Source organism: Mytilus galloprovincialis, chromosome 11 (genome assembly GCF_965363235.1).
Source record: "Mytilus galloprovincialis chromosome 11, xbMytGall1.hap1.1, whole genome shotgun sequence".
In the NCBI taxonomy this organism is placed as follows: Eukaryota; Metazoa; Mollusca; class Bivalvia; order Mytilida; family Mytilidae; genus Mytilus; species Mytilus galloprovincialis.
The window spans coordinates 52759292-52831380 of record NC_134848.1 but is presented as its reverse complement, the minus strand read 5'-3'; the positions used below and the strand labels follow the sequence as shown (position 1 = coordinate 52831380).

At 31.2% G+C, this 72089-nt stretch overlaps 1 protein-coding gene and 1 long non-coding RNA gene across 2 annotated transcripts; one reads left to right on the top strand and one right to left on the bottom strand.

Annotated features, from left to right (window-relative positions):
* Positions 1 to 18651: 18651 nt before the first annotated feature.
* LOC143050810 (cysteinyl leukotriene receptor 2-like) lies at positions 18652 to 19794 on the bottom strand. The gene has a single exon (XM_076223923.1). The coding sequence runs from the start codon at positions 19792 to 19794 to the stop codon at positions 18652 to 18654; it is 1143 nt and encodes a 380-aa protein (XP_076080038.1).
* A 28277-nt stretch (positions 19795 to 48071) lies between these two features.
* On the top strand, positions 48072 to 50465 carry LOC143051227 (uncharacterized). Its single transcript, XR_012970658.1, has 3 exons — positions 48072 to 48202; positions 49716 to 49778; positions 50343 to 50465. It is a non-coding gene; the product is annotated as an uncharacterized LOC143051227 (long non-coding RNA).
* The last annotated feature ends 21624 nt before the right edge of the window (positions 50466 to 72089 follow it).

Here is a 72089-nt window from a genome sequence, read left to right as displayed (position 1 = left end):
ATGATTGATCAACATATATGGCAAACTTGCTACAGTAAGAGACTGTTGCATTTATGCTTATTAATTTGAATGAACAGGGGTTAAAGTCATAAAACTTTGCTCAGTGCTCGGAGCACAAAAATCATGCTCGAAACATGAAATCCAGCATTTTGATTGGTTGATTCAGAGGCGGATGGCCCCCCTTTTTGGGAAAAAATTTGGTTGCTTAGATAGGGAATCATTGAAGCGTGACTGGAGCGGGCCCCCTCTTAGGTCAGTCAATGGGCCCCCACTTTGAAAATTTCTGGATCCGCCACTGTGATTCTTGAGTCTGAGTACAAAAATCGTGCTCGAAAGTTTTATGACCGCTATGCCTGAGCGATTCTTTCTATAAACTCCATCTCATAAATATCAAAGTATTTAGAAAACTTGTTAAGGAAAGTCATGGCTTTGTTTGTAATCAATTGCCCTTTGTAATAGTATTACATTTGTAATACACATGACACATGTACATTGTACATGATAAACATGATAAAGCCCAAGTTAATTGGGTTAAGCTATTGCATAGTTGATAAATTTTTATATCCCTTTTGATTGATTGATTTTTTCCAACCCAAACCATACCTTCTTGTGCATGTTGTAATATGAATACATTGTACATGGGTGAATAACTTCAAGAACTAATCCATTTAATCCAAATCATATGATTCATGAGAAAGTATACTGTCACATTGCTTAATTATGCCAGTAGCAAGTAACCCCTTATTATACACTAACTTGTACTACTTAAATGACTATATTCTTTTATTTTGCCAACACAAACCTGTCAATTACCCTGTATGGAATCTAGTTTTCTTGAAAGTTCCCATTTCTTGGTCTCCTAATGACAAACTTTTGTATTGTTATATTTAAAGACAAGAAGTTAATTAATTTTCTGTGATTAGGTTTTTAACATACAAATTCAATTACAAACAATGAATATCACTTGTATTTATTTGTGACTGGCACAGAGACTGATGCATACAAAGCAATTCATGTTCAGTTTTCATAGATTTTTATACCAGCAGCTATTTCAGAAGCACCAGTAAATGTAAATTTTGTATATAATTTCTGTGCCATTTGGCCTCTTGTGTATTGTCTTATTGACACCCATTCCACTACTTCCCTACTCGAGCTATAATAAGATTACAGTTGATAATTAAAGTAAGATATTGTACTTGATTTTTAAATCCTTATCAAGTTTCAAAAGAGTAAATAAACAGCCATATGATTTTTACTTCTAAATTTGTATGAATAAAGGAGATGTGGGATATACATATATTGGACAGCAACCAAACAAAAATAACAAGGACACTTTGTAAAATTTCATTTTTAAAATATGTTCTCACATGTCTCACTAAATAGTTTTTTGTTTTCAGAAATAGCAGATATTTGTCTCAAAGAAGATTTACCATGTACCATGATGTACTAGGATAAACATACGAGTTGTATTACAATCAGGTGTTGTTTGCAAAATAAGGGAACAGTTCCAAGCTGAACAATTAACAAACTTTAAATAGCCCTAATGACCACACAAAAAGTCAAATTATATTAACTATATTGATAATAAAATTTTATCACATTTATTCATTGTTTAATTTATTTATAAGTGGTCTCCTTTTCTTGTCTGTTTGCCTGATCTGCTAGTAGAGGAGGCTCAGCCAGTATTTTATCAACTGCTGCTACAAATGTATATCTAAGCCACTTTTGTATGAAGGATACTTCCATAAGTTTATGCACATTACCTTAAAAAATAAATAAGAAGAGAATTAGTCTTGTTCAATTGAAAAAACAATTTGATTTGCATAGGAACAACATAGCTTGAATCTTTCAGCATGGTAAATAATTATGGACAACTTTCATGGGATGCCAGACTCCTAATGGATATTTTTAAATGATAACACCATAATATGTACTTTCTGCATCATTAAGTCTCTGGTGGAGAGATGTCTCATTGGAAATCATATCTCATCTTCTTATTTCTATATGTGTTAATTAATCAGTTTCAAATTAATGTGACTGACTAGAAAACATAATGCCCATCTACTACTGTCATAGACATGTGAACAAAACAAGAGAAGCTATAAATAAAGCAGGAATGAATATAAAAATAGAAGATCTGGTATGATTTCCAATAAGACAACTCTCCAGAAAAGACAAAATATCATAGAAATTAACAACTATAGGTCATCGTACAGCCTTCAACAATGAGCAAAGCCCATACCACATAGTAAGCTATAGAAGGTCCTATTGACAAATGTAAAACAATTCAAAAAAGAAAACTGATGGCTAATTTATGTACAAAACATGAACGAAAAACAAATATATGTAGCAAATTAACAAACAACATCCACTGAATTTCAGGCTCCTGACACACAGAGGACGTAGCCGGGTACTTGTACATGTATATCTCAACCACAAAAAGACTAACTACTGATCTAAATGTACTGGCAGTTACTGACAACTAATAAAAAAAGTCTTACATATCTCTGAATCCAATTATCTTTTCTTTTTCTTTCTTAATTCTTTTTACTCTTTTTTATGAAAAAAAGGGGGGGGGCATTGTTTAATGATTGCCATACAGAGTTGGATTAGGCTGATTGTTAAAATCTGTAAATTGACTTGATAGTTGTATACAATATAAAAAAGAAGATGTGATGACATAAACAAACGACAATCACCGAATTGCAGACTCCTGACTTGAGACAGGTACATACATAAATAATGTGGCTGATTTAAACATGTAAGCGAGACCCCAACCCTCCCTAACCTGGGACAGTGGTATAACAGTATAACATAAGAGCGAACTATAAAAAATCAGTTGAAAAAGGCTTAACCCATCAGATGGACCAAAATACAAGTGGACGTGGCCGGGTACTTATACATCCCGACACAAAAAGACACAATGAACAGATCTGAGAGTACTCACAGTTATCTGACAGCTAGTTCAAAGCCACTTGCAACTAATAAAATCCAGATGCTCCGCAGGGCGCAGCTTTATACGACCACAGATGTTGAACCCTGAACGGTTGGGGCAAGTATGGACACAACATTCAAGCTGGATTCAGCTCTAAATTTGGATTGTGATTAAAAAGTTGACACAGCATAGGTTTCTGACACAGAATGAATGTGGTCTAATGATCTTAAAATATTTGTTTTTGCCTTTGAGCAATTCACTATGCTGTTGAATATTTATCCTCTCAAAAAATGTTTGAAAAAATTCTTTTTCTTTATGAAATCTGAAATGAGAAAAATTTAACCCTCCCTACCCATTTTTTTACATCCCCCTTTCCCTTTTTCCAAAACTGATCTCAATTCAAATTTCTAATGGAGTTTGCAACAATAACTACTCATTTAAATACATCATAAAATGTTAAAATGTAAAATAAAGTGCTTGTTATCACTGAATGGTAAAGATTGTTTTAATTTATCAGTTGGTAGTAAAAGTGAATATACATTGTATATTGTATAAAACAATGATTTAAGTTGATTCAACTACTATTCTGGACAAAGAAAGATAACTCCAATTGAAAATTTCTTGCTATTGCACAATATTGTGCAAGTAGATATTTCTTTCTATTGCGCAATACTGTGCAATTGAAAATAATTGCTATTGCACAATACTGTGCAATTGAAGATTTCTTGCTATTGCTGAATACTGTGCAATTGAAAATTTCTTGCTATTATACAATACTTAATATAATAATTTTGGATCCTGATTTGAACCAATTGAAAACTGGGACCATAATCAAAAATCTAAGTACATTTTTAGATTCAGCATACCAATTTGAAAACAGGACCAAAAATTAAGAATCTACATACACATTTAGATTTGGCATATCAAAGAACCCCAATTATTCAATTTTTGATGAAATCATACAAAGTTTAATTTTGGACCCCGATTTGGACCAACTTGAATACTGGGCCAATAATCAAAAATTTAAGTACATTTTTAGATTCAGCATATCAAAGAACCCCAAGAATTCATTTTTTGTTAAAATCAAACAAAGTTTAATTTTGGACCCTTTGGGCCCCTTATTCCTACACTGTTGGGACCAAAACTCCCAAAATCATACCCAACCTTCCTTTTATGGTCATAAACCTGTGTTTCAATTTCATAGATTTCTATTTACTTATACTAAAGTTATGGTGTGAAAACCAAGAATAATGCTTATTTGGGCCCCTTTTTGGCCCCTAATTCCTAAAATGTTGGGACCTCAACTCCCAAAATCAATCCCAACCTTTCTTTTGTGGTCATAAATCTTGTGTTTAAATTTCATTGATTTCTATTTACTTATACTAAAGTTATTGTGCGAAAACCAAGAATAATGCTTATTTGGGACCTTTTTTGGCCCCTAATTCCTAAAATGTTGGGACCAAAACTCCCAAAATCAATCCCAACCTTTCTTTTGTGGTCATAAACCTTGTGTTAAAACTTCATAGATTTCTATTCACTTTTACTAAAGTAAGAGTGCGAAAACAAAAAGTATTCGGACGACGACGACGACGACGACGCCAACGTGATACCAATATACGACCAAAATTTTAATTTTTGCGGTCGTATAAAAATCATGCATCTAAGACTAAACTATCAGCCTTTTTGTTTTGTTTCTGTTAAGGTTTATCTCATTGAACGTTTTATACTGACATGTACATGTACACTGTAGGTGAAGTACATTTTTATAAATATCATTTTTATCAAGCCTTCTACTTTTGTTGAAAAATTGAGACATAGCGATCCTACACTCGGTCGGCGGCATCGTCGTCGTCCACAAATATTCTGTGGTTAAAGTTTTTAAAACATGTAAAATATCAATAACTTTCTTAAATTGGCCTGGATTTCTGCCAAACTTGGACAGACGCATCAAGATACAGCAGCTCATGATCATAAGAGAATACATAGAATATATAAGTAAATTTTGTTTAAAAATAATCCATTTTTCCCGTCGATGATTTTACTTATAAAATTGACTAAGTGTTTTTGCCAGTTTACATACATACATTCTGCAGTTCAAGTTTTTAAATATTTATTAGATTCATTAACTGTCCTTGGTTTTTACCAAACTTGGACAGAAGCTGCTCACAATATAAAGATAGAATCAAGTGGATTTTTTAATTATTTTTTCCCCCTCAATTTTGTTGAGCCTGCAATTAACAGCAAAAGTAGGCGAAACACTGTGTTCCGCCGAACCCTTACATATTTTATACAATACTATATATATCCATAAATGAGACAGCAACCTATAAACAAATAATTTTTTTAATACTATATATACATAAATCAGACAGCAACCTATCATCAAATTATTTTTTGAAGATTTTATGTTTTCCTGGTATATATAAGCTCCCCGCCCCCTTTTATAGAAAAAGATCAGTGATTGACTTTCAAACCTACCTATTTAGATCGAGCTTAAATAAAAATAATCCTAACCAAATTATAAACACAAATTAATGATGCCTACCCTGCCTTAATTTAAGAACCAAATATGCCTTACGAATAATGAAATATATGACTTTGTAATATAGATTGGCTCCCTACAGCCGTACAGGAAAGGCAGAAGTCTGTTCCTGCCGTCTTTTCATAATTAAATAAAGTCATAACATTTGCTTTCTTTCAGTCTTATTCTGATTTGGTGTGAATGTCATGAACGAGGCAATCCTTGCATCAATAACAAATTGATCAAAATCAAAGTGTTTGGGGTCATAATCTGGAATGCTCCGTTGAACGAAATTTAATTTTGCTTCTTCACCTTTTGTGTAAAATCTTTCGTCTTTGTTGGTCTTTCGGAAATGTAAACAAACATAATCCCTGACCTGATCCAGTTTTACAGTTGTATGCAACACAAAACACCATAGCCGGTTAACGTTGTTTACAATTTTACGTTCTAACACATGTATTCGATACCAATGTAACAAAGGACTCATATGACGTCACAGCGAGAAGGAAATAAAGGGAGATAAACAAGGTTGGATTTTCCCGTATTTTTCGACACCAATATTTACATGTTATTTTTAGTACCAACGAGGTTTGGAATTATTGTATAAATATAAATTTCAACATTTTAAACATAATTCTTGCGATTTACACCTTTTCCTAAAAAAAAATTTCTACCTTTGCATTTCACCTTTAAACCAAATAGTTATAAAACGTATCAGGATCATAATTTAAAACGCCACACTCGCGTTTCCTCTACAAAAGACTAATCTTTGACATCGTTTAACATCTTAGACTATTTTGTTTTTAAGATACAAGCAATTTGAGGAATATTATTTTTAAAAATTACATTCAAATATAGAACTTTGCACATCAACATGTAATAGCGTACTTTAATCACGATTAAGGTTTTATATTCATGATATCTTAAACAATCCGGCAGTTGAAGCAAATGAAGAAAACATAGATATATTTCAAGACAAAAATATATAGATCCTGAATAACTGTAAATACATTAGAGATTGAAATAAATCCACTTTCTATCAAATTTAAAAATTGCCTTGCATTCAATCGACATGAGTGAAATAAAATGACGTCAAGTGTCGAACAAAGCACACTTTGTATAAATAGACGTCACCATTACATTTATCATTGGAGTAAACAATCAATTAGTCTAAAGTACCAAAAGAAGAAATAGATTAGGACATAATTTTAATGAAGACAACAATTATAGGTATTGCATTCATTCCATTGTAGCTTTTAAATCGATTAACTCTCTGAGATATATAACAGTTGATTCATAGTCTCTACAATAACGGCTAATGCGTCATCTCAAAGAATAATTAGCAGATATAATTGTCGAAATCTAATTTTGTGTATTTTAGCAGTCTAATTGTGTTGTAATATAAAAAAAAAATAGATATCTTTGCCCCTTAAGTTCCCCTAATAGTATGATTATTTGAAATATATCACTTAGGTCTAAATCGCATTTAGTATATCAATGATATATTATAATATTATAATTTGTGGCATTTCAATATATTTTTCTTTTTGAAGATATAAATGCTCTTTTGCACTTGTTAAAAGTGTCGAACAAAGCACACTTTGTATAAAACGCGCGAAGGCGATTCATTCTAAAAAAAGATGTGTACACGACAAATATGTCATGTCATGATATGTGAAACATACATGTAATGTAGATCTATTTGGAATTTCTTTTCTTAAAATTTCAGTTAAAACCAACTAGTTATAAAACGTATCAGGATCATAATTTAAAACGCCACACTCGCGTTTCTTCTACAAAAGACTAATCTTTGACATCGATTAACATCTTAGACTATTTTGTTTTTAAGATACAAGCATTTTGAGGAATATAATTTTTAAAAGTTACATTAAAATCTAGAACTTTGCACATCAACATGTAATAGCGTACTTTAATCACGATTAAGGTTTTATATTCATGATATCTTAAACAATCCGACAGTTGAAGCAGATGAAGAAAACATAGATATATTTCAAGACAAAGATATATAGATCCTGAATAACTGTAAATACATTGGAGATTGAAATAAATCCACTTTCTATCAAATTTTAAAATTGCCTTGCATTCAATTGACATGAGTGAAATAAAATGAGGTCAAATTTAATTAAAATGTGTTTATCTCAGTGAATTCAAACAAATCATTAAGCATGATTAACCTATATTTTGATTTTGAACGGTTTCTGTGACGGTAACCGTCTTAAACATGCAGTGAGGTGAGAGTAGTTTGCTCCGTGTAGAAGACCTCACTTAGACTATGAGATTGAAAACAGCTAAAAATCGCTGTTGTTTTGCTTTTTGAGCAGTGTGTTGTTGTTGTACAGTTTCTGATTTTGTGTTATGAATAGATTCCACATATCCTTCATTTTTCCTATTTTACAACATAAGATAAAAGCGCATGTAGGAAAACCCTTTCGCAGCACCTTTGATCTTCCCCAGTTTTTAGTCTTTAATTTGTTATGCTGTGTTTTGTTAACTCTTTTCGTATTGTAGACTTGGCCTAATCAGTTTATTTTCGACTTTCAAGTTTGAATGTCCTTTAGTATCTTTTGGCTCTCCTTTAGAGAAGGTGGTATTCAAAACCAGACTAAAACATTACGTGAGTAATTATTAGTGTTATAGGCAACTAGCATCTTTATATTAAGTTTGCAATTCATACTGTCATACAAAAACGAATGATTAAGTACCAATGTAGTGATAGAAAAAGACGCAAATCTATAATTCAAAAACATTTTCTAAAAGTGCTAATGCATTAAGAAATTTGCTACTGTATCTGATTTATCAAACTAATTTCTATTTTTAAAACAAAATAAAAGAGATCTTTGTTATATGTAGTTCACATATAATTGTCTCATATCTTCAGAGCTAAAGCCCCTCAGATGTAAGAAGTTTTCATTTAATACCTAAACATATATAGTTATGAATGACAGGTCATTAAAAACGTTACGTGCTTGAAAACGTTATTTCCGATGAATAGAAGCATACTTGATGAGTGTCGTAATTGTGGTTTTACTCCATAAACCCTTGTATTAAAATGATCTCCGTAAATTGAAAATCGACTGTGCGATCTTAATCTTCTCCTTTGATTGATATACGAATATAATATCCGTGCTCTAAGTCTGAAAGTTGTCTTGTTACAACTGCTGCTAATACATTTCCCAGTTCATCCCGAAACAGAGTCATGATTTAAACAAGGTATGAACTAGTGTCATGATAAAGGAAATAAAATTGAATACAGTATTTCCATTATTGAAAAAACAGTACACGAATAAGATGACTTTTCGTTTTCGATTTTTGTAGTTTTATCCAATTATCTGTTAAAGTTGTGTCTAATTGGACATTGATGTTGATGGCATAGTTTTTCAGTTAAGCATTTTCATTCCCAAGTTGTAATGTTTTTAGATTCGAAGACATTAAGACAGTTATACACAGCTGTAGTCAGCATATTGACAATTTATTTTAAAGTTTGTATTATGACCTACAATATAAAGATGTCCTTTTGTCACTTGGTGCAATTACACTTGAAGGTACCTAATATCTCAGTACAAATAAAATTGACAGATCAAAAAGTTTTACAGGGTAATATATATGTAGGACTCGATATATGTAGTGCAATGGTACTCTAAACCGGATGGTCACGCTAAAGTGCGATGGTCTACGCTAAAGTACGATGATGTATCAAGCTGTGTCTGTTAACTAGTGAATATAGCCTAGGTATATATTTTGATCTTCGTATCTAATAATAGTATCTATTGTTGATACGTTTAATAACTAAACATCATTACGAATTCTTTGCGGTATACATATTATTAAATCTGAAAATTTGGCTAGTACGACTATATAATAGATTAATGTGTTGCCTTAAGTGGTGACTATGTCCACAAATATAGGAGAGACAATTGTGTCCTTTCATAACCAAAAGCCTATTTGACAATGCTTACAACATTTGGAAATCTTTTCCGGCATTAATTTTGAATAATTTCGTTTTCCGAGCATTTGTAAAGAACACCATCATGTAAAAGTAAACATAAATCATGTTCTAGGATAAATCTGAATGAAGAAATATTCATAAAACATGTTCTGTTTCTTGAAATAATAAGTACATGTATCATATTTCACTCAATGGGTTTTAAACATCTAACAAATTAGCCTAATATATGTTTATGCAATATGTTTTATAATATCAAAACTCATTTGTACATTTAAATTTTTTGGTTTTGCTATGTTTAAATGTAGTTAATCTAATCACACTAACTTTTATATAAACACGTTCTATGTAACGAATACCCAATACAACACCTACACGTAAAGGTTTACAAACCATTAACATCTTTTTCTTTTTGATATACTTCTGTTGGTGTGTCGTGTTTCAACAATGTTATGACGTTTTGTTGTTTATACGTTCGTTATGTCAATGACATTACACTAAAAGAAATCATAATGTGATGATCTTTTACATATTACAAGCATGATGTCACGTCGCGTTGTTACATGAGGTGAATTTTATACAATTAGTTCGTTTATCTACTAATAAATGAAATGTTAATCTCCATTAATTTTATAAGGCAATCTCTTCTTATTTTGTTCAAACAGTATTCGTTTCTATACCCCCGTCAAAATTATGTTAATTTATATTCATAATTTGGTCTCAAAACATATCGGTATGTACACAGTATATGTATGAATATTAACTTGAATTTCAGGATAACTTTCCTAATTTTAACTCTTTTCCTTGATAATACAGAAAACAACCCTGAATTAATCTAAATCTTTGAGTTATGCATTTGTGAGATACAAGTTAACCTTTTCCATCCGTCTTTCTAATTACAAAAAGAAGTCAAAATGTCACATTAAAATATAACTTGCATATTTAAATCACGATCCAAGCCCTATACGGAAGTAAATCCTAGTGGTGAAGCAACTTAATGGAAATACGATATATGTGTTTACAAATACAAATGGCTTCTGCAAAACTGAAAATAAATTGGAGTTTGAAACAAAATCCTCTTTCTATTTTTGATCATTAAAATGTATTCAATTTATATAGATGATACAATAGGGAGCAATTTAAATTAAAATTAGTTGACTTCCGTCCATTCATACTAATCAGTTAGCAGGGTTAACCACGATACAGATCTTTGAACGTTTTATAAACATAAATGAAAGGGCATGTTGTTTACCAATAGTGGGTAATGATAAGTATCGATGACAACTACTATTAACATATTCAATGAAATATCCCATTGGGAGTTTTACCAAAATGTTGGCTTTCAACGTCTTTATTGCAAACTATTTCCATTTCAAGAGACTTTACAATAACTGAAATATTACTTTTGTCACTTTAGAGCTTTAAATTTCAGTCGCAAAAAAATAAAATCAATGTCAACCAGAGAAACTAAGAAACAAGGTGTGATTTGTCAAATGGACAGAATTCCGGGCTTTTCAATTACTTTAACTATCTAAAAATAAACACGAACGGTGTCATTCTCAATGTGTTGTGCTATTTTCCAAATTCTTGATCAGTGTGCGAAAAATAATTCTCATCACTAGTGAACTATCTGTTCGCATTAAATGATTGGCCGAAATGTTTTTATGACGTCAAATTTGTTTTTGGACTTCTTTTGAATTTCTTAATGTGATGTCATAAAAGGTGATCAAATATCATGCAGTTACATAAAAATAACACACGACTGTCTGCAAATCTTGGAATAGGAAACAGAAAAATCATTAGAGGATAGTAGTCCATCCCTAAAACTCATGAACTACTATATATATCAATTACTTATAGTAAGATTAATTACTTAAAAACCTCGGTTAGCCTCTACTAGTGTAACACTAACACTAGATAATTTGACAAACTTGTATTACATTATTTTACAATGTATGTGAGAGACAATGTGCGTATAGTGGTATCGGAGAAGTCGCTCCTCCTTAGTAAACAACACAGTTTATATATCTAAATACTCGGCTGACATCAGCAACATGTGTTGCGTTCTATTGTTTCTTAACACAATGTATTGGTCATTTGTGAGATCACGAGGTAAGTAGATAAATTATTGTTCCATTGTTTGACTGACATATCTCCGATGTAAGTATAAGTCTATATGAGTAGATATTAATCACTGGACGTATTATAAATTTGCTGACGCATATAATGATGATACAGGTAACTTTGTTACATTCCTCCAATGCTAAGAAAAGAAAGTTTCTAAACATAGAAATTTTCTTTAAAGTTCGATGTAAATAACAGTGTCCTTGTGGGATATATATATATATCTTTATAAAAAGTTTATATGGAAATAAAATGTTTATACGGACTGTTTCCAGGTAAGTCCAACATGACGTTGTCTGGTTCCTTCATATTGAAGTTTATGTTAAATATACTTAAACATATTTATTCCTGATATAAAGTTTCTTCACTTTTCTATTGCTATAGAGTTCCCACAGTAATAATATATAATTATTATCACAACAAAAATCCATGTCATATAATCATGATAATAGTATGTAATTATACAAGTTATTGAGTGAATTTTATTTCTAATTTAATTACAGAAATTATTGCTCAGATTCCACTTCGTGTATCGACTCGGGAATATTTCCAAGGGTTGGCGTTCGGCTTATCCTCAGCTACCGATTTTCCAATGAAAGTTCTTCGGGTTTCCTGGTTTGCTGAGGTGTTCGACTTGACAACGATGTGTATCTTTTACGTTTCGACTTCTGTCTCATGCCCCTCAGAAATGAGAGTTGCTAAGATTGTTCATCTTCATTTGTGGTGACCACGCTCTGAGTTTCATTTGTGACACCCGCCACTTCTTCGTCAGGTTTTGTCAAAGTCTGTCTTGCCCTAATGACAGTTTTGGCTAACCAGCATTTTAAATTTGTCCCAACCCAGTAGGCAATAATTAATATGGCCACAGTAAGGACAATATAGACCCATATTGGAAATGTAGACTCTCTCTTTTGCAAGTCCGGCATTTTATTATCCCCATTAAATTTTTGAACCAAGGAATCCATTGAAAGAGTTTCAATTTCTTTTAACGCTTTTAACAGCGGACGCGATTGATTTTCCGGAATGGTATCGTATGAATGTTTCCACATATTAACATATGTATTATTATAATTTTTCAAAAACTTGGCAAATGATTCATCAATATTTAGTTTAGATTCAAGTTGATAGTAGGGTAGTAAAGTAAGCTAATCGTAATAAGCCGAGCAACCGACTTCGAGAGTTTATAAATCGATAGGCGGTTTCATTATTTTTTCTACGGCCTGAATGTAAGGTCCACAGTTAATTGACATACGCAACGGCTTGTCTGTAACAATTATCCACGTTCCCGAAGATAAGTATTGCATTTGTTTTAATTGTGTTATGATAATTATTTTCAATCAATTTTACATCATTCCCAAAAAGGGCAACTATACAAAATTTACTTAAATTTATTCGACAGACTCGACTTCTTATGTCACAAAAATTTCTTATCGGACATCATTCAGAAGAATATATTCAGTTCTTTTAGCATTTACACATAACGCCTTAGCTTCAAGATTAGAGTACGCGAGCATGGACTTTGTACTGTCCACTTGCGGATTTAAGTTTATCGGAATAGGTAGATTAAATGGTTTAAAAATCTCAAAATTACTGTTATAATCTATCAATGGTACCAACAAAACAACGAAGATACGATTATTATCAAACACGGTGTGACAGCTTAATATTTGATAGTAATCCCATAATTTTGTAATTGGATCACTCGGTAGCCTTATGCCTGGTGGCAATTTTGAATTAATCCTAATTAACAGTTTTCTTAAATTTTTCGGAGAAATCACGTTTGGTGACAAATGACCTAACGACAGCATATTCAGCTGCATTTGTAGGTGAGAAATATAAAATTGAGCCTGCGTTACAAGACGCGATAATCTTTCAGTTATCGAATTTATCATAACATGTCTCTCAATTTGAAAAATTCTTTCTTTCACAGCTCTAGTGAAATTTTTAAAATCAACATACAATGTGTTAAACGCAATAAACAAGTCATTTATTGAATTTCTCTTTTCCGCGATATCCGAACGAGATATATTTAGAATAGTTGAACTTTATTTAAAACATGTACCATCTTTTGTTGGTTCTTAGCCAATATATTCACATTACTGTGTATATAATCCAAATCTTGTTCGGATACGGTTCCGAAGAGAAAACCTAACATTTTTCCTACTACCGGAATGATTGATCGTTTTGATTTTCTCAATAACGATCGGCATTCTTGAAACATGTCGGTAATTGTATTATGCGTTACATTTAACTTAACCAACTCTTGTTTGAGGTTGGTCAATGACTTGACCTAACGTTTAGGTGCATTTACACGTACAATTTGCGCCAGAGTTATTGCCAATTGAATATCACACGAAAGAACCCTTAAAAATGTCTGATATATGTCCAGATCGATAACAAAAGTGACGAGCCATTTTAAACGCGTCGTTGTAATTTCCCCTATTATATCAAATATCACTTTATGTTGACCATAAACAACACTGGTTAAGCACAAAAAGATAAATAGTCGACAATTCATCTTTGTTACGTTTTATATCTACAAAACAAAATATCCTAATATTTATATACAATTTATAATCCCGTGCAATAAATATCAACACATTGTGAAGCCTTACAACATGTTAGAAATTGACGCCAACAATTCGTTTACTCTAACATTTTAGCTTTACATATATTTGACGGCAACGTTCGCCTAACTTTTTTCGTTTTCAGATTTGTCTCGATAATCTCGTTTACAGACATTGATTCCTCTAAATCTTTTCTTTTAAGAGTTTACTTAACTCCGTAAGAGGAATTGATTCTTCATCAGACCTATTTGTTCGTTCTTTTAGATATGTTTTTGCAAGAGTAGCAAGAGGTTTATCAAAATCAGAATCCGAGTCAGCGTCAACCTCCATGTCTGAACTACTTACATCAGGAGATGCAACATACGCAGCTTTTCTTAACTGTTTACCCTTATTTTTGGGAATATCCTATTCATCGATTTTAGCTATTCGCAGATGTTCGGCATGTGCTTTTCGTACCACTCCAGTCAATTGATCCTTGATCATGAATGACACTGGCGATGTTTGATCAACAATACGGAAATACGGTGTCCATCGATTATCTAATTTATTTTTCTTCAAATGATTTTTACAATAAACAGGATACCCTATCTTAAAACCTTCATCTACACAGTTTTTGTTTTTATATTTTAACTGTCGTTTTTGAGCTTGTTTTATGGAGCTGTGTACCAGCACGAATGCTTTATGTTGTTGATTTAGCATTATGTGATGCAAGTTTTCGCCCATATATTTCCTATGAGGTTTCATTATGTTATCAACGGGAAGAATTGCATCTCGAGTGTATAACAAATAGAACGGTGAAAATTTAAAAGACTCACTTATGTTCAACCTTATAGCGGCCAAAGCTTGATTTAAAAACAAATTCCACGTTGATGTGTCGTCTTTCGTTAGTTTAGATACAACATCATGGAGAGTACGATGGAACCTTTCAATTCGTCCGTTTCTTTGCGGATGGTAAAACGCAGTAATAATATGATTTATATTCAGCGTTTCGCATGTTTCCTTCATAATTCTATTTACATTTTCAGATCCGTTATTATCAAAATTTGTAATGGGACTAAATGTCTTGGAATTATTTCCTCGATAAGCAAATGAGCAATTGTTTCGGCTTTTTTTTTTATCTTTTACTGCAAAATCTTCAGGAAATCCCGAATAAAGATCAATGAACCCAATTATGTATTTGGTCCCTGACAATGTTTCTGGATAGGGTCCCGATAAATCTAATGCTATCTTAGCAAACGGATAAGGTGGTATATCTACTTCTTGAACAGGAGGATTTACTTTTCTTAAATTTCTAGTTTGACATGTAACACACATGGTTACATAAGCATATATCTGCTTGTATAACCCTGGCCAATACTACCGTAGCTTTATACTGTCATACGTTTTGTCAATACCTAAATGACCATTATTATCATGATATTGAACGACAATATATTCCCGTAAATGTTCTGGGACGTATAATCGGATTAGAGGATCAATATCAGGCTGTGACAGAAAATAAACAACATCTTCAATAATAATGAATTGACTTTGTGTAGAGCTACTCGCTGTACCTGTTTCGATTTCCTTTTTAACCTTAACTATGTTCAAATCTTTTGCTTGTTCTAATTTCATATCTAAATCTTCATTTTGAAAAGTCTCCTTACTAGGTAAATCCGGTTGTTCTACAGTGCAAGTAGCAAAATTTCTTGTGTTTAATTTATTTGAATTAATTGTATTAATTTCATAGGTGTAATCATTTATATCGGGATCGACAGTTTCATTACTAATTCCCTTATCGTCATCACTTTGCGGAGTTCTTGACAAAATATCTTCACAATAGTTTGTCTCTCCTGCTATGTACTCAATCTTACAATTGTATCTATATATCCCTAAAGACCACATTTGTAGCTTTTTGTTTTTCATCGGGGAATCTAGTAAATATTTCAAAGGTTTATGATCCGTTTTGATGATAAAGTTTGCTCCGTGCAAATAAAAATCTAATTTCTGTAGTGCATAATGAATCGCAAACGCTTCTTTTTCAACAGTTGACCACAGAGTTTGAGTCTCGCTTAATTTATGCGATAGAAATTAATTAGGTTTTTCAACTGCATTTTGTTCTTCAGTTATCTGTGTCCAACATGCACCAACACATGTATCACTTGTATCAGTGTACAAGACGTAAGGCAAATTAGGGTTTGGATATGCCAGTAGAGGTACCACTGTTAAACTATCTTTTAAGTAATTAAATATAAAAAAGAAGATATGGTATGATTGCCAATGAGACAACTATCGACAAAAGACCAAAATGACACAAACACTAACAACTATAGGTCACCGTACGGCCTTCAACAATGAGCAAAGCCCATACCGCATAGTCAGCTATAAAATAAGATAAAAAAAAAAAAAAAAAAAAATGAACGAAAAAAATATGAACGAAAAACAAATATGTAACACATAAACAAACGACAACCACTGAATTACAGGCTCCTGACTTGGGACAGGCACATACATAAATAATGTGGCGGGGTTAAACATGTTAGCGGGATCCCAACCCTCCCCTAACCTGGGACAGTGGTATAACAGTACAAAATAAGAATGAACTATAAAAATCCGTTGAAAAAGGCTTAACTCATCAGATGGACAAAAAAAAACAAGCCTACGTCACAACCCTCTGACCAATGATATTTAGCATATTTTCTCGTTAAATTGACAAGTGGTTCCGCTACTTTCGGAATGAATCTTCTGTAGTAACTACACATACCAATACATCCTCTAACTTCTTTCACTGTTTTGGGTATCGGAATTGTTTGAATAGCTTTTACTTTATCTTGATCTGGTCTAACACCTTTACGCGTTAAAACAAAACCCAAATACTTAGTTTCTTCTTTAATAAAACTACATTTTTTTAATTTTAACTTCAGATTATGTTGTCTCAACCTATCAAACACTATCTGAATGTGACGTAAATGGTCTTCAAATGTTTCAGAAAATATTAAAATATCGTCCCAAGTTGCTTGATCATTCGTGGTTAAGTATCTTTGAATATAATCGCTCACAGCCCCTTTACTGGACTGATACGCAATTAACTTAACGCGATCCTCGTTCCCTATCGCATGCGTAAAGACAGCATACTTTTCAACTGCCTTGATCCATTCTTTAAACTCTTTTTGATTCCCCCAAAAGATGGTTTAGCTTGTGAAACACTTTGCGTGCCCACGGTATTTGATAAATGCTCGACTTGAGCCGAGAGAGCCTGCTGGTTATGACCTTGATTCTCAAAAGAATCCGATAACAGCCCCCAAGGTGTGGGCCAAAGCCTTGAAAATTTCCCCCACTTGCTGGTCAGCCATACTCCCAACAAAACAATTCAAAATATAGACATACCTTCAAAATCTGTGGCAGACGTCGTTGACGATCCTGGTCACGCGGCACCAAAAATTACTAGTTTAACACTAACACTAGATAATTTGACAAACTTTTATTACATTATTTTACAATGTATGTGAGAGACAATGAGCGTATAGTGGTATCGGAGAAGTCGCTCCTCGTTAGTAAACAACACAGTTTACATATCTAAACACTCGGCTGACATCAGTAACATGTGTTGCGTTCTATTGTTTCTTAACACAATGTATTGGTCATTTGTAAGATCACGAGGTAAGTAGATAAATTATTGTTCCATTGTTTGACTGACATATCCTCGATGTAAGTATAAGTCTATATGAATAGATATTAATCACTGGACTTATTATAAATTTGCTGACGCATATAATGATGATACAAGTAACTTTGTTACAGACTTTTATAAAAACACTACCTTCATCCATTCATCAGCAACACCATGTCTGTATTTACATTCTCAAATCATTGCGAAAATTGTCATAAAATTAGAAAAAAAAAGACAAAGAACTACCCTAACTTTTCAAAATATAATAGAAAATAAGTCCTTAAGGGTAAAGTGAAAATGTTGGTATTTAACTTGACATTCTTTTTTTGTCATCAGTTACAGCATATTATTACTCGAAAACTGTTAAAGAAGGATTCATGATTGATTTAAGGGAAAAACAACATGTATTGCCATTTTTCAATATATCAAGATAGCTACATCCCGAACGGTATAATGAGTGAATCCAGTCTATATCGAGCTTGTTCTTCATTTTGGTCATGAAATCACCATCTAAATATTTGAACACAATTGGTTGAACAGTTTATAGGGTATTGCAATGAATCTATTACTACTCAACGTACTTCACACATTTTGAAATTTAAAAAAAAACACAGCAAAGATCAACGTTTCATTTTTTCCTTACTCTATGGAGCAAAGAAGTTCAGATATAACAAATAGAAATTCTTCAGAACAAAAATAGTATTACAGTGGTAAAATTACAAAATTGATATAAAAAAGTGTTTAATAACATACATAAATACAATTATGCTATTTCATAAAAATATATAGTACGAGAACACAATATTTCAATCATTTTGTTCGTCTTTGATGAGTCTCGTATAATTGCTGTTATAACCCCGTGAAAAATACGTATTTTTAAATTGGTATTACCTATATTAGTTTTAGACAAACATATGCAGCGTCATCTTTAACATTGCGATCTATACTTCTTCGTAGAGTTTTGTACGAAAATAACACTCGAACTTCACGTCTGAAATATGCGCCGGTTATCAAGTATAGAAAGAAATTAATACAGTAATTGATGTAGAAAATTGTACGAACAAAATATAAAAGCCCTTGCCAGTAAGATAAATTGACGTCTGATGTGCTGGCGTTTAATGTTGTGACATATTTTGAAGTAAGAAAGTTACGGCACCACAACACGAGATATGGAATATTGAAAATAATAAAACATATAGACAGCGCTAAAAGAATAATTGTAAATTCTAGACGGATTGTACTTTCTTCTGTCATTACTCTCTTACAATTTTTACTACGTTTTTGTCTGAGTAGTTTTTTCATTATTAAAATATTAATAACAATAATGATAACGAAAGGAACGAATGAAATAAGAAGTGCAAATATTGAATCGAAAACAAATGATACGAATCCGTGTTTTGGAGATCCAGTGCAGTATAGATTACCGGCATCACTCTTGTAAATCCCACTTAGTATTGGCTTGTATATTACTATGATAGCAGAAAGTAAAAAGATTGCGGACACAATTTTCCGAGTACTTGTCGTTGTACAAAGGTTTCTTCGAAGTAATGGAAAGCAAATGCCAATATATCGTTCAACTGTAAAAGCCACTAATAGCCAAGACGACATAAATCTCGACACATACGATATATACAATTGAAATTCACACATACCATTCACATCAAGAAATCTCAAGTTAGTTCCAGGGAATAAAAAGGTTAACCCTCTTCTTAGCCATTCAACTGTAACGTAAAATGTAATACTAAAAAGATCGGATACAGAAAGGGCTGCTAAGTACGTACTTGAAGACAACGATCTTAGATTTCGTGAAAGAAATACATTAAGTGATAGTGTATTTCCAAGAATCCCAACAACGATAATGATAGGTGTAAAATAAGCATAGAAATATCTCCCAGCATGATAAACATCTCGATATTCAGTACTGGTACTGTACAATGTTAAACAGCTGGAGGCATTAGTATTGTTAGACAATATATTAAACAGTCTGTTATATAACGAATCGCTTTGACATCGTGGTGAAGACATATTATTCATGTCTATCTGAAATAACAATATTTTTAATTAAACTGTCAATTGTTCTTGAACAATTGAGAGGTCTTTCCTTTTGTAATGTAAAATACATGTTCTAATAGACGTAGAATGTATTGAAAAGCTTTAAAACAAACTGAAAATCCTTTAAATAAGGTTAAAAACACTAAATTCGCTATATGGGACATGACCTTGACCTTTGACCTTTTGACCTTTGTCAAGGTCATTAGTCCCAAATGTCATTGCCGAAGACCCCATGGGTCTAGGACCTTTGGTTATAAAGTAAAAGCTGATTTTGTCTTTCCAGAAACCTAAAACAGGTGTTATGCCCCTTAAAAAAATGTCAAATCTCTTTGGTCAAAATGTAACAAAGTTGCGCCTTTATGACCCAAACATTTTCCACTATTCAAAACTTCTGTAAGTATAATAGTTTCTGAGATTATCCCATAACAAGGTGGTAGGTCAAAGGTCAAGGTCAACATACAAATTTGACCTTGAGGTATTTTTCAAAGATACATGAATTGATGATGAAGGGTGAAGATCCTAGGTGTCTACGACTTACGGTTTCTGAGTTTTGGTGGTCAACCGACACCGGTTTATTTTCATAGGGGCATAACCCTACCAATGAGTCGTTGAATCTTTTCGATCCAAATGTAACGAAGAACCGGGGTCTGGTCCTGAACAAATTTCACCCTTTGTTTTTTTTCTACCTATTACGGTTACGGTGTTGGAACGATAACAAGGTTTTTTTGTTTCGGAGGGATTACTCCGAACCGACAAAATATTTCGACTAACAGGGTGAGTTCCAGATAGGTATTCATGACACCGATACAAAGTGTGAACATGAAAGCGACACGTCTTACGGTTAACGCGGCTAAATTTGTCAAAGTTTGGCGGAAAAAGAATAATAATAATAATAATAAACAGAAGAAATACAGTAAGGTCTTTCCCTTTTGTAAAAGGAAAGACCTTAATTAATGATTCTATTATAAAATATAAATACGCTACACATGGTATAATCAATTTAAATAAACGGATTTTGCAAAATTCTGATGAGTATCTTCCATAGTTATCAAAGGTTCCATAATTTAATACGCCAGAGGCGCCTTTCGTCTACATAAGATGCATTAATGACCTTCAGATCAATGAGTTATAAAGCCTAAGAAGTACAAAGTTGAAGAGCATTGAGGACCCAAAATTCCAAAAAGTTTTGTATGTGTATGCATACTATAACTTATGATCAGTGTTTTGTGGGATTCGTGTTGATTAGTCTTTAGTTTCTATTCTATATATTGTGTACTCTAATTTGTATGACTTTCTTTTTTTAAGTCATGGCGTTGACAATTTATTTTTGATCCATGAGTTTGAATGTACCTCTTGTCTCGTTTCCCAATCTTTAATTTATATATAGTAGTAAATAGTTATCAAAGATACCAGGATTATAACTTAGTACGCCAGAAGCGCCTTTCGTCTACATAAGATGCATTAATTACCTTCAGATCAATGAGTTATAAAGCCAAACAAGTACAAAGTTAAAGAGCATTGAGGACCCAAAATTCCAAAACGTTTTGTATGTGTATGAATACTATAACTAAGGATCCCCAGTTTTTGGTTGGGTTCGTGTTGATTAGTCTTTAGTTTTCTATATCTTGTTTACTATTATTTGTCTGCTTGTCTTTTTTAAGGAAGCTGGCTTGTCATGTTTTGGATTTTAGTCAGATTTTCGGAATCCTTTGGTTTTATCCATTTGAATGCCTTTAAAACATTTGCCCGGTGACCCCCATTTTTTCTTTATGAAAATATTTTATATGTATAATAATAAGTCATCTGTAAAAGTCTTATAAAATTTTAATTACTTTTTAAAAGTTTTGGAAAACTTCAACTTGTCAATGATAAAGCTATGAAAAGTCAAGAGAGATTTTTTTCCCGCCAAAATTTCAATGGCTCTTATCTCGAAAACAAGCGCGGTGACCTACATATTTTGTTTGCTCTTTGCATTCCTTTATTAATTCCCTATCAATATAAACTAGTGTTTTGAAAGGTTAATTACTTTGAAACTGAGAAGCGAACTCCCTTGAATCATGGTGTTGTCAATTTATTTTCGATCTATGAGTTTAAATGTCCCTCTTGTCTCGTTCCTCCATATTCAATTAATATATAGCAGGTGTTATTCAGGTGTTTTGTGTTATCTATACAGTTGCACACTCATGTGTTTTAGAAATGACTGAATGTTTGAGCGAAATGATTTATGACAGTTTTACATGTCTGCCTTTTAAACCGAAATATGGTTATAAGGTTTCTAATTAAAGCAATTATATATTTTAGGGAAAATCGATGATCTAGTCAACAGGTGTGTTGTTTATGTGTTTATTAATGCAAAGCCATACTTTACAAATGCAAGCATCACTTAAAGGAAGTATTGGTGACTTTCAATAGTTCTATTAGTAACATAACTGTCACAATTGACAATGAAGTGTCTGGTAGTCAGTGAGGATTGGCCTTGACCTAAAAACCAAAATTAATTTGAAAACTTAACTTGATAAGAAACTGTTTTTTCAGATAGTTTTCTTGTTGTTTATTTATTTGTTGAGACATAAATTTTGTACTACATCTGATTTTGTTTAATGTTGTTTTGTGCAGATAAAAAAATCCTACTGATTTGAATATTGTGTTCTTATGTTGCACTATAATCCCACTGTCCCAGGTAAGGGGAGGATTTTATTTCACACATATTTAACTCTGACGCATGCTTTGTGTGCATATCTTGACCATTTTCTTGAGTGGTTTTCGTTGGTTTATTTTATTTCTGTTACATTTGTTTTTCGACAGTTTTATAAATTCGGCCTATAGTTTATTGTAATTCAATTGTTTTATATTTTTCTATCGGGACTTCTACAGCCGCCTATGTGGTATGCTTGTCTCATTATGGAAGGGCGAACGGTTGGCTAAAGCAACTAATATCTACTTCACTTGTACTTAAATGGATAATATTCTCTTTTAATAATACCGATAGATAGACTTTTCGAAATTTTTTACCATCAATGCATTTCAACTACGTATTTCATTAAGTTTATGAATGTATAATACTGTTTCTAGCGAATCTTTTGTAGACGAAACATGTATTTAACGTACACAATTACATTAACGGTACCAATTTTCCTGCACCAGATGCGCATTTCGACAATACATGTCTCTTCAGTGATGCTCGTGTCCAAAATATTTGAAATCCAAAGCTTAAGGTGGTACCCAACACTTTCATTAAAATTAATTTGGCTCGTTTAATTTTCATAAAATTTGGACAATGTATTTACTTTGACCCTCTTACGAAAATATAAAAATTTCAAAATTTTTGAACCAACCGTTTTGTAAGAAAAATTACACTGGTTATGTAGCAGTTTGACAAACACCAATTTTGATCATTGAGAAGCTTAAACATTCCCTTTACAACACAACATAATTAAAACGTTTAGCTGACTTTACAGAGTTATCTCCCTGTAGTGTTAGGTACCACCTTAAATAAAAGATGAAGAGCAATAATCCAAAAGGTCCAAAAAGTATAGCCAAATCCGTGAAAGGAGCTTTGCATGAGGGAGATACATTCCTTAATTTATAATAGTTTCTAACATTTTGTAACAGAAAATATTAATAACATAAAAAATCCGTATTTTTATGCCAGTACCGAAGTACTGGCTACTGGGCTGGTGATACCCTCGGGGACTAACAGTCCACCAGCAGAGGCATCGATCCAGAGGTATTAATTACATTAACGGTACCAATAGTCCTGCACCAGATGCGCATTTTGACAATACATGTCACTTCAGCGATGCTCGTGTCCAAAATATTTTAAATCCAAAGCTTAAATAAAAGATGAAGAGCAATAATCCAAAAGGTCCAAAAAGTATAGCCAAATCCGTGAAAGGAATTTTCAATTTTAGCCATGGCGTTGTCAGTTTGTTTTCGATTTATGAGTCTGACTGTCCCTCTGGTATCTTTCGTCCCTCTTTTATCTTCACTGCATTTAACATAACCGTTTGTAATTATTGGTCTTCGATGCTTTTTAACTTTGTACTTTTTTAACTTTCCGGTTTGTGTTTTGCTAACTATTGATGACCGTTTGTTGACTTATACTTCCTAACATCTTTAGTGTGTGGTCTATCAACGGACATCATACAATATTTTTTTATATGTGGAATAGCGATTTGTCTAAAAGTGCTACCTTTACCAAAAAGGATTCTGAACATTCTCCTGAGGATAAACCTTGCTTCCTACGTTATTGATTTTTTTCCTACACAACGATAATTTGTACGCCCAATAACAATTTTGACAATATATGTTGCATATTTGAATAAGAACTGTATGTCTATTTCTTTATTTATATACAATACACATATGACACGTTATTTTCTTCTCATTTTAATTTCTGTTCAATTTCTTCTGGCTTCTAATATTGAATGCAAATATATACTGCATTTTCTGTAATACTCACTTAGATCAAGAACATATCAATACATAGTGTATTTCTATATTCCATGATAAAACTTTTAAAAAATTACATTTTTGTCTTACTATTGGTTAGTTGTTCAACGCGTTTATTTTAAGACTTAAACCTTCTCTGAAAATATTCTTACATTTTAATTTTTGCTATTCGTTCATTAAATCATATAAATATGTTTATGTGGCCTAAATAATGAACAGTGAATTGTTAACGAGGTGGTTGTTTATCTAACGTTACATGCGGTGTCGGTTTTTTCAGAATAGTTAGCGGTCTGTATGTTTTGCTAATATTGGTATTCCCTTTCTTTCTTTCAAATAATATTAAAAACAATTGTCATATTATCTGTTAAATACTGAATATGAATAAATCATTGTGATATCAAAACTTATATACCTACAGCAATTTAAGGAAAATGATCACAAATTATACATTCGTTAGATTCACTCTTACAGAATAAACACTATAAAAGTAATTCTTACCATTTTAAGTTTGTGTATTATTCCTCATTTGCAAATACTAGTAAAGTTCATACAATTAGAAGTAATATCAACATTATCTTTTATATATCCGCTATACTCATGTGAGAAGAATGCGCAGTCTATAAGTATTGACTTTACGTATACCAATATCCTGATTGGTTACTTATCAACTGCTGACAAGAAATGAAATAATTTATAGAATTAGAATTCGAAATCACTACTTTCGATATTTATAGCCACCTCCGTTGACTATCGTAAGACTCTTTTAGCAATCATATGGGATTGCGACGATTCAAAAACATATTGAGTTTTCTATGTATATATGTGATGTTAGAACATTTAAATTGTATCTGATCATTGTTTAAAAGATTCGTTGATAAAAAGAAAAGATATCGGAATTTCGTATAACAAACATAAGTTTTAGATCTATCGTCATATACTGGAATTCTATGATAATAACATGATTTTTTGTGGAAATATAGCAATACTTTAACATATATTGGTTTTAGGCAAGTGCTTTCTTTTTTTGTCAAATTGGAAACTTGATTATCTATTGGAGACATTGCGTACTTTTTCTAATGAGTAATCCTTGTAAATTGTTTAGTTACTTCTCTCAACTATGCTGTTGAGATGGTCTAAAGCCAGTTTCAATATATATGATTATGGTTGGAAGAGAACTAAACCTGTCAGAAAAATGTTCCTTTGCATTTCATCAGGGTTATAATTCAGTATGTGTCGTCATCAAATTTTGAACAGTTACCAAACAAAGAATTGCTTCGATTTTTACTAAATTTTAATGGACGAAATTAATAGAATGAATATTTCAATTTAAACAAGACTTATTACCAATGGTTTTTCAACTGATCGGGCGGAGCTTATGTTATAATTTGCATTATGACAGTCTATTTGAAGATGTGTGTGATAAGGATGATTGCCGTTATAAATATAATTGAATTCTAATCACCTATCAGTGTCCCAAAATGCATATACAAAAGAACTGAGGGTATGATACGGACGAATAACTGGACACTTCGTTGATGAGTTTATCCTAAAACTCCTGTCTTAAGATGGACTGGTCTTAAATAAGCGAACTTCTTAAACCCCGCCCAGTCAAGGGAAATAAATCTATTAATAACTAACAACGTGTTTGGTTTTCACAAAACACAGATAAACTTATTTAAAAGTAGTACTGTACAATTCTATATATAAAATCTGACAACAACCAGTAAAGCTCACTCGCTATATTAGTCTGATATGCATGTCATTCAAAACATGGATTTATTTGAACTCCCACTCAAATTATCAAGTATGAGTTTTCATAACCCTATTTCGCCAAAATTATTTTTTTACGTTTTTCAATGATTCTTTGATCTGGGAATGGGGATTTTTATGTGTTTTGCTCGATGCGATGTTAAAACACGCCTAGTAGTGTATTCTTCGGTACAAACATTCATTTAATTTTAAAACTATGTTGCATAACTATACATGTATTGCTTTCCAATGCAGTTTTCAATTCGTTTGGTCCTCCATCTACCAATGCTCTTATTTAGATTGCCATAGGCGGATCCAGTGGGGCGACTGGGGAGGATTTGGTTGATTATATAGGGAATTACTGAAGTGTGACAGGAGCGCAACCCCCCTCTCCAACTCCCTTAGTTCAGTCAGCCCCACCCTCCCCCTCTTACAAAAAGTTGTGGATCCGCCACTGAATTTGCTTTGTCTTTTGCTTCTATCATTATGTAACGTTCTAGCATTTATGTCGTCTATTAAAATGTACAATAAATTTAAACTGTTATATTCGTTTATAACGATGACCTAAGATGTGATAATTTCGTAATGTCTGGTTGAACTAGAGACATAGCAGTCTGGTAATGTATATTTCTTTATCATAAGATAAAACAAAAACAATGATTGTCACTTGTGGATCAAGAACGATTATTTCCGGGAAAAATGAGACCATCTTGCTCCATCTTGCTGCATCACTTGTTTCTGTTTTAATGTTATTTGCCTGTTATTCCTTCCTTTATTTTCATTTGACAATAGTTTATCAACTTCTTTTAAAAAAATGGTTGTAAAATTAAATTCAATTGAATCCAAAATATACTGCATTATAGACACTGATGTAAGAAATTTATTGATTTTCTATATGTAAAATTGCTTTTCTATATGTAAAAAAACCTAGGTTTCAACAGATACTTATCAATTTAATACATACAAAGTAAATCAACCACAATAAAGTGAAACCTTGGGCATCAAAAGGTTGAGCCTTTCCAATGGTTGTAACACAAAAACATCCAACATTTCATTTTGATTAATCATTTGTGATATTACGACAAAATACATAGAATGCATAGTTAAAGATTAAGCAAATGTTTCACTAATACTTTCGTCTTACGTCTTACAATAAATAAGTAAACATTAATAAGGATTTTTTTTACTCTCTAGTATGACTTACTGTCTTCAAAAATTTCAATACTGCAACTATATGCATTTCAAAAGACGAACCTTCTTTGTCCCTGTATTTCATGCTAGTAGTAAATAGTACGATCAACAGGAATGAAGTTTATTTAGAGTATAAAACAATTTCCTGGTTTATGTGGTATTTGAAAGATAAATCAAGTTAAAACTTAATGCTACTGACATGTGCTATATTATTGTCTCTGTTTTTTATCAATGATTAAGCGTCTACAGTTCAACAAAACTATGAGTTATATTACTGATATTTAGTAACAAACCTTAAAAGATAATATGAGAATACTGATAGCCGAAACAAAAGTTTTAAGATTTTATAAAATTGGATATTTAGTGAGTAAAAATTACCATTTTGTTACATGTTACCGGAACAATTATGCGCGACACTTCTTCACTTTAAACGAACTTTTCTATTGATAATTACATATTTGTTACTAAAGTAAGCCGTGTCTGTCTATATTCCACTATTTTTTAAGCAGTACACATACAGAAGACAAATGGTCGTTTATCCGATAACAGTAGACCGAATTGGGATGTACATAATTTACAAAGGAAACTGTTGTATCATGTTCGACTTTGTTTATTTCAATTAAAATAATGTCGTTTGTAGATACATTGTTTTTTTTTTTTTATTCCTTCTTACTTTTCCATTCAGGAACATGACAAGAACAAAGTGTATGCATTTTCTTGTTCTGTTTTTTTTCTAAGGTGAAGGTTTGATCAGGTCACAATATTATGTCATAATACATTAAGTTTTTTCATCCGTCTCATTCAATAAAAACTAAACGATAATCTACACTTTAAACAAACGATTGGGTAACACAGACCCTATCGAATAATATCTAGTAGCTTCTTCTTAGTAAATTTTATGCAGCATCGTTGTGAATGTGGCAAGAATATCCTACAAACTTAGTTGGTAAGAAAAGCTAATGACACTTTTGGCATCAGCTAAAAGTACATGTAGAATGGCAACAAAGTTTTACCTGATTTTCCTGATGGTTGTTTATGGAAAAAAACTCTTTTAAGATTTCATCCTCCGAAACGTTTTTTCCATTTATTTTCATCATAAAATGTTTTCGTAGACGTCATCATTTTACCATCGACCTTTGTATAAACCATTACACATAATAAACCTTGAAACATATGGTTAGTGTTATTCAAAATAAATATGTTTACAAATCGTAAAAAACACGTTTTTCTTGATATGAATTATATCATCTGATAATTTCAAAAAGGCAAATCTATAGAAACTGATGTTGAGTAAAGGTTAATGAAAGAATAAACCAATAAACAAGAACATATTGATATTTTTTTAATGATTTATAACCGTTAATGATTTAGCATTAAAATCATAGCTTTTACCAAATAAACAAATATTTTTCGTTGATAGCGATATTTATCATCTACAGAAGGTTAAATTTATCAACATTAAAAGGCGAGGTTTGACAATCGAATTAAACTGTATCAGTAAATATTGTTGTTTCTCTTCGTTATTTATTGATTTAATGAAACATTTGGTGTAAAGGAATCAATAGTGTATATCTGAAACCTAAACAAACTGGTCGGAACTTGCTGGAATGTATACATAAAGACCGATGATTTTAAATCGAATGTTCCAAGTATAAATGTATCTATTAAAGGTATTGGTCACATGACGTAGTACCGGTCAAGTTATTGTTTACTCTAAACACGTGTTTGTGTTAACATGAATCACATGGTGTGTGTTTATAACATAAACCCAAAATGCGGGTTTTATGGGTATATGCGCTCATACGATTCGTTAAAAGCATGATTAAGTATTACTTAAGGGGTTCATTTGAGAAAATTAAGGTATTAGAAATTTGCCTATAAATAAAGTAGCAGCAGTTCGTTATTGTTGTATGTCGGACTCCAAAATAAAAATATAGATTCGGAACATGAATCTGGTCTGAGTGTATCTTCGTTGCCTGGGGTTAATTATGCTCATCATAATGGTAATACAAACTTAGTATACATTCTCGCTGTTTAAAACCTATCTTGACGGGAAGATTGGTGCTTAAAAACATGGCCACGGGTATTGAGAAATTTACACCCAAACATAAGCAAGAAGTGTAGGTCTAATTAAACAACATTCGCACTATTATCGGCTATTGAAAACAGATAACATATATATTTCTTTAATTTCATAGTGACCTTAATAGAATAGAAAACGTGTTTACTTTCTGTAGATATGTTAAAACATTCAACAAACGTAGTTGGTACATTTGTAAGAAAAGTTAATGACACTTTTGGCATCAGCTAAGTGTACATGTAGTATATCAACAAAGTTTTACGTGAATTTTTTGGTGGTTGTAAATGAAAAATAAACTTTTTCAAAAATTCATCCTCCGAAACGCTTTTTTTGATTTATTTCATCATAAAAGAAAATAATATCTGTTTTCATAACAGAAGCGGTTATGTGAACTTTTAGCAAGTTGAAGAAGACAAAAGATCGCACTTTACAAGCAACAAGAAATATGTTTTAGGATATTCCGTTTATTGACGTCAACACAAAACAAAATCTGAATGCAACATAGATATTTTAAGACTGAAGAAATAAACAAAATTGTAATCTAATAAGCCTAGTATGTAATACTTCCGTCTTATTCCATATAATCTGAGCACTTATCATAAATACAAAGAATGTGAATGATGCTTTACAACAACAATACATATTTTCATCCTCTACCACTTGTCTTCAATTAACAATTAATAAGGATTTTTGTTACTCTCTAGTATGACTTACTGTCTTCAAAAAGTTCAATAATACAACTATATGTATTTCAAAAGACGAGCCTTCTTTGTCCCTGTACTTCTTGCTAGTGGTAAATAGTCCGATATATTTAAAGTATAAAACAATTTCCTGGTTTATGTGGTATTTGAAAGATAAATCAAGTTAAAACTTAATGCTACTGACATGTGCTATATTATTGTCTCTGTTTTTTATCACTGATTAAGCATCTACAGTTCAACAAAACTATGAGTTATATTACTGATATTTAGTAACAAACCTTAAAAGATAATATAAGAAGACTGATAGCCGAAACAAAAGTTTTAAGATTTTATAAAATTGGATATTTAGTGAGTAAAAAGTACCATTTTGTTACATTTTACCGGAACAATTATGTGCGACACTTCTTCACTTTAAACGAACTTTTCTATTGATAATTACATATTTGTTACTGCAGTAAGCCGTGTCTGTATCTATTCCACTATTTTCTAAGCAATACACATATAGACGACAAATGGTCGTTTATCCGATAATAGTATTACCGAAATTGATGTACATAAATTACAAGAGAAACTGTTGTATCACCACTACACGAAAAGGCAGATTTACAACAATTTGGACAGTCATGTAAATGTTTGACAAATGTAACTACTTTTCTGCAAGATAAATTTGCAGACCTGCTAATGTGTATGTAAATGAATTATTTCTTTGACATTATTTAGGAGGTCGTCAAAGATATGCTAAAGATAATTATTTTATTTCCATAGCTTTAGTCATTCTTCAAAGATATGTAAAGAAATGCCATAGATTTGCATGCACTTTCCAAGATAGGAGATATATGCAAAGTTTAAAATTTGCATAACTGATTTACAGAGGTGTGGGCAGTTTTGAGTGACCGCGGTTTATAAAACATTTACGACCAATGTAAATGCTGACAAATGTTTGTGTTATATTTGCAAACGTTTGTCGATATCGTTCATGTATGTAAAGAAATGTATTTTATTTACTAATACTTTCCAGTATTATAGTTATTTGGATAAATATTGTTATTTGCAACATATCTTTACAGACGTATGAAAAGTTTTGAGAGACCGCGGTTTATAAAACATTTACAACCAATGTAAATGCTGTCAAATGTTTGTGTAATATTTGCAAACGTTTGTCGATATCGTTCACCTATGTAAAAAAATGTATTTTATTTACTAATACTTTCCAGTATTATAGTTATTTTGATAAATATTGATATTTGCAACATATCTTTACAGACGTACGCAAAGTTTTGAGAGACCGCGGTTTATAACACATTTACAACCAATGTAAATGCTGTCAAATGTTTGTGTAATATTTGCAAACGTTTGTCGATATCGTTCACGTATGTAAAGAAATGTATTTTATTTACCGTACTACTTTCCAGTATTATAGTTATTTTGATAAATATTGATATTTGCAACATATCTTTACAGACGTACGCAAAGTTTTGAGAGACCGCGGTTTATAAAACATTTACAACCAATGTAAATGCTGTCAAATGTTTGTGTAATATTTGCAAACGTTTGTCGATATCGTTCACGTATGTAAAGAAATGTATTTTATTTACTTATACTTTCCAGTATTAAAGTTATGTTGTTAAATATTGATATTTGCATCATATCGTTACAGACGAATTTAAAGTTTTGAGAGACCGCGGTTTATAAAACATTTACAACCAATGTAAATGCTGTCAAATGTTTGTGTAATAATTGAAACGTTTGTCGATATCGTTCACGTATGTAAAGAAATGTATTTTATTTACTAATACTGTCCAGTATTATAGTTATTTTGATAAATATTGATATTTGCAACACATCTTTACAGACGTATGCAAAGTTTTGAGAGACCATGGTTTATAAAACATTTACAACCAATGTAAATGCTGTCAAATGTTTGTGTAATATTTGCAAACGTTTGTTGATATCGTTCATATATGTAAAGAAATGTATTTTATCAACTCCCAAAAAATTAGAAAGTGTCTTATATATTATAAGAAATTTTACGTATTGATGGTTTCAGAGACCGTGAAAATATTTGAATTGATTAAGTAGATATTGTTCTTCCCGAATCCAAACCAGAACTTTTGTAGTTATGATATTAAAAATGGCAGGGTGCTTTTTAAATGTCGGACCGATGATATTTTTTTCTATTTGGATGGTTAAGAAAATCTTCATAGCTTTTATCCAGAACCAAGGAAACTATTTAAAACTTGAGTGAGGATTTTTTAAGATCTTGCTGGTATAAAAACACAAATGCTTTAAAATGTATTTATCTTTCCTTACATCAGGGTTTACAATTCGATATGCTTGTTGTATCAGAACGGAAACTTTAACTCATACGACGAATTGTAATAGTAAATTGATACTTTGTTTTATAGCTTAAAGACACATAATGAATGGGTTGATGGATTGATTTGTGTAAACGTCCAGCTGCAAATGCTACACGAATCTCAGGTGTAGGGAGAAATGCACTAATATAATAACACTGTACTAAATTATAAGCAGCATTACTTTATTACTTTTTGTACTTCAAATATGAAAAAAAGACGACGCAATTCAATGACATTATAATTATTAGAATAAACTCTAAACCTGAATAAATAATGATCAAATCGATAAAAGCGGTACGTTTTCTCAACCCAAGGTAAAGTACCAATATTGGTGGGGGAAAAGTTAGTTTAGTTTCTGCTTATTTGTGATCTTTTCTCATTTTAATCAAGAGAATAATTGAATATTTTTTTTCTTCAATATAACTTAAGCCAAGGCGTGTGTTTTCAATGTTTTGCATGATCGTATAATTTGAAAATACACGAGTATGCACATACATGTACATGTATTTTATCAGAATGATTATGATAACAATTGAAAATGCCTAATAATACAATAAAAAAAGAAAGAGCATTAATCAAGCATCCCTCAATAGGTGGTAAATATGTCACTTGTATGTAAATGAATGGATTTTCCCGACTGTGAAATGGTTCATCTTTTAGCACTACAGGGTTCCTTAAAAGGAAAACCGTATGTGTTAATTACCAAAATTGATCTAATAACGCTAATTGGGTATAATAAAATCCAGACGTTCTAAAGAGATTAATAATATAAACATGTACAAATCATGCCAATTATACGCAAGCCAAGAATATGGCAGATAAAGACATCGGGATTATTTTTATAATTAAACATGCAGTTTGTTTTCATGAAAATGTGTTAATACTTTGAAAAAGGCAAATAATTTTAAAGTTTACATGCTAAAAAATTAAAGAAGAAATTAGAACAGTAGCATTGTATCTGAATGCTGTTGAGGATAAACACCATTTCATATTTAAAAGTAGAATGTACACGTTTACAAGCTTATTATATAGAAATATGTTGAAATTATATACAGTAAAAGTATTTTAAAACAATTATCTTTTGTATATAAAAACAAGCATTCTCGTTTCCTCGCTTCTCATATATAGCAGATTTAATAAATTCGATGCAAAGCAAATAATTTAACCTTTGAATTGAATATAATCTCTGTATTTCGTGTTTCAACAAGAATAAAAATGACCAACATTAATGGAAAAAAAATACATCAATTTCCATAAACTTCCTTCAATTATATTAATCTGATTATACAGTTATATATGAAAATATTTATTCAATTCAGAATAGATATAGAAAATCTTTGTCCTTTTTGTTTTCCAATCTTGACTTTATCCTATTTAAAGATATAATGATTTCAAGAAATATTCCCATGCAGTACATGTATTTGTTCCAATCGAAGGCTCCAAATTTTTAAAACATTTTTTCAAGATTAACATTTAATTATTTCAAACTTATATAATGTTGTTGCTGAATGATGTAAATGTTAATCGCCAATATCGAAATCTACCTCCATTTTGTCATAAGTAACAACATATTAAAATTTGAAAACCTTTGGATGAAAGGTTCGTAGATTATCGAACGGAAACGATTGGAGCAGCCCGCCCGCTCGTCCGCAGTACATCAATAAATCAATAACGGGACTGGAAATCCCGAAAAAAAAATAGCAAGTCATAAATAAAGGTAAATTTACATCTGGTTTACTGTCATCCTCATGTATATGTAGTATACTTGTTTTAAAACTGGTGTTTGTCTTTGAGTCTCTTTTTGTTTTTACTCAATGTCATCAGAAGTGTGTCGGCACTGATCAGTGGCGGATCCAAAAGGGGGGGGGGGTTCCGGGGGTTGGAACTCAACTTTTATTGCCGATCAATGCATTTGAATGGGAGCAATATAGTTGGGACCCCCCTTTTTTAAATGGATGGATCCGCGCCTGCTGATATAACAAGACTGGACGGAAGGACGGACACCCTGTATTTCTATGTTCCCATCGACGCGTCGCGTGGGTGACAAAAATCCAACGACATCTTAAAATCATTTTGAATTTAGATTCATATTAATTTGTACTTTGGTCTTCGGGGATGTGTGTGTTTTTGGTGTTTTGAGTTAGACATAATGAACAGGCCTGGCACAGCTGGTTAAAAACGCACTTTTCACAAAGTGGGGAGGCAAAACGAGTCACAGACGATTAGCAAAGTTGCTTTATTGTGGGGGGCATTTTGGTCACATAGGCGTCAGAAAAAGCAAGAGAGTATTCACAATCTCTTATAAGGAGTTTTCTTACAAGTATACAAGTGTTTATGTAAATCAAAAGGGTTGCTATTTCTTTATTTACATAAATAGAAATGTGGGATATACACAGCAACCGGCCAATTAACGACAATCAAAACCAAAGACATATAGATGACACGTGACTAATGCAGGATGGACAACAACATAGAGTATATTTTACTGCTAATCTGTTACAGTATATTTTTAGTAAAGATTCGTTGGTCTCTTGAATATGAAAGATAATAAGTATATTTAGTATTGCAAGTATGAAATCTATCAAATTATAAAATCACATTTATGTACAGTTTTTAAGCTTTAACTTTTAAACAATGTACCTGGTGTTAGTACATACACTAAAAATTTGCATCTTGTCATTTTTTTCTCTTTTCGACATATTGATAAATTTGACATTTTGAAATATATTGCGCCGGTTTATTTTTATGCCCCACCTACGATAGTAGTGGGGCATTATGTGTTCTGGTCTGTGCGTTCGTTCGTCTGTCCGTCCGTCCGTTCGTTCGTTCGTACGTATGTCCCGCTCCAGATTAAAGTTTTTGATCAAGGTAGTTTTTGATGAAGCTGAAGTCCAATCAACTTGAAACTTAGTACACATGTTCCTTATGATATGATCTTTTTAATTCTAAAGCCAAATTAAACTTTTGTCATCAATTTCACGGTCCACTGAACATACAAAATGAAAGTGCGAGTTTCAGGTGAAAGTTTTTGGTCAAGGTAGTTTTTGATGAAGTTGAAGTCCAATCAACTTGAAACTTAGTACACATGTTCCCTATGGTATGATATTTTTTATTTTAATGACAAATTAGATTTTTACCCAATTTCACGGTCCATTGAACATGGAAAATGATAGTGCGAGTGGGACATCCGTTTACTTTGGACACATTCTTGTTAAACCTATATTGAGGGTGCACATACATATAATATGTATATTCTCAGGACCATTTTTTCTTTAATGACTTTTCACGGAAGACAGAATGTTGAACTTGGTGTATTTGAGTAAAATTTTGCATACAGTTTGCAAGGTTTGTCCGACTAACTACGCACACAACCCACACGTTTACATCATACAGAGTATCCTGTATTTTGTATTAGGATGTTGATTTTCTTTTTAATTTTCACAACTAACAGAATGTTTTTTCTTTCTTGACTGCTGCACAAAATTTTTTGTCAGACACAACAATTCAAATTGCACTGTATCGTCCTGTAAATGCATGAAATATTTGCCACCGGACTTTGAGCAACCATCTATCAATCAATTCAAATTGTACCTCAATATCAATGTTTACCAAATTACGTTATTCCGTAACTTCACACGTTTTCTGCCAAATTCTAAGCGTATCGGTCAACTTTGAAGCAATGTATATAAAAAAAAAACAAGGACGATGACACATGTGTTTCTATATATATATATATAAAAATAAGGGGATGTGGTTTGATCGCCAACTCTCCACAAGAGACCAAATGACAATGAAATTTACATCAATAGGTCACTGAACTGCCTTCATCAATGAGCAAAGCTCGTATCGCATAAAGTCAGCTATAAAAGGCCCCAAAATGACATAATATTTATGTAAAACAATTCAAACGAGAAAACTTACGAACTAATTTATGTCCAAAATAATGAACGAAAAACAAATATGTTACATAACAACAAACTGAATTACAGGCTACTTGACTCGGGACCGGAACATACACAATGTGGCGAGGTTAAAACTCGTTTAAAGGAACCAATCCTACCCTAACCTTGGGCATAAACTGGATCCCTGTTGTGTTCACTTATCTCATCAGATGAATACAAATTGAATACATCTAAGAAAAACAGAGTGGACATGGAAGGGTACTGACAATTAGTTGAAAGTAATAACAACTAATACAAAAAGCATGCCTCTTAGATGCATGGATTCAGTATACAATCCTGGATATTACGTTAGTTTTTAGTCTTTCTCCGTATAAAAGAACAAAACCATCTATTGAAAAATATAAAAAAAAAACTCCTGGTATGGATCAATTAATATTTTAAGGGAAAAAATGTCAGGCATAGAAAAGCATATTCCTGAAAAATATTCAACATTTAAACTACACTGTGGTCAGATTGTTAAGGGATACTATTCTGCATTGTGGAAAAAAACAGCTAGATATACATAAACATGGTAAACTACGAACTTATGTAACATTCAAGTGCAACGTCGGTTTTGAAAATTATTTGTCAATAATGCGACATTTTGAGCAAAGGAAATGTATTACTAGATTAAGAATATCTGCTCACAAATTGCAAATTGAATCTGTTAGATACCAGGGTACTCTTCGACAAAACCGAATTTGTCTCAGGTGCACCTCAGGTGAGGTTGGGGATGAAGTTCATTTTTTATTTAAATGTGACACGCATTTATTAAAAAGAGAGGAATCGATGCATCATGTCCAAACTTTCAAAATTTAAATATTAATAACAAATTAATTTGTATAATGAATAATGAGGATCCCAATGTACTATTTGCATTTTATAAATATATAGAAGATATATACTAATAATTGAAGGAAAACATAATCTACAATAACTAATTTCAATATAACTCTTTAATATGAATTTGGATACCCTGTTAAGCCTGCACAGATCATAAGAAGAATTTCAAATTCTCTGGCACCGTTCCTTGATGATCCTTGCTGGGTGGACCCAGAATCTATAATCCTAAATATATGTTTTTAAAATATTTTTAAAATAATTTAGGAGTTTGACTCATCTGCATTACGTACAAGTAGGGACTTCCCTTTGAGCACCGACTCTTGGTGCTTTCTGCAGATAAGTCATACTAAATATCCTTATTAAATAATACTTGTTATTTGCAGTATACCTCATGGTCAAATGTGCGAGTGCTTAAATTGTTTTTTTTTTAATTGTTTTTTTCTCCCCACAAACTACTAATGCCTCTTGTTGGTCTTTTCAAAATTGTTTTTTTTTTAATTGTTTTTTTCTCCCCACAAACTACTAATGCCTCTTGTTGGTCTTTTCAAAGTGAAAATACACTTACCGGGTGCACTTGAGTCACTGAAATCAACATAGTATTCATTGAATAATAATACATTGCTACTTTTACTTTATTATTTTGTTAACACTTGTTATATATATTGTATTGTCTGTGTATTTCATATGTTATTGTTTATAATAATATTGTCTGTATGCTATATGCCCTCCTGGGGCCCTTATTTGGTTAATAAAAATATTCTATTCTATTCTATCCTTTTCTATTCTATATTATAAGTATATAATTGACCAATGTGGACCTTATTTTCGCAATTCCATAGATTGCTTTGACGTTACACGGGATGTTCGTACCGTTTACGTTTTTTGTATGTTTTGTGGGTAAAACTGCGCTGCAGGTGCAGAAAAAAACGTATTTCAATTAAAACAAAGATATTATTGTGCTGGATATAAATTTCCTTGTTCATTTATCTTCCATAAAACAATATAAAACGCATTTGTTCGAGTTGTTATGCATTTGATTATGGATTTTAGAAAAATAATGGGCTGTCCCGGGTAACATTTCACAACGAAAACTGAAGTATAAGCCTCCTTATCGACTTTTATTTTGCCGATTTTTATAAAAAAAAATTGGCCGCGAATGGCCATGAAATAACAACCCATTATGATATATTTGTTTGACGGCTAATGGCGTCTTATTCTTTTACGCCAGGTAAATCTGCAAAGTTTCATTGTGTCCCATTTCAATTTTCGAAACTACTTTAAAGAAAAAAAGTTGAAAAATACAGATAAATGATATCATCAGGTGAATAAATGATATAGCTATTATAATGTTGTTTTAATTAATCTATTAATTTCAAACGCAAAATCGGTCAAACACAAACACAAAAAAGATCCTATTTTTTTTTAAATTTGGTGAATAAAATGTCACACGTTCAATTTTGGCAAAAACGTTGTGAACCGTCGTTATCAAAGTAAACTATGTTTAGTTTTGCACTAGATTGTCGACAATGAATTTCTTATATAGACATGTTATTTTTCTAATCTTTTTAAAATATCTATATTGATCTCCATAGCATTCGTACTTTCCGAGAAAAAAATGTTTGAAAATTGGTGAAAAAGATGTCGCACGCATCAAATTTCTTACGGCGGCAACCTGACGTTGTTTCGAATAGCCAAAACAACCAGAAACGCAGTGCCATAAAAACACACAGAACATATATAGAGAGACTTTTTAAACTACGATTTGATTTATCTATATATATATGTATGTTACTGATTTTTTTGGATTCTTTTTGTTATTCCGTGATATTGATAAGTATTGCTCTCAACCCGGAACAGATTGCATGTTTTATTTCTACTCGCAAATTTTAAATTAAGTGCAGAACTTGCAAAGGTTTTAAAACGAGTAAAACTTCGGAGCGTAATTGTACCAGCATTTCTTTTGCTTTTCCATCTTATAGCACTAAAGAGGCTTCTTTAAAATTTACGGACAAAATATGTTTCGGATGATGCTGCCAATTCTTTAATGAACGAATATATTACTGTGAAAACTACAAAAAAAAAACTTGTAAAGAAAAGTTTGAACTTCAACAAACTTATTTTCAACGCAACGAGGTATTTTTGTGTCCGTTATTTTTCGACATAGAGGTAGACGGAGTAGAAAGTTTGCCGGATATTTCATGTATTATCACTTTATATTATCGATTCAGTATAAGTCACGAAATTGTTTTTGAATGTTAGTAAACCGACATTTGTTTCAAACGCGGATATGAAATTTTCGTGAATGGAACCTTAGGACGCAGCCGGGGGCTTTTTAAAGAATCAAGTAGACATAGATTTTTTTTTCGGGGGAACGATACAATCACGATACAATCTGCGGCAGATCTTTTTAAATATTGCGGGAAACATTTGAACGACACTAAGTTACTGTATTGTAAGCGCCAAATATTTAGATATGATGAGAGTATAGATCGTGACACAATATCTTTAAAATCGTTCCTAATATTAAAAGTCTCTAGTATCAAGTTATTTTCATCTTTGGACGATGCTTAATTGACAATTAGGTACCTGTCATGTTATTCTTGTGAAAACTATTTGGTTGGTTCTTACAAAGACTGCATAAATAATTCCATTTGAAGTATAAGGCAACCATACCCACAGTTGTCGGGAAAAACTGAAGCCGCAATTGGGGTCCCGCAGAAGATGTGGTATGATTGCCGATGAGACAATTAACTCTCCACAAGAGACCAACATAACACAGAAATTAACAACTATATAGGTCACCGTACGGCCTTCAACAATGAGTAAAGCCCATACCGCATAGTCAGCTATAAAAGGCCCCGCAAAGACAATGTAAAACAAACGGGAAAACTAAGAGCCGTATTTATTTTAAAATGAATGAAAAACAAATATGTAACACATCAACAAAAGACAACTACTGAATTACGGGCTCCTAACTTGGGACAGGCACATACATAAATAATGTGGCGGGGTTAAAATGTTAGCGGGATCCCAACTATAAATATATACATGTAGTCTACAGCACTAGACAAAATATCTGTTTCATTCCGATGTAACTCGATTCAAAGTAAAAGTGTGTTAAAAAAATTAGAAATCGGGAGATATGCCATTCAGTATCGTCTTATCTTGATATTAGTACACAGCTGTGGAATACAAAGAAAAATTGACCACTTGCAGGCGAACACGAAACTGCATTGAAAATGAAAAAAATAAAGAATAGAAAAGAAAAAGATAGGCTAACAATTTAAGAATAAAGAATAGTGGGCTTCTAGAATATAAAGAATAGAGAATAACGTGCAAAATTTGTATAGAATAAAGAAAACATGGCGTAAATAATATTTAGAATTAAAGAACACCCACCTCCCTCCTTTTCTAGACCCTCTTTTATCCTATGACTCTTTAAAGAAAGAAGCGCCGTAATTCATAGGAACAAATAGTTTTGGAATATATTATTTTCTCTAGCATTTTTCATTTCTGTACTTTTGTCTTTGTGTTGTTAACATTCAAACTTATTTTTTTGTGTAAATGGTAAATGAAACTTGGTTGATAAAAACGAAGCACTCAGTCTGTCATAAATTAGTTTTGGCACAATCTTAGTGCTAAAGATTATTCTTATCTGCTAAGAGTGTATCTAGTAGCAATCTTAGAAGGATTGACAGCCCTTAAACTCATGTTGGGCTTGCAACCCTTAGAGTACTATTTATCCTTCTCGGAACGCTCGGTTAATTTTTATTTGATCTACTTGAATCGTCTTTGAATTCTCATAGCATATGATGTGTTTCAACATTCTTTTTTACTGAAAAATTGTAATAGTGGTCAGGGGCATCCCAGTATTTATCTTAGTTGATGAAAATAGCAACTGCATTTTTTTTTCGAGCGCACAACTGTTGTCCTAACAAACTAGACAATAAGTTCACCAAACTTAACAAGCTGATGCATCACAGGAAAGCAGTATTTTACAGCCCCCCCCCCCCCCCTCAAAGAAAAACAAAAAACACACACACACAAAATTACAATAAAAAAACACTATTGCTAGTACAAATGTATCTGAACAATGACATGCGACCCCCAATGCTAGTTAACACGGGTGCAGTACTAGTCCATAACTTATGTGCATTGATTATAAGTAGATACAATCGTGAAATGAGTGTGCGTCTTTTGCCAAAAGCAATTCACTTTAACATTTCTTTTTTAGAATTGAACACACTATATTTTGGTAGCATTCTTTACAGTGACTTTTAATTTATGAACACTTTGAATAGTTATTTGAATATATATAGGCATTGGCATCGATAGATTCTGCCAGATTTGCAACTTGCATAATTAACTAATTAAAAATTATAGTAATTAAATTCTAAAGGTCACGCTTGGTACCCAAAGAACTACAGCTTCAATAGATAAACCTCTAAATCGAAGTTCAACCTGCATACTAGGTATTACAACATCGTGAACGGAAGAGTTGTACGTAAAAAAAAAGATGTTGTATGATAGCCAATGGGACGAATACTTATATCCACCAGGTACCAAAGCATGATGCAAGTTAAAGATTGAAAATCAGAAATGTGCCTTGATATATTCATAGACACAGAGGCTTGTCACTTTTTTGGTTTTATCTTTTTATTGGAAAATATTCTTTAATATATCAACTTATTTAAAGTTTTAAACATTTATCAATGCGATTTAACTATAACGATAGTTTATGTATTTTGCCCCTGTTTCCTTTTTTCCCGCCTGTATGGAAAGCAAGTACAATGATATATGTTTCCACTGTTAAAGGACAAATAAGACATGTAGTTATTTTAAGACTTTGCGTAAAATATGTCTAAGAAAGAAGTGCAAGATATTGCTTTGTTCAAACACGAATCATATACATTTCCGCTAAAACTATAAGTCTAGACTTCGTCTTGTTGTACAGGGTACAATTGCCTTATATCTTTTAAAGATATGTTTTCCATGTTTTTTTTTTGTAAGATAGGTTTTTGTACCTTCTGTTTGAGTAAGTTACATGTACTTGTATTATGACTGTCATTTGTTTTTTGTGTTGTGTGTACAGTTTATGTTCTGTAGACCTGTAAGTTTTTGAGATGCTGATCCAAGCCTAAAAGATGTTTTATATACTTTTCTTTTGTTTGAAATTTGCCAGAGAGAGATTCAAAAGATTGAAGAGTAATTGTAATATGTATTTGTCGTTTACAAATCTTCTTGAATTATGTTAAAACAAAATGACTTTGTCACATCGATTCTTGTTTCAATGTTATTTCAATTAAAAAGTATGCAAATTATGTTAAATGTAATTATTGCAGAAAAAAATCAAAATAAAAAAAATAAAAACTTATTTGATCATGACAGAAAAAATACGATTCCTGTCAAAGTACATATGGGAGCTGTAAAATTTTAGGATGGAATAGGCGATAAATGAGATATTGAATAACTGATAGTTCGATAACTTATTTTAGTTTTGCGTATTTAAAAACAACACAATCAAATGACAACGGGAGCATTGTTTTAAGACAATGTATGATGTTATTAATCATAAAGAAATGATATATTGTTTGTGCCTTATATTGATGGATATTGATACTAGCGGTGGTCTTCTATTGATCTTTTCGGACCAGATCTTTCTGTAAAAGGTGATAATTGTCACATTTAACTGCTGATAAACCCCGTTGATCGGAGGAATGGCGACATCTCGTCGATGGAATGATATTATCTATCGATTTTGTTTGATTTCATTGGTAAATTGTGTGTCAATTATGACACGTGACTCACTGGTTCTTTGTTTGTAGTGTTTAACTTTCATTCTCACACACAAGAAAGTTTTTGCAGAGAGAGCTTCATGAAGCACACGGAGTTCAACATCTCGTGACTGGACTTAACGGATAAGGAAAACTAATATTACAAAACTGAAATATTCGTCAATAGATTTAACGTTTAAGTATGTGTGCAAACTAGCCGATTCTTAAAAAACATTCTCTCAAGATGTGTTTTGTGTCAAATATTATGTGACAACTAATCTACCGATGAAGGAATATTTCTATTTCAGAAACTTGGACTTTTTATAAAAACTTGATAAATCGATCGATAACCTTCCGAATGGTACCGATTTAAATTTAAAATGAGGCCGCATATCTAAAATTGTTCAGGCTTAATTTGTATATATGTATTATAACTACCAGTAACCAGAGACATATATATATATATACATATAATACAACTCGTCTTAAACATCAACCCAACAATGTTAGATCTGTAAATTTGCTTTCGCAATTTCAGACGTACTTATATATATATATAGTATATATGTCTCTGCAGTAACATATATAATACATATTGTAGTATATGTCTCTTTAAAAAAAGATATATGTTTTATAAACAGAGTGAATTATGACTCGTGCAATTCCAGAAGTTTCAAAGCGATACTCGAAGGAAACGATCGTTTTATGCGAATGAACCATCATAACTTACCGAGAAACAAGATTTTGATGGATAAAGAAATTTACGCAGTACACCAAACAGAGCTCGAGAAGAGATCATTAACCGATTATGTAGAACCGACTTTTTTTTAATTTTTTTATTGAAACGAAATTATTAAAATACATTTATAATAAATGATATTACCAATATGCCAAAACTAATCCCAAAGCAGCTATATTTGTCATATTATAGCTTGACCACTAAAGCTATGGAAATATTTGTCAATATATTCTGCACCTTTCAAATATAGTAGCAAATTAAAAGCAAATATATCTATTTACCATACATTTCTAGCTGTCTGAAATATCTTTCTTTATCATTTCTTTGCTTTTGTATTCAAAGTTACATATGCCCAATATATTTACACATACATTTCTAGCTGTCTGAAATATCTTTCTTTATCATTTCTTTGCATATGTATTTAAAGTTACATATGCCTAATATATTTACACATACATTTCTAGCTTTCTGAAATATCTTTCTTTATCATTTCTTTGCATATGTATTTAAAGTTACATATGCCCAATATATTTACACATGTCATTGATATTATCATTTGACCACATTTCTCAGTTAAACAAATTGTCTGCAAATCCATGTATTTACCATACATTTCGAAATATGTTCAAAGGCTTTTGATATGTTCTGATTTGACATACATTTCAGCCGACAATAAAGACTAACAAAATTATTCCTTTACAATACATTTGACAGGTCTCTGTAGATTAAAGGAAATGATGCTTTACACCCCCCTGTAAAGTTCTCGTTTTGAATTGGTTTACATACCAGGAAAATGTAGATGCACCTTACACTTTATAACCCATATAAAATCATTTGAATGATGATGCTTTGCTACCTAGACAAAGAAACACATTTGCGGATAAATTTACATCATAGAAAAATACATGACAAAGGTTTCCATTTGCAGAGGTATACAAATACAAAAGTTTGCAAAAGTTTTGCGACGGTCATAAATATATATAAATTCTTAACTGCAAAATGGTTTGATTAGGTGTTAATATATTTTATAAACCGCGGTCTCTCATAACCGCCCATAGGAGAGTATAGCACAAGAAATATTAATATTTACAACATGTAAAGACAAGATAAACTAAATGCAGCGGTTTATAAATATATGTAAATGTCGGTCTCTGAATACATTTACATAACATTTGCATACCTCTTCAAATCAGGGATTTCGTGTAGTGCACGTTCGACTTTGTTCATTTCAATTAAATGATGTCGTTTGTTGATACATTGTTTTTATTCTTTTTTATTCCTTCTTACTTTTCCATTCAGGAACATGACAAGAACGAAGTGTATGCATTTTCTTGTTCTGTTTTTTTTTAAGGAGAAGGTTTGATCAGGTCACATTATTATGTCTTAATACATTTAGTGTTTTCATCAGTCACATTCAATAAAAACTAAACGATAATCTACTCTTTAAACAAACTCTTGGATAACACAGACCCTATCGAATAATATCGTAGCTTCTTCTTAGTAAATTTTATGCAGCATCGTTGTGAATGTGGCAAGAATATCCTACAAACTTAGTTGGTAAGAAAAGCTAATGACACTTTTGGCATCAGCTAAAAGTACATGTAGAATGGCAACAAAGTTTTACCTGAGTTTCCTGATGGTTGTTAATGGAAAAAAACTCTGATAAGATTTCATCCTGCGAAACGTTTTTACCATTCATTTTCATCATAAAAGAAAAGAAATATATATTTCCATAGCAGAATCAGTCATGTGAACTATTACCAAGTTGTAGGAAACAAAAGATCGCACTATTAAATCAATAAGACATGTTATTTTAGGATATTCAGTTTATTGACATCAACACAAAACAAAAGAGAAGAATGCATCATATATTTTTTTAAACGCAAGAAATAAGAACATTGCAATCTATTAAGCCTATTATGAAATATAAACTTCCGTTTTATTCCGTAAGATCTGAACAATTATTGTACATACAAAGAATGTTAAGGATGTTAAACAACAACATTAACAACACCATTTATTTCTATTCTGTCGCATTGCTTTTTATTAACATTTAATAAGAGTTTATGTCTTTCTAGTATGACTGGTCTGCAAGTTATGCATCTCAAAAGATAAAAAATCAAATCACAAAAATTACTAAATTCCGGAGAAAATTCCAAACGGAAATTCCCAAATTAAAATTGCAAAATCAAATGATAAAACGAATGGACAACAACTGTCATATTCCTGACTTGGTTCAGGCATTTTCAAAATATAAAACTTCTTTGTCTCTGTACTTCTTATTTGTAGGAAGTAGGCATATCAACATAGATGGTTTTTTTTTAGAGTGGTTTCACAGATACGATAAATATAGAATTTCAATCCTTGGATCTATGATGAACTAGTTTTTAACAAACGCAACAATTTCCTGGCCTTTCTGGACTTTGAAGAATAAATCAAGTTAAAAATTAATGCAACTGATATGTGCTATATTAATGTCTGTGATTATTATCAATAATCAAACGTCTATAGTTCAACAAGAATATGAGCTATATATGATTTATATTTAGTAACAAACCTTACAAGGGAATTATCACGTCGACTTCAAATATAATTTGAGAAACAAGATGATATCACGTAGTCATTAGGTTTCAATTCAAAGTTGGGAGTGAAAATAAGAATACAGATAGTCTAAACACCAGTTCTTTGATTTTTACAAAAACAAATTTCGTCTATTTTCACTTCTAATAAAGTGAAAGCAAAAACAATATTTATTTCTTTGGGGTATTTGATTACGTAAATTATAATATTGTAAGAAAACGTCCTATTTATTTTTTTCGAAATTACACATTGTCCATGTTCATTTCTTTTGATAATTACCTTTCAATATTTAAGGAAACATAAAATTCCAGGAGACAAATGTCACTGTGTAAAAATAAAGGCAACAGTAGTATACCGCTGTTCAAAATTCATATATCGATAGAGAAAAAACAAATCCGGGTTACAAACTAAAACTGAGGGAAACGTATCAAATATAAGAGAAATACGACACAACAGAAACACAACACCGAAATGTAACACAAACAGAAAGAAACTATAATGTAACAATGGCCATTTTTCAGACTTGGTACAGGGCATTGTATGAAAAAATGGTGGATTGAACCTGGTTTTGTGGCATGCCAAACCCCCCGCTTTAATGGCAGTGTTAATTATAACATTAAAATGACAACATGAGTGGTCTACTTAATTATGCAAACCACTGGGTATAAAGTTTTTTTTTAACATACTAAAACGTTATATTCAAATATATAAAAAGTCTAAAACAAACAATTTAAAAGGCATGGGATCAATCAACAATATGTCTTCCTTTGGAGACTGTCGACAGTCATTTCAACGATATAAATACGAGTATAAATAGATAGTGAACTGGTGCAATTTATTTGTCTAGGTCTTTCCAATTTCATATTATAGGTTAAAATTTATATTATACTTTTTGTCAAAATGTAGGCTTCTGATTGATAAATACGAGGAAGAAATATTACTCTTATCTCATGTCAAATACTCTATAACCCTGCAGGGAGAAGTTTAAACCGGGATGTTTGTAATGTACAATATGTCATAGTTTTATTATTTGCATTTGAGACAGCAATACAAGAACATTTAGTATACTAAAGTAAATAACACATAGCTGAAAGGACGATAGGGCTGATTGTTTACCTTTGAAAAGACATTGTCAGCCTTGGCTTTGCTGCACTTTACAATTTAATTCGGGGTAACAATATGTTATATTACCTTCTCAGCTTTGTGTAATTTATATAATGTTAATCATCGTTTTTACTATATAATAATGAGTTGGTGTTGACTGAGAGTCAATCAAATGATTAACATTTGTATGACTTTCAATGTTGACATTATTTTCCTTAAAATATCTGAACACGCATATTTCATGCGTAATCAATCCTTAGCTAAGAGTTAAATTGATGGTCACATGAATACGGATTCGAGGAGGTTAAATTATTTACTTGCAAGTGAATACGTCATCATCGTTGTTTTAAGCTTCTTTTGACTAAATTAAGCGATTCTTACTGCTTAAAATAGTGAAATACTAATTCGCTTTCATTAGTAATGAAAAATTCATGTTTAATTTTATATATATACAACTCAAAGCTAATGTATCTAGTTGTTAAAGCCCCGTTCACATTTTTCCGGATAGCGCAAACAGACAGTATTGTTTCAATATTTGAAATATGTCTTTACCTTGGACAGGCAATTGGAGACATACAAACTGCAGAGATATGCAAGTTATAAAGAACAAAGCATATCGATCTAAGGAAGCATTTCAAATTGATCAAATTTCGCAGTAATGTGTAGGCAGTTCTCCATAAGTTTTCAACGATTTTATCGCAATCTAATTGTGAAGTCATGTGGTCGTTTCTATTGGTTGTCAGCACATTTATTTTTACACTCAACGTCATTTCAAAGCTTGAAAAGGCATCAAAACAAGCAAGTGCGTGTTAGCTGTTATGAGTTTTTCATACGATTTGATGATGTTTCTGACGGAAAACATGACTCGAGTATCCAACTGTAAGTACAATATGACTTATCTTATGTTCGTTTTCATACGATTTGTTAAATTCGCGAAACGTTAGGTGTTGTTTTCTTTTTCTATACAAAAAATGGGGAGGTGTTATCGAATTCCAACTTGACCATGTTTATCTTATAATCTGACCGCGTGATCATTATGAAGTGTTCGTTTTTTAAGTCGAAAATAAATCTGGATTCGGGTATATGACACTATTTGTTATTTGTAGTGCTCTTTATTTACTTACTTCCGTCTTGTTACGAAAACTAGGAAAAAGAGAACACATTACACCTATTCTCGCTGGACTGCACTGGCTCCCTGTTGAATTCCAGCCAAAGTTCAAAATCCTTGTCTATACGTACACGGCACTGCAAGGAACTGCCCCGGACTATATACAGACTTGCGTTTTATAAGCTGTTCTCTTAATTCTTATTCCTTTTTTTTGAAAATGTGCTGTGATTTTTGTTTTTTTGTTTTCTTCGTACAATTTTTATTACTAGCAAAAGTTTTCATGACCATTTCAATTATTTATTATAATCTTTCTGCTAAATTTTTAATATATTTTCGCTTTCTATGTTTTAATTATTTTTTTTTGTACTTATTATTGATTTTAATTCTATTAATTTTCTATCAATATAATTATTTATATTCATATATCTTTCATATATACGCTTTTAGTTCTTTTAAACATAACATTTTTTATTTCATTTTGTTTTGTGGTTAACTTAATATATTTTTATCATGTATATATATATGTAAAGCGCCTTAGAGTGATTTTATTGTTATATAGGGCGCTATAGAAATTTTTTACTATTATTATTATTATTACAATAAATTGCCATTTGATTTTTAAAAAAATCAATTAAATATTTACATAAATTTACTGATTGATTGGCTAATCAGACTGACAAGTATCATTAGACAAACCTGAATTTGTATTTATTTCACCAGTACTTTATTTCATGGAAAATAGTATAGAAATAAAAATGTGGGGGTATTTTTCAAATGAAAAGTTATGAATAATCAATTTTAAATATTGATGTATAAAAAAACCATAACTCTGAACATATTGAGAGTTCAAAAATATTGTATGACAAACTTCATTGTTTATAAATCTTTGTCAAAATAACTATAACTTTCATTCAGAAGAAAGTGGAGGATACATTATTGCACTTTTCATAAATATGTCAATCATTTATTTCTCTATAATTATCCAGTATCAGGCTATATAGTTGTAAGTGTGTGCACATTATATAAATGTAGCTAGCTAGCAAGTACAAAGTATTCATACTTTAAGGAAAAATGCCTTTTTTAAATCCTCTATCATATCGTAGCATGAATAAGAAAATATATATATAAAAAAGGTGTCAAAAAAGATAGCCTTGTAATATAAAAGGTATAGATCTTTAATCATTTATTTGATTGATCAAGATTGTTTGGATAAATTATCTGATTTAATTTTGGCATATCGAGTTAATCAATCATTCATGTGTTCTCTGTTTTTTTTTAAGACAGGATGTGACCAGACTGTGCTGTACTGTGAAATTAATTTGTCATCAATTGGAATTGACTAAACAGGTAAATTTCAGTATAAAAAAAGAAGATGAGGTGTGATTGCCAATCAGGATTAAATAATGATAGTTTTTACATTTGTACTACAAAATGTATTCGGTTTTATAAATTTATCAGTGGGTAAACTCTAGTTTTCTTGTCATTTCAAACTAAATTTGAAATCTATAATTTCATTTAATGAACTGTTTACATTAATGATTATATTTTGAATATGGTACAAGATTTTGAATTTATAGAAATTCCAATTGAACAAAATGCATCTCTTTAATTATATAACTTCAAGCTCATGCTCATTGCTGTTATTATATCTACATGTCAATGTATGACATGTATTTTCTTGGGTCCTGATTTCACAAGTCTTGTTGACAGGATGAATACCTGACAGTGTGTTTTGAACAAGCATTTATGATGAAGGTGATCACAATCTTTGGAGAAGTTATAATGATCATAGTATATTTATATATTAGTTAAAATATTCCAATGTATTTAAAACATCTACAATGTACATGACTTGTGTGAAATTTTGTGTTTAATTATGGTGGAAGATTATTCATTATTATTATATTTCAGATCAAATGAATATATCCAAACTGTGATAAAGTGACCTATATAGTTACACTAGAAGTAAAACATAGCTTTTATGATGTCAACTGAATAAATCCTAAAAAGGAAGGATTGATTCCAAAATATTCATCACAAATCATGTGCTATTTTTACTTTAAAATTGCTATGAGAATAAACAGTGATAAATCAATGTTAATAGAAAAGGAAAATTCAATGTGATAAATGTACTACAAGGACTCAGTGATGAAAATAAATGTGTAGGAAATCATTCATTATTAAGGAGGTAGAAATTATTCATTATTACTTCTAGGATATTACACTTTTTAATTGGAAATCTTTTTCAACAGTTTGACAGGTGACATTCTTTGTCTATGACATTAGTAAAACTACAAATGTATTTTATTCAAAACTTGAATGTAATTTTCTTTACTTTTAGCAATAAAAATGAAAGTGTTCTTATGTTAGACATTATTTCCAATTCTTTATACAGATAGACCAATTCTGAGTAGAACCACTATTACTCCTATAATGCTGATAACTTATATCTATATATCAAAATGGTTCTCATTTGAGCATGATATATATGACTATGCAAAAACCTCTCCAGCTGAATATTATAACAAGGGTATAAAGCAAGGGGAAAGACTAATATTATTAATATAGGGCCCAACTTGTGCAAAATATGAAAGATAAGTATAAGCATTATGGATATTTGCAATTAAAAATATTTAGTGGCCAAGTCAGAAGCCTAAACAAGCCTTGGCTACTAGTGACCTGCTTGTTAATGTATTTGCTCATTAATGTACCTAAAGCAGACCATTTAAATATATAGCTAATTGCAAATCAATGGGTCATTATTTGATGATCTATGGACAACATGACATTATTAGATTATTAGAATAACAATGCAACAAGTACATCAGAATAAATTCAACATTTCTCTGAGCAAGAATTTATGATTCATGTATCAGAGTCTGAAAGGGATAATTATGACCAAATTCACTGTACAAATAAAAAGGGAATATAGTACTGATTAGTGTCTGTCTAATGTAGTGATTATCAGGCAAAAGAGTAAATAACAGAAAAGGTTACCTAGACATTAAGAAAATACAGTTTGTATAAAATGAAGGCCCCCTCAAGCATTCCTAGACTCTAATTTATCTTTATAGAATGCACTGCATTAATGGGTGTTGTTCAATGACCTATCATTATAATTGCCTATATCCACAATATTTGAATATCTTAACAGATATATGTAGTTGTCAACATGAATGGTCAATGCTAATGGAAATCTGACCACATCGTCTTATTTTTATATTTGCACAATGAAAGAATGACTGCAACTGAATACAATACATTTCATAAATTAGCAGTGCCTTAATTACAGTGTAAGATATGAAAACGAAGATTTCAAAATTTGCTGATGAACTATGTTGTTCTTCGGACCCTCCCCCTTTTTTCCAACTATATTATTTATCCAACTATACTGAAAACACAAACAAATACAACGTAACTGTAAGGTGAGAGTATTTATAAAAAATGAAAACATATCATACGGACAGAAAAACGAGCTTAATTTTGATTATTAGAAGGAAAATCAGCGTTCTCTTTTAACAAAGGGGAGTAACTCGTTTGAAACATTGAAAGTCAATGGAGCGTTTTAATATCGACGATTTAACTGAAATTCTGAAGAGTCGGTTATAAAACCGAGTAGAACAAGGGCATACTGGCCACTAAGGTCGATATTTTTTGGTTTCCCAGAAAGAGAATTTGAAATTACACTTTGCTAACATATGGCAAAGAATACAGATATTATAAGTAGTGATAAAAATGTGTCCGAAACATCGAAAAAGCACGAAATGTGAAATGATTTGACTTTGAAGTTGGTTTAATATGGTTGGTTTTATATGGTTGGTTTTTTACATCAATACAACAAAAATGTAAATGAAATGGGATTCAGTAAGCTTTAAATATATCTAAGATAGCTGCATAGTGTGATGAAAATCCAAGTTGATTGAAAAAGTTATTAAAACAATTAAAGTGTACTATCTCTATTTTGCCCGAATTGCAAATCCTAGCTCTTTTAACCAAGATGACTTTAATTCTTCAATTTCACATCAATTCAACAAAAAAGTAAATGAAATGGGATTCAGTAAGCTTGATATATATCTAAGATAGCTGCATAGTTTGATGAAAATCAAAGTTGATTTGAAAAAGTTATAAAAAAAATTAAAGATGCCTATCTGAATTTATATAATAATTTTTTAATTCTTTTATTTCACAGCATTAAATCAAACTACCTAATAAGCTTGTATTTTGTAAGATCAATATTTAATTTAGTTAGATGGGCTGATTAACACCAGTCAAAACTAAATTTGAAGGTCAAGACTGGTTGAGACTGAGTCGAGACTAGTCGAGACAGGTCGAGCCTTGGTCAAGACCATTTCAGACTACACAAAGATCATCAAGTACTGAATCAGACTAATTAAGTAAAGTCGAGACCTAGTCGAGTACACTTAAGTACAGTTAAGTACAGTCGAGACAATATCGAGACTAGTCGAGTAAAATGTGTGCTCGATTTTACTGGTCGAGCACAAAAACTGGTCAATTCAGACTTTGAGCAGTTTGTAGTGTATGTTTTGTACAACTAGAAAATAGTTCAATATTTTTACCTGTTCTTAATGGAATCAAAAGTATCTTTTCGATTTTTTTTCTTACGAGATCCTCCGGATCATTTCCATTATATTATTAGGGGTTCATGGAAATATTCTGCAATCGGCTAATAGAATATTAATAAAGAAATTTAACGAAAAACTGTGTTTGCCTTATTAACTGTGATTAGCCTCAATTTTAATAAGGACGTCAAATTGTTTTGATCTCTTCTGAATTTTCTATGCTAAAGTTATAAAAAGGCAACCTTACCTGGTGATGTCGCAACGATCTGTTAAGAACGAAATGAACATTAACAACGTGTAATTTAACGAGTAAAATCGAATTTGTATTTCATTAATTGTAGATTCAGTAAACGTGATTAAAAACAATAGCCCAGATAAATAAACATTTCTTTTGTTTTCCTTTAATTAGAAATGTCAAATAACGGCAACAATAAAATACCAGCGTTTTAAAGTCATAAATTGATTGAGAGAAACCAAATCAAGGTTGCAAACTAAAGCAGTAGGAAACAAATCAACATCAACAGGAAAACAGCAGCAAGAACACTAAAGTCATCAATAAAAACGCCAACATACATAGACACAAACTATTTGATAACAACTGCCGTATTTCTGAATTGGTACAGAATATTTGCAGCAAAAAAGGTGGGTTAAACCTGGTTTTATGGCTAGCCAAACTCCCGCTTATTTGTCAATGTAAAAACGAAAAAATATATCGCAGTACGACGAACACTACCATTTGTTGATACATACGTTTTATGAGCGACAAATCTGAAACTGAACTTCAATAAAAAAAAAAAAATGAATATGTGTATTAATTATGAAAAATGGTGGTGTGTCTAGTTAGATATAAAAAAAAAAAAGATGTTAGCAAAAAAAAAAAAAAAAAATTAGCATACCCAGTATTTAAAACGGAATTCTACGCCCGTCGTTCTAGATATGTATCTGAATGATAAAATTAAGCTGTAATAAGTGTTTTTATTATTTACTTTCATATAAAACAAACTGTTAAAAAATTACTGTCTATCTGATTCGTATGAACTCTTATTCTCAACAAATATATGGCTTTGCTTATATACAAAATTGAATTGCGCTTCCATGTGATTAAATTGTGAAATTTATATATAAATAACGCATTGCTTCAAAATCAATAGTCTTAGCAATTATTAGAATAATTAGAAAAACAAATGTTTGATATGTTGTGAACATTAATTACAATAGGTATAAGGGGGCAATGATTTAGGGTTAGAAATTAAAAGAAAACACATACAACAGTCTAAACAAAATGTTTCTGCAGATGATACCATCTTAAATAATATATATTGGTTTTGAACATGGTTGCTTTGTAATTTACACATTTTTCGGGTTTAATTTATAATCTAATCATACCTGACTGACAAATCATTGCTGAAGGATACTACATTTGAAAAATTGAATTGATACGGTCATTTTTTCCATTTTATATATTCTTCGATGGGCCATATGCCCAGAATAACATGGAAATAATGCATTTTATATAGCTTCAACTTAAAACACAAAAGCCATTAACTACTACATTATATATTAGTTATTTAACCTGACTTTAACATAATTCTGTTTTGCTTTGGATCACTCCAAATGCATAATAATCACAACGATTGTTCTTTCATTTGAAATGTGTGTAACATGACAAGAATAACCTTTAATGCAGCATTATATATAATTTTATCTTCATAAATCAATCCAAAATCGTAACTTCTCCATTCAAACCATTATTATATGGCTTAACGAACAAATATTTCTCGACACAATTGAGCATGCTGTGAAATATCGTAATGCACTAGTTATCATGGTTATAGTGGTGTAATGTGTTTCCCAAATTATTTTTAACCTTCCTTTATTCCACAACTGTTCATGTACAACCACGGGGTGGAGGCCACTGCCGGTTGAGTTTTTATCACCTAATGGTATTATCATCTCCGTAGTCAGCACTTCTGCGATGACATGAATTATAATAGATATGGTCTCAATGTTGATAAAGTCTTAACCAACTTCCAATTTTAAAATACTAAATATAAATAAGAAGATGTGGTATGATTGCAAATAAGACAACTAAGACAAAGGCTGTTTTAGCTCATGCATATATTAACTTAGATGTATTTCGCAAAACTTTTAGGAATTTGTGTCCTCAATGCTATCTAACTTCGTACTTTATTTGGCCGTGTTAACCCTGTTTGACTCGAGTGTCACCGATGAGTTTTTTTGTAGACAAATGCACGTCTGGGGCATATATTAAATATCATTCCTGGTATCTATGATTAGCTTATTTACAACCACTGGGTCGATGCCACTGATGGTGGAGTTTTTATTCCACAAGGGAATAACCAGCGCAGTAGTCAGCACTTCTGAAATTTCAATCCTGGTATCTATGATCAGTTTATTTAAATGTCATGCCTAGTATGCACCAAACTGGTTTCTTTGTACACTACTACTAGCCGACATCTTTGTGTACTCATGACTGATTTTCATACAGAACATTTTCGAAAAAAAAATCATCTTACAAGGATAACTTTCACTTTTATATGTATATTCATGGTATTCTTTCACTCAATGTGATATTTATGAAACTAGCCCTCTATGTTTATCCATGATTTTTTCCCCTAATGAATGGTTGATGTCAACATATATGATCAGGGAGTTAGTATACAAAATTATGCACGCACGTAGGAAGATATAATCTACCTAAAATGCATTTTGTCAGTAATTGGATGATAATAGGATAAGGACATACATGTTGTTTTTGATGATATTGTGCCCAGATGATATGACTGTTAAGTCTGAAGTCTTGCAGACATAGAATATATTATACTGAAGAGTCAATATCATATAATTTCTGTCATTAATGCCACAACCAATATGTCAAGAAAAGTCATGTTGATCTCACAAGAAAATAATCATGATAATAGTGAAAGAGCAAAACAAAAGACTGAAATACAGCAACTTAAATTGATTTTCATTGGTAGTTTTTATATAACTGCATACATGTACAATACAAATGTACAGACAACATGTATTGGTCAACTGAATGTATTATCGAAAGCACTGGCTTCTATTGCATTGCTGCACATTTCTGTCGTACAAAAAAGTATTAGTTGAAATATCTTGTTCGATTTGTGGTTCATATTATTATTGATAGCAATTGAATAAACTAGCTTATACCGTTTCTTATATGTGTTGCGTAGTCTCCGACAAATAATTGAAACATATTGACTTATTTATAACATGATTTGACCGGTTTAGAGAAAAAAATATATATAAACGTTTATTAAACAAATACCTTATCACCAAAGAAAAAAGAAGAGTGTTAAACTACATATTGATTACGTAACGTTCTGGCGATATGTTTTAATGGAACGCTGCAAAAACTTACAATATTTCCTGGATACGTGCTAGTCTGTCTTTGGGTTGATATGATTTGTTTTCCAGTATGTTATTTGTAATTTTATTATAGCTTTTACCTTAGCCGTATTTGGCACAACTTTTTGGAATGTTGGGTCCTCAATGCTCTTCAACTTTGTATTTGTTTGGCTTTTTAATTGTTTTGATCTGATCGTCACTGATGAGTCTTATGTAGACGAAACGCGCGTCTGGCGTATTAAATTATAATCCTGGTACCTTTGATAACTATTTAAGACATATTTATGTTAATCAGGGTTAAAAGATTGCATCAGTTATTTCTAACTAATTGAAACTTTTTTCTCTCAAATCCTACAGTTTTCATGAATTCAAATATAGTTTCCCACATCTTACTCTCATATACACAAAGTCATCTCGAATAAATATGTCGTTAGAGCATAGGCAAATTCAGTTCAAAGATTCAATGTCTTGAGGTTATTACATTATGTATACTTAAAATCCACCATTATACAACATACTTTAACAGAAATTAATCATCTTAATCATGTTAATAGCATTATATAATTATGTGATATAAAAAAAAAGATGTGGTATGATTACAAATTAGACAAAGTCCCCACAAGACACCACATAACAAATACATTACCAGTAATATGTCACTGTACGGCCTTGAACAATGAGCATATGCTGCATAGTCATGAATAAAAGGCCTTGAATTGACAAATGTAAAACAATTTAAATGAGAAAACTAACGGCTTAATCTAAGTTCCTCAATTATTTCAATAAATACTGTTGAGATTAATCATAGATGTGTAATTAAAGTCGCTTGCTTTTTACTGTCTATGTTATCTAGGAGGTTCATTTCAAATCAAGTATGCACTATCTAATATTTACATTATTAGAATTTGATGAATACTCCTGTTCTTATAAAATAGTTCTCCTTTGGTGATCAATTCCCTGAATTGTTATAAGCTTCAAAGAAATAATTAATTGGATTGAGAAAAAATTTCTAACATGAGTGAATCAAATGTCAGACTTCAATAGTATCTAACAAAGGGATGTATAAGCCTCAATTTATTAAGTATGCCTTATCGGTCTTTTACTGGTTAATGTTTAGTTTGTTCGTTCTAAAGATAGATCGCAGGTTAAAACAAACATTTAAAGATTGAAAAAATATGATATTTGAATAGCAGTGTTCTTTGGTGAAATACATGAGAAGATATCGGTCACTACAAACACTGTATACAAGTTTTACCTAAACATATTGTTAATAATACATATCATTGCTATTCATATGTTTAATGTCATTTCAATGTGTATAGGTCGTTTACATGTAACCTTGATCTGCAACAACTGCACGCATTGTGCATTTACACTGGTTGATTATTTTTGTACTTGACTACGTATAAATCATTAAGATCTTTTTAAAGACTATACAAACATTATCGTAAAAAGTTAATTTCACTTTCAATTATATTGCAGCTATTCTGTCACCCTTTATGCTATTTTCAAAAACAATCACGGCAAGTTTTTATAATATTTGCTCTTGGTGAGTTTCATTGTCGACAAAAAAAAACCAAGAAAGTTAATATATAGTACTATGCACATACATTGTACGTTGGAAGATAATATACATCTAATGTTCTGTGTCACTAATTGGATACTAATTGGATAAGGACAGAATATAACATTCTTATGTTATTCCCTTCTGTCAAGTGACTATGATTGTTAAGTCTAAATTAGCGGTCAAAATGGAATAAATCATATCGAAGAGTCATATCATATACCTTCTGTTATAATTGACACCACAAGTATTTCAGGACGAAATAGAGTCAAATTGACCTCACAATGAAATGTAAATCTATTACAACAAAACCAAAACAATACATCAACCTATATTGATTTTCTTTTGGTAGTTTACGTATAACTACATACTCTGCAAACATTTACAGAAAAAAACATACCGATATACTGAATCAAAAGTACTTGCTACCATAAAAATGCTACCCTCGGGTATATTTTGCACATTTCCATAGTTTATAAAAAGTATCTTAGTTCCAAATATAGTTTCCATTTGGTGTTCATAATATTGATAGCGATTTAAGAAACTGCAAAATGACTGACTTAGGACTTCCGAAGTGAGATTAAATTTTAAAAAAAAATATGCATACGAGTCACGTCTTTTTAAAATCTTTTTGTATCCAATTATTCAAAGAATTTATTATATGTATCGAGTTCAACATGTTAAATGATACTCATAAAATACAATTATATGATTAAGTTTCCCCATACATGTAAGTAACATACGGTATACAAGATTTTTGCGGTATATTCATGCACGAACCAGTTTTTTTATAGTGATATACTGTGAAGACAATTTAACGATCGTATTCCCAATTGCGGGCTGCATTCTCAAACAATAATCAAAAGACTTGTTTCTAAATCCTACTTCAGATTTTATTGAATCTCTCGTCTTACATAGCACACAAAGTTCATCAAAATATCAACATAATGTTAAACATAATTCTTGTGACGTTGATGTAAATACTGATGTAATAATTCCTCTTAATGCAATATATGGTTTTTATATAGCGTGTTGGCATTAACAGTATATGCTTTGTCATTTATATAATTGTTCTTTATGCATATGACATTTGATGAACTAAATCATTTTCATTTTATCACCTGAAGGAAAACAAATCCTTTTTCAAATTTATATTATTTTCATTTTTTTTTATTTACGTCACAATAGGAGTCATCAGGAACTTGCGATTAGAGAAAATATAGTGCTTTCAATGAAATAAATAACGAAAAGCTTAACCAAAATGCATACATAGACAAGGTTCAGTCATAGTATTATGGCTGGTTATTTGTATATTTGAATTGAAAACGCAAATTCTACAATAAAGATAACCGTCAAATGACTACTGCATTGATCTGTTAGAGTTTCAAGGTCTCTAATATTTTTGGTTTTAATTGTGTGTAGGTACGAAATATAAATAAACCAGAAAAGCATTTTGCAACCAACCTTAAGTGCGGGGGCCTATTAAGGCTTTGCCTGTTGCCGAATATAATTCAGTTTATTTTAATAACATTCTGTTGTTCAGTTATATTTACATCCTTATGTATGACTTTGGGTAGATATTTAAGGACTGACTGTAATATTTTTTCTGTCTATGAAGAAATAACATTAAAAATTTGGTGCACACTGAATAACGCTCGTAGAGGGTTATTTAACAGTGTGCACCACTTTTTTATTTTATTTCGAATAGACAGAAAAAATATTACAGTCATTTCTTATAATTTAATTTTAAATTCCATTTTGAACCGTAGAAAACCATGAAAAAAATGTGATGACTTCACGGTCACATGACTAAATTATGTCTATGGGCTGATAACAAAATAACTTCAGCCAATCAGAAAACGCGTTACATCCAAAATTAAAATTATTGCCGATTTTCATTTTTAGCAACTATAATGAATCAAACTCATACATATTTATCGGCACTGACATATTTTAGTTAACTTTATAGATTTATTCTTATTCTTTTAAAATGATGTATTTTGGGAAGTAATGATACTAGTCAATGTATAATCGTCTGACATATAATTTGAGTTCGTTTGTTATAATTAGTCAAACTGCAATATGTTAGGCAAATACAGAAATTGCACATAATAATTTCAGTCTCAAAATTGTATTAGAATCATAATCAAGCATATCCTTCATTTGTTCTATGATTATTACAAAAATGACTGTAATATTGTTTCTGTCTATGAAGAAATAACATCAATGAAATATGATGCACACTGAAAAGCGCGCGTGTACACAACTCGTTTTCATGTTATTTAGAATAGACATAACACATATTACAGTCATTCCTTGTAATTGAATTCAAAATTTTTCATTGGCTAAAAGTTGCTGTCAAATCCACATTTGACCAGGCGTAGCTAAGGAGTGACCCACCATTTTGAATTGATTGAATCAACAAATGTTCGATTACTGCTATATAATCGAAAATAAAACAACACCTACCTCGAATTCGCCAGTAAAATTGCATTTGCGACAGTCAAATCTACAATTGACAGTGGTAACTCTTCAACTCTTCAACTACAGTACTGTTATTCCTTAATTGTAGTACTCTTAGGCCAGGTTATTACCCAAAAACCTATTTTGAATTGACATTAAACATATTACAGTCATTCCTTATAAATAAATTTTGATTTGACGGTCGCAACTCTCCATTTTACTGTCTCCGCTACGCTTCGCCAGTAAAATTGCATTTGCGACAGTCAAATCTACAATTGACAGTGGCAACTCTGCAACTCTTCAACTACAGTATTGTTATTCCTTAATTGTAGTACTCTTATGACAGGTTATTACCCAAAAACCTATTTTGAATTGACATAAAACATATTACAGTCATTCCTTATAATTAAATTCATAATTCTATTTTCAAGTAGTAAATCATGAACAAACTTTGATGACGTCAATGTCATACAACAGAATGTATATGAGCTGATAAATTAAATCGTTTACGGTTACATTCTAATGCAATTTTTATGCATGTAACAATTTTTTTTCATTGGCTAAAAGTTTCCGTCAAATCCACAGTTAACCAGGCTTAACTAAGGAGTGACCCGCCATTTTGAATTGATTGAATCAACAAATGTTCGATTAATATAATTTTATCCGGATTTGAATCATTTAAACGTAATAACTTCCAGTTTGTAAGTATTCATTTGTATGACGTCACATTTACTCATGACGTTTTTGCGCCAAAATCATTTATAAAGTTTCGCGGAATTTTTTTTTGTCAAATTTAGACATTTTATCAAGTTTCATCGTATTATTTCTTTTTGTAATGCTACGCGTCGCCAGTAAAGCTGCATTTGCGACCGTCAAATCTACAATTGACAGTGCCAACTCTTTAACTACAGTACTGTTATTCCTTAATTGTTGTACTCTTATGCCAGGTTATTACCCGAAAACACTCAAATGAATGCTGTCTTTAATCCAGATCGTGTCATTCTGATTGATCTTGCAATTTCCTGATTGCATTGTTCACATGCAAATTTGCATTTCGTTGTATTTTGCAATACAATTTCAATATACATGTAATCTGTTCATATCATATATTTTCACTAATCGACATGAAATGAAAAACTGCTCTTACAAAAATGCTCTTTTTATACGAGTTTCTACATTTTTCAAACTTGATAACCACATTAAATTTTGTTTTTCAATTTCATTTTGTAATTTTTACATTCACAATTAACCTTACACTTTAATGATTATTTGTTACATGTAGCATTGATAAATTTGCAATCGCTACAGTAATAATCAAGAAGTAATTATATAGTATAATAAATGTTTGTTCGTAGGAAGATAATCTACATAAAATGGATTATGTCAGCGATGTAAATCCGTTCATGGATGATTATATAGTTACAGGGTGTTTTATCTTTATTTCACTGCCTACTGTTTATGTGATTGGTAAATTTATGACACATATTATATTGCATAGTCAGCATTTGATACTCTGTTTCATCAATTACACAACTAAACAAGATAAACTAATAGCTGACAAAAAAATATAACAGTAATAAATCGCTGTTCAAAATTCATAAATCTTTTGAGAAAAAAAAGTACATGATATTTAATCTTTATTTCACTGCCTACTGTTTATTTAATTGGTGTATATAAAATCTCGTAAATATAACACACATTATATTGAAGAGTCAGCATTCGATATTCTTTATCGTCAATGACAAAACTAAAAGTGTTAAACTACAAGTTGAAACACAAACACCAAAAGTAATGTACTCCTATTTGAAGTCATAAATCTGTTAAGAGAAAACAAATCCAGGTTCCAAACTAAAACCGAGGGAAAAACATTAACTATAAGAGGAACTGAACAACAATAAAACACTGAAGACAACAACAATACGAAACGATATCACCAGGTTGTATCAGCATATAAGAAGATGTGGTATGAGTGCCAATGAGACAACTCACTATCCAAGTCACAATTTGTAAAAGAATACCACTATAGGTCAAAGTACGGTCTTTAACACGGAACCTTGGCTCACCCGAACTGCAAGCTATGAAGGGCCCCAGAAATGATTTTTTGTATGAATGACTTATGATCTGTTCATTGTTCATTCCTAAAAATAGTAAATAGTGTATCCAATAGCATCAATATTCAACATGAAAACGAGTTTTTAAACAAAAACGTACAAAACCTGGTCTAAAAACCCTGATATAAAACACATAATTTGTTTTTGTTAATAACAAATTGATTACTATCAAAAAAGGTTTTTTGTCCGCTGGTATGTTGTAAAATACCACTTCGGGCGAGTATACTTTTTTTTATTACTTTGAAAATTGGAACCGTTTTAAATTTGGCCGGCGAAAAAAAAGAAAAAATATATGCTACCAAACACTTTCTTTAAATATTTCCAACTTACTTTGTTAGCACAATATCATTTCACCTCGTTCTGCCGTTTGCAATACAACTTTGTGTTATATAATCTGTTTATACCAGATATTTTAAATGCTCGAGACGAAAGCTGAAAAATTGTCCTGACCAAAATGTTCTTTTTACTCTTGCTTCTCAATTATGCAAATTTAATTAGCATATATCGCTTGTCATTTGTCCCTTTTACTTGAACAATGAATCTAAAACTTTTACAGTTATCAATTGCAATTGTTATTTATATGTTTACAGTTATAATTAGAAAGTCTTGGGTGTTCGCTCGTAGGAAGATAATCTACGTATACTGTATGATGTCAGAGGTATTTATCCGTTCAAGGCTTATGATATAAGTACAGAATATTATATTTGTATATCACTGCCTACTGTTTTTGTGATTGGTGGATTGTAAATGTCGTTATCAGCAGGATGCATTTATATATGACTAATAATATATTCATTGTAAATTGCTTTTGAAAATGATCGCTTAAAATAGTAGATGGTGCATCAAGTAGCATCAATAATCCGCAAGACAGAGTCATACAAACGAAAACGTACAAAACATGGTATAAAATATACAATGCTTGATATAATACAAACAATATCGTACAAACAAAATAAATTATAATTATCATAAATAATATGAGTGTTTTTATACTTGATACGCACGCGAAAAATTTGAGATTGGAAAAATCTAAAAACAATCTGTTTGCAAATCTCTATGTGAACGACATTGGTCGCGAAATTTAAAAAAAATTATGAAAAAGGGCAATACAATAGAAATATTCAGAAATTCAAAACAAAAACCTAAACTGAAAGATAGACCTGTCTTAGAAGAGAGGTTAAACAACAAAAAGAAGCCAATGATATATCATAAACAGACAAGACAAAGCCAAAGAGTAAAACTGTGATTGGTCAAATAACAGTTACGAAGTGTTTCACCAACAATTCAAATTGTATAATTTAGCCCCGTTAAATACGGGAATGCAGTCATGGGCCCTGGAAGGATAAACCCATATGTCTTTTTGTTTCAGTAAAGCTAGTTTCAACTGTCAATTCTTATAGTATAATGAACATTTTGTAATTATAACTACATCATTAAAACATTAAAAATCAATACAAACAATGAAATTTCTAGTTAAGGTCTATGCAAAAAATATTAGCATACATTTGAGTGGTTCCTCTCATCCTAACGTTGAATATATAAAACATAGACAACGAACAGTTTCGAAGTCAATTTACCATTGAGTGGAGATGGGCAAAATTATCTCCACAAAATTATCCAAGGCTACAACAACTACATGCCGTTTATTATTTATCTGCCACAAATATCACTCCTTTCAATTTATCTTAACGCAAATTGCACAGTTAAACCCGACTATTACACATAAAGTATATAAAACAAATCTACTTTAAAATGAACAAATGTTATTTATTGTGATTTGATAATTGTTTCCACCAATTCTTTGTTGACACTATTGACCAACTTAATAGTATTCTCATGTTTAATTAATAAAACAGTTAATCAGAAGTGATTTATCTGAAAACATATAATAGCAGTCCTGCGTCCTGATATGAAAAAAACAAGATTTTGCTTCCAAATATTTTTATACAGTTAGTCTCTAGCATGTCTTGAGTAAAATATTAAGTTCATTTCAGAGAACCGTGGCGTCCTTACTAATACCTAATCATACATTTAAATCTAAATTGTTCTAGTTAACCAGCATTATTATATTGCATCCGTGTTTTATAATATATAATATAAAGAATTAGCTGTGCTTTAAAATGTAGGTCATCTATAAAATCATTAGAAACCTATCCCTAGATGAAATCTATCATTTTGTATTTTAATTAAGGAAACAAAAAAATCTATCGGCATTATTAGTGTTTTATTTTTTATTATAAGTTGAAGGAAACACTATGTGATTCACCTAAAAAACTGTAATTATAACCGGACTACAAGGATTGCCAGCTATTCTATCATTTCATAATTCCGATTTAAAAATAAAAGAAATTACATCTCATCTTGTTTTTCTGTTCTTTTTCATTCAAATCTTAACATGATTTGTTACTTTGATTAAAGTGTCCTTGATGTGTCTAATGTAAACACAACGTGCATCTGGCTTAATAACAATGATGTTATATCGTATATTTTGTTCCTGCCTAAACTAAAAATTTATATTGTTGGTATTATTGAAATCTAGTATTCAACATAAAACACGTTTTGAAAAGTTATATAATATAAAGACTCGGGGCCATATTTCCTTTTTCATGTCATAATATATCTTATAGACCTTAATATCAAATTAACATTATATATATTTGATTTGTAAGAGAAGAAAAACCCGGTTAATATTTGTTCGTCTATAGCCAAGACATGTTTTGGTATAAGTTCGTAATAACTATATCTGTATTATTCCAGAAACCATTAGTCTTAGAACTAGTGCTTTGACATCTGATGATGTCTTTTTGCTGTCAGCAGTGATAGACCAGAATGCATTATATATTATAAAAAGAAGAATAGGGCAGGCAGTACTATTCGTCTATCATAATCGATTAGATAACTTTTCTACACAAATATGTAATTTGTATTCTCACGTAACTCATTTGTCGCAACTACGAAATTGTTCTCCATTAATATTCGATTAACAGAGACATTCTCTTTATATTGTCTATAATATTTTGATTTACGTGAAGTTCTCGTGAGAATAAGTAACTAACAGCTGATGTAGGTTAATACGTTAAAATGTGCCAAGGTTACCAGGGTCATTTTCATAATATGTGTGACAAGAAGCATAAAATCCAGTGATAGTTATTGAAAATTCAGTAACTTACTTAAAATATTAACTTATGTACAGAATTCAATACCAATAAGAATACACAATCACAATGGTCGCCTGTTGAATGTGTTATATTTATCTGCCATTTACGTAAGATGATTTCTAATAATTGAAATTATTCGTGATGATAGTCATTTCTAATCAAATTCTTACACAAGCAATGCATAAGGTACAAGGATATATGACCTTTCGGCACTTCCTTTCGGCATGTAGTTTTTTAATTTCTTTTTGTAAATAGCGTCAACAGGTTATAATACGGTCAAAATCTTAAGATTAACATATATATTGAATAACACCCGTCCTATTTTAACAAAGCAAAAATTACTTTGAATTACTTTGAAGTAAAAAGCCAAGAAACCAAAGGGATAATAACATATCTAAGATAACAAAAAAAAACATTGAAAGAATACACAGGTTAACATGTTTACATGTTTACAAAACACCGCAGAGATAGAACCAAACTAAGCAACACGAATCCCGCATATAATCGACAACGTTTACAAAATAGTGACAGATTCTGTCTCACTTGTGACACCAGTCCCGTGTTTATTTCTCAAATTTTATACAAAACAAAAATATTAAAAAAGTACTGTCCATCAGATTATTACGATCTTGTTCATGATTACATGTACAAGTTGTCAGTATCCAAGCAATGAATAATGTACAAGGATATATGACCTTTCGGCACGTCCTTAAAAAGATAAACATATATATTGAATAACACCCGTCCTATTTTCACAAAGCAAAACTTACTTTGAATTACTTTGAAGTAAAAGGCCAAGAAACCAAAGGGATAATAACATATCTAAGATAACAAAACAAAAACGTTGAAAGAATACACAGGTTAACATGTTTACATGTTTACAGAACACCGCAGAGATAGAAACAAACTGAGCAACACGAATCCCGCATATAATCGGAGGCTGTTACAAAAGAGTGACAGATTCTGCTTCACTTGTGACACCAGTCTTGTGTTTATTTCTCAAATTTTATACTAAACAAAAATATTCAAAACTTACTGTCCATCAGATTATTAAGATCTTGTTCATGATTACATGTACAAGTTTTCAGTATCCATGAAAGATATATAAAAAGAAATCAATTGCGTTTCCATGTGGTAAAATTATGAAATTAATGTATCGAACAATATTTTTAGAAATTATTGAAAAAGCTCTTATCTAATTTAAGAAAAAGGTTTTATATGTTGTAAAAATTCATTGTTAAAGATTTAAGGGGACAATGATTTAGGACTAGAAATAAAACAGACCACAATTAACAGTCTAAACAACATTTGTCTGCAGACAATATCATCCGTTCCAAATGTATATGGTGTTGAACACCATGGTTTCATTTTGAAAATGTTTTCTTTGATAAATTTGTACTCTAATATGACGACCTTTTATCGTCAACAAGTATAATCACAATATAATTACCTTAAGCGCAAACGCAGTAATACACAAAAATGGCTGTTCCGCGTTACGATCAACTTATTCAAACTGCTAGATATTCTCAATTGTTTACATCAAAAACGCCCAGTGTACGTAGGCCAAGATTCAGAAACAATCTATTTATCTCTCGTCTACCACAAAGTAATAAAAATAGTCCATTTTAATTGATTTTTCTTGGTACGATTTCATAAAACGAAAATCCCGCAAAATGATGTTATTATCTTGGCATGGCAACGATACAAGTTGACGTCACAAGTATCTTTCCGTAAACAAAAACATCTTATGTAAATACCGGGCGTTTTAAAGCTTTTTGTATGCCTCAGAACGAATGAAATTACATTGGAAGAAAATATATATGTGAAAAATGCGATTAAAAAAATAATCATTGAATAATAATCTAATTTATTCTATAAATTCATTTATGTCTATGTGGACAATTTCTATTTGAATTAAATACTCAATTTGAACTAAGTGTATATTATAGAATTATCTAATTTTTATATTTAGCCAACCAATCAAATAACAGATATGTTATGACGTAAAGATTTATCTGCGACAAGAAAGTTCGCAAAAATTTCTCTGGACAATTTTTGATCCCACCACCTACCCCAATAACTTACCACCTTGTATAATCGAGGTGGGTTTTCTAATTTGTTTTTAAATTTATTTTCCTTATTTATATGATAGTTTACCACTTTGTTGATCGTGGTTATGTTGGTTTTTTTTATACACCACCTTTTGTTAGTGGCCTATTTTAATTTATTTGTCTTTTTTGTATGGCCTTTTTTGTACGCCACCTTTTTTGTAGGCTGGCTTTTTATTTGTACACGGCCTTTTTTGTACGCCACCTTTTTGTAGGCTGGCTTTTTATCAAGGGAGTTAAATCAGGGGCGTTTAAATGTTATCATTTGTAAGATTAACTCCCCTGTTGTTGTAAATAATTTTGATCGTCGTTTTTAATAAATGACATTTTGATTGGAATTTTGTTCCTTGTTACTATTGCCTCCAAAAAAACGAGCAAAGTGTGTCCTGACATAAGTGGCTGTCTGTATTTGGTATTCTCAGTTTTGATATACATTTATAACACTGGTCACATTAGACATAAATAATATTACGAATATTATCAAAATTGGGTAAAACGGAACAGCCAAAACAGTATCGTATGTATAAGGCTTTCAAGGTTACTAAAGTTGCCGAATTTGTCCTATTAAAATCGAATTGAATAATGACTGTATTAATTCATTTCTTCAAATGCAGTGTTCCGCAGCAATGATCTGTTAGGTATGAGAAAAAAATCATGGCAGCCGTAGATTTGTTTTCATTTAGCCAAGGTTTGGTCATTTATAGTTGTATTTTACCCCTCGCTTCCGCTCAGGGTAAACTAATCGAAAAGAAATGCCCAACCAATGGTTAAATGAAAACAAATTTACGACTGCCATGATTTTTTTCTCATACCTAACAGATCATTGCTGCGGAACACTGCATTTGAAGAAATGAATTAATACAGTCATTATTCAATTTGATATGTTCTTTAATATGCTATAGGACCAGAATAACATGAAAATAATGCATTATATATCGCTATAACTTAAAACAAAGTCTTTTAACTACTGCATTATAAATCAGTTATTACCTGACTACCTTTTGCTTGATTTATGTCAGACCAGTCGGTTTTCCATTTGATCAATCCATCGTTTTACGACCAGAATAACATTTAAAGCAGATTTATATATAATTTCAATTGATAACTTTTACATTGATTGTTTCATAAATCATTCCGAACTACTCAATCATAATATTATTATCTTTTGTATTAAGGAAAACAAATCTCTTGCCACAATTAGTTAATAATATTGTTTACTTTTTCAGCCACTTCAAACAGTGGAGAAACATCGTAACGCATTAGTTATAGTGGTTGAATCTTTTTCTCTAATGAGTTTTCTCCTTCCGTTTTTAAAAGTTTGTATTCTTCACATATGACGTCATTAGGCATAATAGCATTTTTCAATGACGACACAATATAAAATTTCAGAAGAAACCAAGAAAAATGTTTTACACCAGTTAGGAAATATATTTTCTCAAATCGATCAAGAAATAGGAAAATAGCATAAAAATAAAGAGAAAAAACAATTCTATTGAATTAATTTTAATGCATAGCATTAAATAATTTTACATAAACAGTGTTCTGTGTTGACATAAAATATCATTCATATGGTCATAATTATAAATTAACTGTTCATTTATCTATGATCAGTTTATGAACACAGTATACCTAGTCTGCACCAGACCGGTTTTTTGTGAACTACTACTTGCCAACCAAATGTGTGAACTCATGACGCATTTTCATGCAGATCATTTTCAAAGACAAATGAAAATCATCTTGCAAGGTTAAGTTTCATTTTCATATGTATATTGGTGATATTCTGTTACTCTATGTTTATCCATACATTTGCCCTTGATGAATGTTGGTTGTCAACAGTTAAAATCAAGGAGTTATTATACAGTATTATGCACGAACTTTCACTTTTATATGTATATTGATACATGTCTGTCACTCTATGTGATATTTATGAAACTAGCACTCTATGTTTATCCATACATTTGCCTTGATGAATGTTGGTTGTCAACAGTTATAATGAGGGAGTTATTATACAGTATTATGCACGAACTTTCACTTTTATATGTATATTGATACATGTCTGTCACTCTATGTGATATTTATGAAACTAGCACTCTATGTTTATCCATACATTTGCCCTTGATGAATGTTGGTTGTCAACAGTTATAATGAGGGAGTTATTATACAGTATTATGCACGAACTTTCACTTTTATATGTATATTGATGAAGATCTGTCACTCTATGTGATATTTATGAAACTAGCACTCTATGTTTATCCATACATTTGCCCTTGATGAATGTTGGTTGTCAACAGTTAAAATCAGGGAGTTATTATACAGTATTATGCACGAACTTTCACTTTTATATGTATATTGATACATGTCTGTCACTCTATGTGATATTTATGAAACTAGCACTCTATGTTTATCCATACATTTGCCCTTGATGAATGTTGGTTGTCAACAGTTATAATGAGGGAGTTATTATACAGTATTATGCACGAACTTTCACTTTTATATGTATATTGATACATGTCTGTCACTCTATGTGATATTTATGAAACTAGCACTCTATGTTTATCCATACATTTGCCCTTGATGAATGTTGGTTGTCAACAGTTATAATGAGGGAGTTATTATACAGTATTATGCACGAACTTTCACTTTTATATGTATATTGATGAAGATCTGTCACTCTATGTGATATTTATGAAACTAGCACTCTATGTTTATCCATACATTTGCCCTTGATGAATGTTGGTTGTCAACAGTTATAATCAGGCAGTTATTATACCATATTATGCACGAACGTAGGAAGATATAATCTACCTAAAATGTATTCTGTCAGTGATTGGATGATAATAGAATAAGGACAGAGTAATAAGTTTTGTCTTTGATGATATTGTGCACAGTGGATATGAGTGTTAAGTCTGAAGTCTTGCAGACATAGAATATATTATATTGAAGAGTCAATATCATATAATTTCTGTCATTATTGTCACAACCAATATGTCAAGAAAAGTCAAGTTGACCTCAAAAGAAAAAAATCATTGATTTTCCTTCGGTAGTTTCCGTAAAACTACATACCGTGAAAATATCAGACAAAATGTATCGGTCAACGAAATCCATTACTGAAAGTACTTGCTATTATTACATTGATACTCTCGGGCATATTTTGCATATTGAAAGAAAAATTATTATTTTGATATATAGTATTCGATTTGTTTTTCAAATTATTAATAGCAATTGACTAGCTTATACTTTTTCCTATAGGTGTGGAGAAATTTCCTTACATATGATTGGCATCAATTGGCTTCCCTATAACATAAATTGACAGGTTTACAGAAAAAAACCACGTACTTACATTTATCACCAAAGTAAAAAGGACAATATCTACAGATTGGTTAAACTATGTTTTGGCGATAGGTTGTAATCGAACACTGCAAAAACCTGCGATCGTTCATAAATTTGATCTTGTCTGTTTTGGGGTTTATATGTGTGTTTGAAAGTATATTGTTTCTCATTTTATTTTAGTTATTTTATGGACATTTATGTAAATCAAGTTTTTAAGATTGTCAAAGTTTTTTTTCAAAATATTCCTAACGTGTATCTCTCAAATCCATATTTATCCCCAAATGTCTCGCTCATAGACACGAAAGTATTTTCAAAGACACCGAATAATTATATCGGGAGAGGGTAGGCAGATTAAGTTCGAAGATACAATGTGTATTTTTAAAATGGACTCTTATACAACATACTTTAAAAGAAATTGATCATCTTAAAAGCATTATACATCTGATATAAATAGATGTTTTATGATTGCAAATTATACAAAATTCCCACAAGACCACACCATTGCACATACATTACCAACTATATATCACTGTAATGGCCTATACCGCAGAGGCATAAAATAAAGGCCCCATATTGACAAATGTAAAACAATTTTATCGAGAAAACTAACGGCTTAATTTAAGATCAATTATCAATGTGTAAATAAAGTCGTTTGCCTTTAATTGTCTCTGTTTTCTAGGATCTTCATTATAACATTCTGGTCATCCCAAATCAAGAATGCATTATCTTATATTGACAGTATTTGAAATTGATGAATACGCCTGTTCTTTCAACATTGTTTTCCTTTGAAAGTCATTTCTCTGAATTGTTATCAGCTTCAAAGAAATAATTAATTTGATTGAGAAAAATGTTCTGGCATGAGTGAATCAAATGTCAGACTTCAATGGTATTTTACAAAGGGATATATAAGCCTTAGTGAATTAATTATGCCTTATCGGTCTTTTATAGTAA

Bases quoted from the DNA above. Each gene is read 5' to 3' on its own strand.
- LOC143050810 (XM_076223923.1), bottom strand. From the start codon at position 19,794: ATGAATAATATGTCTTCACCACGATGTCAAAGCGATTCGTTATATAAC.